Source organism: Adiantum capillus-veneris, chromosome 18 (assembly GCF_014529385.1).
Source record: "Adiantum capillus-veneris isolate H3 chromosome 18, ASM1452938v2, whole genome shotgun sequence".
NCBI classification, from domain to species: domain Eukaryota; kingdom Viridiplantae; phylum Streptophyta; class Polypodiopsida; order Polypodiales; family Pteridaceae; genus Adiantum; species Adiantum capillus-veneris.
Window position 1 is genome coordinate 55,484,747 of NC_140948.1, and position 71,401 is coordinate 55,556,147.

Consider the following 71,401-nt stretch of genomic DNA (forward strand, 5'->3'; position numbering starts at 1 on the left):
GCTCAATTATATATAGTATAAAAAACCCTCCTAAGATTCCAAAAGTCATGCTTATTGCATCAAGAAGCAAGAGAATATCTAGCTCTCTTCCCAAGCTGGTTAAGAAACCCAAGGGACTAAGGGAAGTCTATCTACTATGAATTTGAGGGATAGGAAAAGAAAATTTGTGTTTTTTTGTATTTATCCAAACTTTCACAAGAAGAAAGATTTCTCTCAAAACCAAGAAAAAGGAATTGGAAAAGAGCAAGGGGAAGGAAAAACTACACAGACTAAGTTTCTTACCAATTGAGAGTATTGGGGTTCTCTAAGAGAGAGAGAGAGAGAGAGAGAGAGAGAGAGAGAGAGAGAGAGAGAGAGAAGAAGAAGAAGAAGAAGAAGAAGAAGAAGAAGAAGAAGAAGAGATTCATTGTCATTGCCCCCGAACATTTTGTAGCAATAGAATCATTTGCATAAACCTTCACACCCCACCAATATAATAGTACTTTACGTGGCCCTTGGGTACTTATGTTGACAAGGACTCACAAGGATATTTGACCTAAAACTCGAACTCACTGGTGACTGCATGTGACAACTAGGGCAACAATTCCTCCTCTCTACGTCACACGAGCATACCTGTGGAGGGGATCAAGAGTTGGGAGCACAAGGGCATCCAATGCAGTTCTGTAAATTTGGGAGAGGTCTTTAAATTTGGATGCAAAAGTAAATTCAGTCGACACCTACCTTTTGATCCTTCATGACTTGATCCTTGGATATCACCCGTAGGAGCCCGATGCTCTAACCACTTCATTTGTGCAACTTGTGATCCCCTCCCACTATGTCCATGTCACTTAAAGAGAAGGGGAGCAATGGTGGCTACCAAAGGTTTGACTCTAGGTTTGAGAGTCATGTGTCCAAAGGATTCAAACTTTATACCAGAAATGCCTATCGACACACGAGGTGGCACCCATGGATTGACAAGCAAAAAGATCGCCCACCATTTACATCATAACGGGATTGACCCTTCGACTTTCCCTCTTCAAGACATCCAGCCCATCCATTTCCCCAATCACGACTTCATGAAACCTATGCGTCTACAGAAGGCTAAAGTTATTGCCACTGGTGCGGCGATTCTACGTCCATGATCTCATTAGTCTTCCAGATCCCCCTCCTAATAGTTGATCCCTTCACTTGTTGCTCGTGTCACGAACAGACAAGGATCAATGCACCTCATTGGCTAACTAGTGTGCCATGATTACTTCATAGGAATGGTTCAGTTCAATTCATAAACAATCGTGCACAAAGGATCCAATTTTGAATCGTTATTGAGTATGCTACATTGCAATGGAAGGATAGTAGTATACCTCAATTTTGCAATGCAGTTGATAGCGAGCACTTATATAGAGTATATCAAACATCCAAACCTCGCAAGATTTCAGAAATGGTGAGTTAATACATGCCGATAGTAATAAACATGTGCAAACATGGTTTTCAGAAGATCATGAAAAATGCATTACATACTCGCATGCTTGTGCCCCCAAAAAACAGAAAGAACCATTCAAAAGTATGGTGGGGAGGTGGCATTGTCCTCACCCAAATATTATAAACCACAGGGAACGTGCCCTTTCTTTATATGCTTGTGTTCTGCTCCATTGTTGAAGGGCATTTTTTATTCTGGCATTTTTAGTACATGAGAAGGAATCCATTACCTTGAACTTGTCAGCAGACTCAAGAGACAATATTACACGAAAGGGAAAGTTAGAATTGTAGTGCGCGTGTACGGAGTGTGCAAGAGAGGAAGAAGAAGGGGGAAGGGGATGATACACGGACAGTCTCTCTGTTTGGGTTAGTGGAGAAGAAAGAGAAGAGTCAACCCTCTCTCTTTTTCTCCCTATATTGATTAGGTGAAATCAAGTGTACAAGTGTGGTTTCCTGTTGAGATGTCGAGCTCTTCATCTTGAGCTGGAATCCACTACGGGTCTTGGCCGCTTACGACATTTACTCACTGACGCGTTAGGTGACCGACACGAAGGATCTTTGCCAGTGATTCTACAACTGGACTACACTTATAGTGCTAGCTTAGTACGCTTCTAGCGAGTTCACACTTAGTGACCGCATGTACATATGTGCTACTTTTCAGTTTTAGCACTTAGTCATTTTGTACTCTCTTTTCTGTGAGAAGAAGAAGAAGCTTTCCATCTCTATGTGCTTCGTGCTTATCTTGTGTAGCTCTCTTGCATCCTCTTTCTTTACATGGTATCAGAGCCTGGTGCAGGCAAGAGAGGTGAAGAGAGCAAGAGCATCACAATCCCTTCGTTTGCAATCCACGACCAGATGCCGAAGGCGCCCCATGCAGCGGGAAAATTTTTAGGGGTTTTTCGTACAAGTTTCTGAACAGGTCTCCACAGTGCAGTACACAGAGATTTACTATACAAGTACAGTGGTTGTATGTACGCTTAATTGTGGACACTCATTGAGTGTAGAAAGCGTTACAGGTACCACGATAGCAGGTTCAGCAGATTTGCAGGTTTTTGCAGATTGCAGCTATTTTGTCTTAGTGCTTCAAGATGTCAGACGGGTTCAGTCAGATTGTTACTGAGAAGCTTGAGAAAAATAACTACCCTGCATGGAAGTTCAGAATAACTAATTTCCTAAAAGGAAAAGGTTATTGGGACTATGTAGAAGGAGACAATGAAAAGGAACCAGAGATTCCCGAGGCAAATGCTACAGCAGAACAAAGGAAAGCTTTGAGGGACTGGCAACAAGGCCAGAGCAAAGTGATGTATTGGCTTTTTATGAGCATCACAGATGGCATGATGGGCTATCTACAGGATGCTGAAACCCCCGCCATTGCATGGAAAAACTTAGGCAGAGTGTTCGAGGTAAACACCAAGGCCAGGAAGCTTCAACTAAAGTCGGAGCTAAATTAGGTTAAGAGGAACAACCTCTCCATCAATGATTATTCTTTGAAGATCATGAGTATCATCGAGGCTCTTGGATCTATTAAAGTCTCAGTAGAAGACGATGACATTGTCCGTGCATGCTTGGATGGTCTAGGAGATGAGTATGTACATTTCAGGTCTTCCATGAATACAAGAGACGACATCCCCGTGTTCCAAGATTTGATTTCTATGCTTATTCTTGAGGAGAAGAACCTTGACACATCTTCTTCTCATGGCAGAAATAATTCTGAACAGGCCTTCTATTCTAACTCCAACAGAGGTAGAGGTAGAGGTCGTGGTCGAGGCCCAAGGGGTTGCAGGGGCCAATTTCAAGAAGGTCAATCAAATCAAAACAATACAGGTGGCAGGGGAAACCAGTCTCAAGGCAAGGGGAGTCAAAGAGGTCGTGGTGCAGGATCAAGCAGGCAGCAACATAGTGCAGATAGCAGAGAATTTTGGACTTGTGGTGAAAGAGGTCACATGTACGTGATTGTCCAAAGGGAAAAGCAAGTGCATCTACTAGCAGAGATGCAGATGACAACAAAAACGAGCGCATGTTTGTTATGCAGCATGTAATGAATACAATGACTGCAGAGAATTCCACCCAAAATAATGTTTGGTATGTGGATTTAGGTGCCTCTAATCACATGACATCTCATGGAGAGTGGTTTAGAGATATGCGCAAACCAGATGTGTCAGGCTATGTGCAGACAGGAGATGACACAGCTCACCCCATTGCTCATGTAGGGGACATACCTCTAAATACGAAGAGTGGGAAATCAAAGTACTTAGCAGATGTACTTCATGTCCCAAACATTACAAAGAATCTTGTTTCTGTTGGACAAATGGTTGAGCAGGGTTTGCAGGTTCGCTTCAATCCAAATGGCTGTCATGTAGAAGATTTCCAGAATGGCTGTAAGCTGATCACAGAGGGCAAATGTGTGGGCAGAATGTTTACGCTGAATGTAGACATGCCTAAGGTAAAAGCTGCATTATTTGCACAAGGCACAGGTGTTGTGGCTGATGTTGACATTTGGCACAAATGCATTGGCCATGTCAATGAGCAGAGATTGCGTAGCATGCCCAAATTCAAGGTCACTGGTATGCATAAAGTGTGTGCAGCATGCCAGTTTGGAAAACAGTCAAAGGGCTCATTTCCACATGAGCGCAATGTATGTAAAAAGCCACTTGAGGTGGTGCACATAGATGTTTGGGGTCCAACTGATACTGCAAGTATACATGGTTGCAGGTATTATGTCTCTTTCATTGATGACCATACAAGGAAAGTATGGGTCTACTTCATGCGTAACAAAAGTGAAGTGTTTGGTCACTTTCAAGACTTCAAAGTCATGATTGAGAAGGAGACAGATATGTAAATCAAGACATTGAAGTCAGATGGAGGGGGAGAGTACTTCTCCAATGATTTTTCAGATTTTCTGCGAATGCATGGTATACGCAGGTAGTTTACATGCAGATATACTCCACAGCAGAATGGGGTCGCAGAAAGGAAAAACAGGCACATTGCAGAGGTTGCACGTGCATTGATGAATGAGAAGAACATGCCTCATCATTTCTGGGTTGAAGCTGTAAATACAGTTGTGTACATTATGAACAGGACACCTACAGCTGCGGTGCATGATGTAACACCCGAGGAAAAGTTTACAGGTACAAAGCCTGATTTGGCACACTTGAAAGTGTTTGGCTGCATAGCTTACGTGCATGTACCAGATGAGTTGCGTAAGAAATTGGATCCTAAAGCAGAGAAATGTATTCTTGTGGGATATTCCCTTGAACAAAAGGGGTACAGGTGCTACAATCCTACTACACGAGAATTACGAGTGAGCAGAGATGTAGTCTTTGATGAGATGAGCAGTTGGTACAGTAATGCACATGGCACTATTGGGGCTGATGTAAAAGATGATGTGGTTGTACAAAATGTGAGGCCACAGTCACAGGTTTTGAGTGGACCACAAGAGTCGTCTTCTCGTGGCTCTGTTGAGAAGCCATGGAATGGTAGACTACGTACGCAGGTTACTCCACCAGTAGGTACAGGGAATGTATCACGAAAAGGAAAGGAAAAGGTTGATGAACCTCCCTTTATGGCTGATGCATCATCAGGGTTTTCACATGTAGACATGGATTCAGATGATTCTGAACAAAGTCTTGATGAGGAATTTGGAATTGCGGCTGTCAGGACACCTGGTGTAAGGAAAGTACAAGAAGATGCTAGAGGGCAAAGGAGTGACCCAAGACCGCGTAGATCTAACAGAGTCAGAGATCCAATTCAGAAATTGACTTATGATGGGTATCTAGCGCATCACCAAGCCTACATGGCTAAGGTGATACAGGATGTGGAGCCCACATGTTTTGAGGATGTAGTTGGAAATGTGCATTGGGATGATGCAATGAATGAAGAGATGGGTGCATTGGAAGCAAACGACACATGGGAGTTGGTGCCATTGCCAAGTGGCAAGAAAGCTATTGGCTATAAATGGGTGTATAAAACCAAGCATAAGGCTGATGGTAACATTGAGCGTCACAAGGCAAGGCTGGTCGCAAAGGGTTATGCACAGACGTATGGCATAGACTATGAGGAGACCTTTGCTCCAGTGGCAAAGATGACGACTGTGAGAGCTGTCATAGCACTGGATGCATCTAGAGGATGGATTATGCATCAAATGGATGTAAAGAATGCCTTCTTGAATGGTGAGTTGCAAGAGGAAGTGTATATGGATCAGCCACCTGGTTATGTCGATCCAGGTTACCTAGATTATGTATGCAGGCTTCTCAAAGCTTTGTATGGTTTGAAGCAGGGCTCTAGAGCATGGTATGATAGGATTGCCAAGTATGTTGTCAGTATTGGGTTTAGGAGAGCTCATGCTGATCATTCACTCTATGTACGTGAGAGTGATGTGGGGATTGTGGTCATTACCATATATGTAGATGACCTTATTATTGTGGGTGACAATGCTATGGAGATTGACCATGTGAAGGGTCTTCTCAAACAGGAGTTTGAAATGAAAGATTTGGGCGAGTTGCGCTACTTTCTTGGCATTGAGGTGATCAAGACTCTAGAGGGTGTATGGTTGTCACAAAGACAGTATGCTTTGGACATGTTGTCAAAGTATGGTATGGCTGATTGTAAGCCAATTTCTATTCCCTTGGATGTGAATGCAAAGCTGAGTGCAGAGAAGGGTGATGTTGTTGAGGATGTCAAGATGTACATGAAGATTGTGGGTAGTCTAATCTACTTGACTATCACGAGGCCAGACTTGAGCTACACAGTAGGCTTGGAGATTCAGTTCATGCAGCTTCCGAGGAAGCCACATTTGGATGGAGTACGACACACACTTTGGTATGTGTAAGGGACTCTTGACTACGCATTGTTCTATGCAGCAGATGTGCCATTAGCATTGTATGGGTATACAGATGCAGATTGGGCAGGTAGCATTGTTGATAGGAGATCTACGAGTGGCTTCATGTTCTCTTTTGTGAGTGCTGCTGTTACTTGGAGCAGCAAAAAGTAGCCTACGGTTGCTTTATCGAGCACAGAGGCCGAGTACAGAGGTGCAGTAGTTACGGCGTGCGAGGTAGCTTGGCTACACACATTACTTGAGGACTTGGGAGTGCAGGTGGACCAGTAGATTGTCATCCATTGTGACAACCTCAGCAGCATGCAGTTGGCTAGGAACCTAGTGTTCCATGCCAGGACCAAGCACATAGAGGTCCATTACCACTACGTTCAAGAGCGAGTGTTGGCGGGCGACATCGATTTGGTCTACGTCAGCACAGAGGAGCAGATAGCGGATATCTTTACCAAGGCCCTCGGAGCTAAGAAGCTTCGACGTTTCCGGACTATGCTAGGACTATGCGACATGCAGAGCTCGAGGGGGAGTGTTGAGATGTCGAGCTCTATATCTTGAGCTGGCATCCACTATGGGTCTTGGCCGCTTACGACATTTACTCACTGGCGCGTTAGGTGACCGACACGGAGGATCTCTGCCAGTGATTCTACAGCTGGACTACACTTATAGTGCCAGCCTAGTACGCTTCTAGCGAGTTCACACTTAGTGACCGCATGTACATATGTGCTACTTTTCAGTTTTAGCACTTAGTCATTTTGTACTCTCTTTTCTGTGAGAAGAAGAAGAAGCTTTCCATCTCTGTGTGCTTCGTGCTTGTCTTGTGTAGCTCTCTTGCATCCTCTTTCTTTACATTTCCCACGGCCACCTGGCCTACACCCAACAACCTCCCACTTGAAGGTCATGGTGGCCAATAGTGACGTCAGTATAGTTAGTCTATACAAAGTTGATGAAGCATCACCGAGGCTTCATCCTACACCCATAAGTTCTATACAATGTGTAAATCGCTCCGAGGCTAGGCTCTTTGTGAGAGCGTTTGTGGGGTTGTCGTCAGTGTGAACCTTGACAAGCTTGATGCGCTTGCCAGCCAATGCATCTCGTATGACATGGTATCTGATCTCTATGCGTTTTGACTTTGAGTGAAACACCGGATTCTTTGCCAAAGCAATGGCATTCTGACTACCACAATGCAGAACTGGAACCTTGTGAATGCCCAAATCTCCCACTAGACGAGCCAACCATATGGCTTCCTTGCTAGCATCAGATGCAGCAACATATTCTGCCTCAGTGGTAGATGAAGACGTGCAATCCTGGAGACACGATCTCCAAGAGATAGCTACTCCAGCAAACATGAACACATAGCCAGATGTGGATCTTCTACGATCCATGCAACCCGCATAATCCGCATCCGTGTAACCTACGATATATGCATCACTGTTTCCGAAGCGTAAACACTTGCTAGTTGTACCTTTCAAATATCTGAGGATTTTCTTCACTGCTTCCCAATGCTTCTTGCCAGGGTTTGCCATGTACCTACTAACCACTCCCACTGCATGTGCAATGTCTGGTCTTGTGGCTACTGTAGCGTACATCAAACTGCCAATTGCTGAAGAATATGGCACTTTCGCCATTTCCTCTTTCTCAGCCACTGTCTTGGGGGAATCTTCCTTGCTAAGTTTGGAGTATGCTTGCATTGGGGTACTCAATGACTTCCCCCCCTGCATACTAAAATGTTGCAATACTTTCTGGATGTACTTTTCTGAGATAATTCAAGGATTCCACATTGCTTGTCTCTCTTGATATGCATACCAAGAAAGTGATTGGCATCTCCAAATCCTTCATGGAAAACTGAGTGATTAGCATCTTTTTCAACTGATTGAGCTCATCAATTGATTTGCCTACGATAAGCATATCATCTACCTACAAGATCAAGATGATTACAGAACCATCGTTCAATCTTTTTGTGTATAATCAGTGATCCTCTTGACTTCTTATGTAACCCTGAGACTACATGAATTTGTCAAATTTTTTATACCATTGCCTTGAACCTTGCTTGAGGCCATAGAGTGCCTTTTTAAGTCTACAAAGCAATTCTGCCCTCGTTGGCTTTTGGGTTTCACATACGAAGCCCTCTGGTTGTTTCATGTAGAAATCTTCATCTAGATCCCCATGAAGAAATGTTGTGTTCACGTCCATTTGGACAAGTTCCATGTCCTGGATAGCAACCAAATCGAGCACAGTGCGAAGTGTAGTCATCTTGACTACTGGAGAGAAAATCTCATCGAAATCCACACCTTTTTACTGCTTGAAACCCTTGGCAACTAGACGAGCCTTGTATCTAGGCTCGGGATCTTCTGTTGTATACTTCTTCTTGTATACCCACTTGCAAGGTAAAGCATTTTTTCCTTTTGGTAATTCAACCAAATCCCATGTCTCATTAGCCACAATCGAATTGTGTTCTGATTGCATAGCCTGCTCCCACTTAGCGCTATCATCCATTTGTATAGCTTCTTTGTAGTAAGTTGGATCTCCACTGTCAGTGACCAAAATATGGTGTATACCCGCCTCAAACCGCTCGGGCGCACTTGATACTCTCTCAGAGCATCTCACTGCTTGACTGTTGGACTTTGCCCTCTTCGGAGCAATAGTAGTATTTGGCACTTGAGGAGTAGGTGCAACACTGCTGAACTGACTTGGTTCGGAGGCCACATCCTCAAAACGAACACGTCTGTACTCAACTTCTTTGATGGGCTTCTTGTGCATTTTTTATTCATTAAAAATCACATGTGAGCTACGAATGAATTTGTTTGATTCTGGGTGCCAGAGATGATATCCTATCTCTCCATTTGCACCATAGCCAATAAAAATGCATTTGTGTGACCTGGGATCTAACTTGCGACGATGTTCTTTTGGCACATGTGCATATGCCTCACATCCAAATACACGTAAATGATCATAGCTTGGCGTTTTGCCAGTCTATAATTCCTTTGGAATTTTAAAATTCAAAGGAGAACTAGGTGACATGTTGATGATGTGCACTGCTGTTAAAACAGCTTCCCCCCAAAACTCTGAAGTAAGCTTCGCCATAGACATCATAGAGACAACTCGCTCTTGAATTGTACGATTCATTCTTTCAGCTATCCCATTTTGTGCAGGTGTGTATGGAGCAGTAAACTGCCGCCGAATGCCTCTTCTATTGCAAAAATCCTTGAACTCTGTGGAGACACCATTGTCCGTGCGAAAAGCCTTGAGCTTTTTTCTTGATTGGTTCTCAACCATGGCAAGGAATTATTGGAACGTTGAAAAGACCTCTTCCTTACGCTTAAAGAGATACACCCACACTTTTCTGGTAGAATCATCTATGAACGTGAGAAAGTAGTTCGTCCCCCCTAGAGTTTTATGTGGCATTGGACCACACAAATCACTGTGCACCAAGTCTAGAGGTTCGCCTAGTTTCTTATTCAATGGTGAAGATGTCAACCCAGTTTGTTTTCTGTATAGAAAATGCTCACACAACGGAAAGTCTGTGTAATCTAACACAGGTAAGTGGCCAAAACGCTGAAGCGTTTTCATTCCCTTTTGGCTAATATGCCCTAGTCGGCTATGCCACAACTCAGTAGACGGTAGCTAGGCAACATAGAAGGAGTGTTCATTGACACTCGAAACAAACAAAGAGTACAGAGATCCATTTTTACTACCTTTCGTCATGATAAGGGTGTTCTTGCGGATCATCCAAGAACGATTACCAAAAACTGTAGTGTAGCCAAGATCATCCAATTGCCATATAGAAAGAAAGCTCTTTGTAAGCTTGGGCACATGTCTGGCATTCTGTAACACAAAAGTAGTGCCATTATGCATCTGAAGTTTCACATCACCAATGCCAATAATGTCAAGCTCATAAGAATCACCAAGCTTGACTATGCCATGCATGGATGCATAAGAGGAAAACCACTCTCTATGCGGTGTGACATGAAGACTTGCACCAGAATCAAGAATCCAATTCTGTGCATAACCCTCATCCTGTGCAACTAAAGCATCTGGAGTGAGATCTGAAGTGAAATGAGAACATATGAGGGATCTGTTGTCATCTCGGCATGAATCTCTGTGGGCATAATGATCATCATTGGAGGAGAAGCATCCTCTACTGCAGTGGTAGGTATGGGAGACTCAACCACATTGAGCTCCTCAATCTTTACCGTACTTTTTTCTTTACCAGAATTATCCTTTTGCATGCTTTTGTGATCTCTTAAGAAACTACGACAATCCTTTTTGTAATGACCCTTTTTGTGGCAATAGTAACACTCGACATTTCTGGCATTGCTGTCTCTACTTTGGTCCGTGTGTCTGCTAGGACTACGAGGATTTTTCTCTCTACTTTTGCTTCTATTTTTGTTCCTGTCACGACCTCTTGCTTTCGTTGAACTGCCAGCCATATATGCATCTCCATGACTAGCACCATCGAGAGATTTATGTCATATCTCTTCAGTGAGCAACGCATCTATGACAGAATTGAACTCTAACTTGCCATTTGGAGTTGAATTGCTAATGGCTGTGCAAAAGATATCCCATGAATTGGGTAGAGAGCATACCAAGAATATAGACTTGAGTTCGTCGTCAAACTCCTTAAAGCCCTGAGATGTCAGTTGATTGAACAAGGAGTTGAACTCATTTAAGTGACCAGAAACTGTGCTACCTTCTTTCATTTGAGCTTCATAAGCTTTTTCATGAGAAAAACTTTTTTGGATGCACTTTTGCTCTCCTATGCTAAACATAAGCTATCCCAAAGTTTCTTGGTTGTTGTCTTCCCTATGATAGTGAAGAACACTGACTCAGCTAGATGTAGACGTATCGTAGCCATGGCTTTTGCATCCAAAAGCTCCCACTAAGCTTGTGTATAGTCATCATCCTCTGCGCGCTCTTTCAACGGTTTTGAGAGGCTTTTGTTTATCAAAACAAATTTCATGCGCTCTTTCCACATGGTGAAGTTGCTGCCATCGAAATTTCGAATGAAATACTCTTCTTTTCTGAAGAAAAAGCCATCACTGACAAGAGGGTTTGAGAGATGCCAAACTATGGCGAGAAGGTGTAGAAATTTGGGCAGAGTCTCCTTGGTATCGGGAGTAAAATTTCAACCGAAATAGACTCAAAAGTGCCAACAATGAAAGTCACGAAATATTTCAACCGAAATAGACTCAAAAGTGCCAACAATGAAAGTCACGACTCAAAAGTGAAATGAGTCTATTTCAACCAAAATAGACTCAAAAGTGCCAACAATGAAAGTCACGACTCGTAGGAAGGAAATCCAGCAGAGTCTCCTTTATATGAGGAGTCAAAACTCAACTCAAAATATACATAAATGTGCCAACTGCACTAATTGAGAATCTACTGACCGCCAACTCGGCGTCAAAAGCATAGAAATCCGTCCAAATACATATCCTATGGCAAGGGTACCGTAAAGGGGAACTCTAGCTACCTGTATCACCGAAAGTTTCTCAACATTCAAGCACACCCCAGCTCAAAGAAAACCTCACGCTATCGACCCTCCAAAGGCTAATGCAGACACAAATGGACTAGCCACAGTTTCAGAAAGGGCTCTTTCGGTCCGAGTCTCAGAAACGGCCGGGAAAAACTGTCAAAATAGCCAAAGATGGCTCCACACGTAGTACAATGGGCAGTGTCCGCAACTCAACGTACATGAGTAAAACCGCGCTCAAATAGGTGCCAAGAACTGCTGCATGCAGTAAAAGAGATCCCTACGGGGATATCTGCTCTCAAAAGAGCTCAGTAGCACTAGGTGTGCTCACAACAAAATGCATCTGTCAACGCATTTGTCCGTAGAGAATCTGTTGTCGAAATGACTGCCAACTCGCTTGCGAAAGCGATGTGTCTGGTAACCTGGAGAATCTATGAGTGAATGTGCTGAAAAACCCCCTATAACCTGTAACCTACGTGTCGATGTCGCTATGTGCCGATTTTTGCCGCCGCGTAGAAATATGCTAGTCGAATAGCCGCCAAAGGTGTCATATCCGTAAACTATGTCATACAGTGCGATCAATACGCTCAGTGCCGATGCCGGGTGTCACTCCTCTATGATAGAGGTACCTCACCCGCGCATGTCTCAAGCACGGTCGTCGATCGCGGAAACGCGCTTGTCTGGGGAAACACTCGGTGTGTGGGTCGGATGTCAGAGATCCGTCGCAATGAGCAGTGTCGAGCCGGTGCGCATGAGCGGTGTCGATGTCGATGTTGCCTTCCACACCACCGGACGGAAGTGGCTAGCCGAGTAGCCGTAAGACGCCTATGCTCGAATCCGGTATCGAGCGGTCAATGCCGAGTCGGATCGGTATCGATCGTAGATCTCGCTCGATCTGTCAAGATCGCTGGACTCGGTGTGTGGACGTCGAAGTCGGGTGACGATGTCAAAGAAATCAATGTCGAAATCGGAGAATCGTTGATGTCGACGATGAGACTCTGGTCTCTTCTTTTCTCTCTCTCTCTCTCTCTCTCTCTCTCTCTCTCTCTCTTCTTTCTCAAGCTCTTTGGCAGCGAGGTTGTTGAGGTCTGTGTGGGAATGAGCCCTTGTACACAAGAGTTGTAAGGCTCATTTATTTGTTGCTGAGTGCCAGTGCGCGCTGCCAGAGGGGGGTATTCAACGCCAAGCACACAATGTGTGTGTGTGTGTGTGTACACACACAACATGCCGAAATTGTTGCCCTTCTCCCAACGCTCATGACCTCTAGATTTGATTCAGATCGACACTACCTGTATTGCACCCCCGATTGCTCGCCTTCTCCTGTTGCACGCCTGTAGAGAGTAAGCTCCTGGTCCTTTCGATTGCAGCGTTGCAGCTTTGCTTGCCCCCAATTTTCTACTGCTCGGCTTGCCTTCCAAGGCTTTGTTTCTCCTCTCGATTGCCTTCGACTGCAAGCTCTCAATTTCCAAGCTTCAAATAGCCTTTGGTCAAGCTCGCTACTGCCATGCTCGTTCTGCCCGAAAATGCCTCCTCTGTCTCAATCTCCTGCACATTGCCCGATTGTACAATTCTCCTTCTGTTGCCGACAGATCCAATTTGTTGAGTACAAGGGAATTGTACTTGCTCGATTGGATTCGATTCCAAGCTTTGTTTTGCTTGGCCTGCACTCGATTTTGCCTACTAATCCTGCTTCGAGTTCTTTTTGCAAAGCACCTTGATGCTCCAATTACGAGGCTTTCTCCTTTGTTTGTCCAACATGCTCACTATGCCAAGCTATGAGGCCCAATTCTATCTCACAGTGCTCTCGACTTCTTGCACAGCCTGCCAAGCTCCCCCAGCCTAGGGTCGGTGCACACACGATTAGGAAGGCGGGAGATGTCGGGGCTCGGGGTCGGATGCCCTGAGCTCTGATACCAATTGTAGTGCGCGTGTACGGAGTGTGCAAGAGAGGAAGAAGAAGGGGGAAGGGGATGATACACAGACAGTCTCTCTGTTTGCGTTAGTGGAGAAGAAAGAGAAGAGTCAACCCTCTCTCTTTTTCTCCCTATATTGATTATGTGAAATCAAGTGGACAAGGGTGGTTTCCCACGGCCACCTGACCTACACCCCAACAAGAATCTTATCACATATTTTCTTTCCTTTGTCAATGGTTCCAATTGCAGCTTCGCTCATTGTTGCTACAACTTTGCTACCATCATGTCGACCATCGAGTTCACTCAAGCAAACAATCTTTCCCACCTATGCGCAATGTCCTAGCTTTTGATCATGGATCCCGAGAGCTACATAAAGTAAGCCATGATCCATGACACGCATTTGAAACCCTACCTTGGTAAACATTGACCATTTAAAGTCCTTGTTGTTAATGCCCTTATCTAAAGAGCTAGAATTTCTATCATCTCAATCCCTGGTCCTGCTCTGGTCTATGCATTTATCATCATCATCGTGCTCTTTGTGATTCCTTCAATCACCATCCCTTTGGCTATGATCTCTTACTATATTCATTCTCTCTAACATCGTCTCTTCGTCTTTGATACCTTCTCTCATGCTAGCCGGGGTTTCTATCATTATGTCAATCATGTCTACTGTGATTTCCATCACCATCTCTTTAGTGACTTCTACAATCGTGTCGATTGTTGTGGTAAACAAAGATGCTCTTTGTGAGTCCTTCAATCACCACCTTCTTTCTGGCTACCATCTCCTCTATATTCATCCTCTCTGTCAACGGCTCTTCTTCTTTCATACCTCTCCCATGGTGGCCATGATCTCCATCACCTTGTCGATCATGTCTTCTACAATCTTCATCATCATCTCTTCTCAACTTACACCATCATGTTGGTTGTCACGTTTAACAGTGATGCTCTTACATGGCGACCGCGATAAACTTCATCATGTCGATCATGTCTACTAAGATCTCCATTATCATTGCTTTTGTGACTTCTGCCATCGTGCTGACTAACGGGTTCACTTCGATTATCAAGTCGACCATTCCCACTCTACTCTCTACTCCGATCTCCATCATCTTGTCATGGTCTCTTCGTCTTTCATACCTTCTCTCATGTCTATAGTGATCTCCATCGTTGTGTCGATCACGACTACCATTCCCACTACTTCTCTGTTGTTCCTCTCTACTCCAATCTCCATCATCTTGTCATGATCTCTTCGTCTTTCATACCTTCTCTCATGTCAATCATGTCTATAGTGATCTCCATCATTGTGTCGATCAAGTCTATTGTGATCTCCATCATCGTTACTTATGCAACTTCTGCCATCATGCCGGTTGTCGCGTTCACTTTGTCCACCTTCACCACTGTTTCTGTGTTGTTGTTCTTCTTTCAACTTAGCCTCACGATCAAGCTTCTTTTTTAGACCTTTACCTTGTTGCTCTATGATCCTCTTCCCTTCCCCCATTCACTTCGCTTAGTTCACTACCGTCCGATACTTTCTCTCATGTCTACCGCAATCTCCATCATTGTGTCATGGTCTCTTCGTCTTTCATAGCTTCTCTCATGTTGATCATGTCTACCGCAATTCATGGCCTTTTTGCTGCCGATTTACATCAGAACTATTAAGAACAAAAACGATATTGAAAATCATTTTCGCTTTTTCGACTGATGATATGCATTTCAACCCCACATCGCTGACTCCCTCATTGGAATGTATGCCCAGCTGGGCAGCGCCCAAAAAGCCAGATCAATTTTTGACAAAAACCCTAACCCTACATTCTACTCTTGGAATCTGCTCATCAAAGCTTATGGTCTGCATGATGATGCCTACCATTTCGCATGTAGAAGGCTTCCATCCGAGCAAAATTACATTCATCGGTGCACAGGCATACATTGCCTTCCTCATGAACAAGCAATTTATGTTTCAACTATGGAGTTTGTTTTTGACAGGGATGGCATGCTCGGGATGCACTTACCAAAATGTTGGGGAGATGTGGGAAGTCGTATTTTAGCACGGATTGTGTTTGGGAACGTGATATATTAGAACCTCTTGTGTCCAAGATCTTTGGGTTCAAACCCTCATGATAGCAAATGTAACATGGTGAATTGTAATTTCAAGTTGTAGATCTCTCTCTATATTTGAAGGGAAAATTACCAAAATACCCCTCTGATTTGTGAAAATTCCCAAAATACCCCTGGTCAAGAGATTAAATTTCTCCAAAGATAACTTTTTTTATAGCTTTTCATAAGAAGACTAATTGTCTATCAATACAAAATGCTCAAGCTAGAATTTGAGTTGGTTATGTAGGCTTTGGAGATGAATCGCTTCATTATTTTTAGACATAATCGACTATTTTTGCAACGTAATTTGTCACATTACATGCTAAGCACTCAAAAACAGATCTAAATTGTCAAAAAGGAATAAAGATCATAAAATCTTGAACAATTCGACCAAAGTAGATACAAGGGTATTTTGGGAATTTCCAGAAATTAAAGGGGTATTTTGTTAATTTTCCCATATTAGAAAAAAGAGTCCTGTGTGTAAATTGTAATTTCAAGTTGTAGGCCTCTCTATTTAAAAAAAACAGAGAGATGGCACTTGATACATTTCATAGAATGGTGCAAGTGGGTTAGAGCTATCCCCCTACTCCCCTTAAAGGGTGAAGGAGAAGGGCAGCACAACAGGATCTTGAGGGCCCTTCGAAAATGCCATTAGATGGCCTATGGGGGAGCCCTCTTATATGTGCACTTGCAATCTCTTGAAAAAGGGGAATTCATACATATTCTTTTAGACAAACTTGGCCTCAGAAATGTAGAGAGCTAAAGGTTGCTTCGATTATTATCAAGGCTCGCCAAAAATATTTTTCCTAACCGAAGAAAAATAAGGGCACACTTAAAATTTTTCCGGTTCTAAGGTCAAAATTGGAAGCATTTGCCAATAGTTACGCTAAAACTTGGTAAATTTAGCCAATTTTCTTCAAGACAAGCTCATAATCTAGCAAGGATTTTGCAATTTTAGTTGGCTAAAAGTACACTAAACCCCGGGTTTGGCGAACATTGATTAGCATGTACAAAAAATATAAGAGTACTAGGGATATGACGACAGGATGCGAAAGGCAAATGTTATTTCACGGATTGCTATTATTGTAGTATGCATAAAAAACAAACGCGAGGAGGCACTCGGTTTAATGAAGAGCAAAGGAATCCAAGCAAATGAGGTTGTGCTTTTCTTTTGTTTAGATGTGGACCCATGTTGAGAATGCTTGTAGAAGGAGAGTGGCCTAGAGGAACATGAGATGGTGAGAACATTCCTTATTGATATGTATGGAAAATGTGGAAGTTTAGATGAGGCACGGCACATATTTTATCAGTCTCCCAATGCCAATATCACAATGTGGAATGCTTTGATGACGGCTTTCTCACATATAAGGGATTATGTAGAAGAGGTCTTTGATCTCTTTTATGGAATGTGGCAAAAGAGTAGTAAGCCAAAACTCAAGAACTTGCAATTGTGTTCTCACCGCATGTAGTCATGAGAGCTGGGTCGATAGAATAAATCAAGTTTGTCTATTGATCTATTTCGAAGATGTAGTATATACTAATGATCATCTTTTATGCATGGTGGGCCTCTTGGCACCTGCAAGACAGCATACCAACCACCCCAAACTGTCGAGCGCATGTCACACATGTTCCACCCTCCGAACACAAATATACTTGTCTATGCATGTACTTGCCGCATGGAGAGTCGCCATGGCAACATTTATCATCAAAGTTGAGAAAATTCCCTCCTCCATGGTTAAGCTAGAATCCACAATGCCTGTTCAACATGCTGCTTAGCCCTATTTTTTTCTGGATTGGGCCTTTACTCACGCTCTGAAATTAAAGGGTATATTTAATTATGCTGCAAACAGAAATCAAACTCCTATGCATACATCTCCAATGTGTGAAATGTTCTAAATGTGGTGCTGATTTTCCCGAAGATGTTCCTGACATCTCTCCAAACTGCAAACATCTCTCTCTCTCTCTCTCTCTCTCTCTCTCTCTCCATGCTTCACCCAAGTGTGGTAGATTGGTTATGCCATTTCCCTCTTGAATAACAGGTCTGGAGTTCAACTCTCCTCGTCGGCTAGATCCTTAAGGTCTCTTGGGATAGTTTCCTACGACGTTAAAACTTTCTTCTCTCTCTCTCCCCCTCCATGCTTCACACAAACAAGGTACAATCTCGCCTACAAATAAAGAAGCAAGCAAAATGCTTTTTTTCTTCCCCTTTTTATCCCCCCTAAGGATTTTATTATACGTCCCGTAACCAAAGAGTCAAAGTGAATTTCAGTGAAAGGGCAACCTCTTTTGAGACTTTTACCCTTCCACCTGCTGTTCACCCTTGGAATATTGGCCGCCTCTCAGATCCATGACTACCAAAAAGAGCACTAATCTTTATAGTAAGTGACTATCTCCACATTAAATTGTTATCCGTATAAAACTTTTCAAAAGATACAGTGTCACCTTCACTTGAAATTTTCTATATGGTTACTCCATAGCTGTACTTCTATCGTTACAACTCCATTTCCATAAGAAATTTTTACATTGTTTTTGTTCCTTCAAGTTTTTCGATTTCCGTCATCAAAGCATAGAGAATATCACTATTAGTTAGAAACTAGTCACAAAATGGAGGGACGTAGTTACACCTAGACTTAATGCTTCTCTTGATCTGCCTTTTTCGATGGTTTCTTCACGATAACCACAGGGCATTTCACACGGTGAGCACAATAGTCACTCACACTTCCAAGCAACACCCTGCAATCAGTAAATCAAGTAAATAAGTTGATACGTATTGAAGCAATACATTAAGATACAAATCTCTACACACAGATTGCGCGCATTTGCGAGAACACTTCTTATGAGGCCTACATTTGAAATTATGATCTCAAAATCCAAGTCAAGGGGGTTACCTCTTTACTGCTCCATATCCATGGCTCCCAACCACAAGAACGTTTGCATGTAATTTCTCTACTACCTCGCAAATAACATCCCTTGCATCCCCAGGTACAACATACTTCTCCGAATTAACCTGGTCGGTAGAAAAGGAAAGCTCTCTCTCTCTCTCTCTCTCTCTCTCTCTCTCTCTCTCTCTCTCTCTCTCTCTCTCTCTCTCTCTACACACGCACACCCGCACAGGCATGCATGCACACACTACCTATCTATCTCATACCTGCTTCTCTTTGCAGAGCTCCATGGCTTTACTCATGAACGCATTTATTTCTCTCTCTTGGGCCCTCTCCATGCTTATGATCATCTCACTACTCAGTACATAACCTACAACAAACAAAACAGAAAACATTAAGCTGGCAAAAATTTTCTTACATACCTTCCCAAGGAAAGAAACGTCATTTTATTGACACAGAAACCTCCATCTTCAACTACAACTTCCTTGCTCCTGTCGCAAAGGTCTGCCATCTATATAGTCAGACTGAAAACTACTTTTGCCCGCTTTTCGTTCCCTTTGTGCCGCTTCTTCACAAATTTCTAAGGTTACACACAAAATATACTAAGAAGCCGATTCCAGTCCGTTCCATTGCGGTGAGGCGGATACAATGTTCAATGGTTAGGTAAAGGCCATGTACTTATACACATAAGCATCCCTCAAGACAATTATGATGTATCAGACAGGTGGCGATGGGAGGTTTTGCTTCCGACAATGCATCATGGTCCCTACGGACCATCCGACAAGAGCCACACGAGGCATCTCTTATTAATGGCAACCCTCATGACCATCAACATATCAAGAGAGTTGTCTCACTACGATACGCATCCCCCGGTAAGGGTTGCGTACAGATGGACAAAAGGCACAGATCATAGCATCCCTCATGACCATCACAATGTCGAGTGTAGGAACACTGGGCCTGTCCACGATTTGTCGAGAAGAGTGCATGCATGGGCTAGACGAGTTCATCTCGCTGTGTGTCTAAAGAAATAGTTGGAAAGATGAAGAAGGAATACAGACCTGGGCCAGCAAGGGCTGCACTGCTTATGGGCGACGATTTGGCATGCAGGAGAAGAAGCTTGTCGGACTCCCGGAAGTTGATGGTTTGCAGAGCCCAGCTTAGGGCGTACAAGCTCTGCTCGCTTTCATCGAGGGCTACCACCGTTGTCTTGCCCTCCTGCTCATGGCGATCCTCAGTGGCTGCAGCTTCCATGGTGTCCTCCCTTGCTTTCTCCTTCACTGACTCGCGACAACGATCATAGACGTATACGAAAATTCCAGAAGTTTGAAAACAACGGGCGCCGATGGTAAATACACAGCAGAGCTCCAAAAATACTTTTTTCCCAAAACCTTGGAAAACTAAATTGACTGTATTGAAGGTTTTTACACTGAATTTCTCTAAGTTTTGTAGGTTTTCTCAGCTTCAAATTTAAAATTTAGAGGTAAATCTCCAAATTTGTAGGTGAGATTACACTAAACCTAGGTTTTTTTGAGCACCACGAGTCGGAGTCAGATATGTCTAAAGTTCTCCCTACTACCTTTCTCTAGACATGAGAGAATTCCTAGAATAGAAAAGAACGAAGAAGGGATGGGTGAGGAGGTTGGTACACAGGGTCGAGGAGATGGGCGTAGAGGAGGTGGATGGGGAGGGTGGGAGGAGAAAGGGTGAGGGTGACCATGGGTCTGAGAGGAAGATTTTGTGGAATCTTCTAAAAAATGAAATTCTTTTAGGACGAGCCAGTATGTCCTTACGATTTCAGATAAGAGTGGGAGACTATTTACCTTTGAGTATGGCATATCCGTTGAACTTAATTCAAATAAGAAGAGGAATAAATAGGAGATGCTTTTTCTCTCTATCTTGCTGCCTACCTCTCCTTTCGATTTGTGAAGGTCCAGATGTCGCGCATGAGAAGGCACCTCCCTCTCTCTCTCTCTCTCTCTCTCTCCCTTTGCACCTCGTCGGATAGATCTTTAATGTCTCTTGGGATAGTTTCTTACGACGTTAAAATTCTCTTCTTCTTCTTCTGATTCTTTGTCCCTCATTATGAAGGTCTGCATAGAGCAGGAAGCCAACATCTGTAGTTCTCAACTGTTAGCAGAGTTCATCACGTCAAAAGGACAACATCGATACTTGTCCCTCGATCTGAAGGTTTGCACAAAGCCACTCTCACTCGTTTCTACTATCTGCCTCTCACCAACCTCAATGTTGATGGCCCTGTACTCCCGATCCCTCTCACCTCATTCGATCCCCATTCGATCTAACCCCCGACAGTAAGGGCGGCACCATCCTCGACGCGGAGCACCCGTTTCCATGTTCAAGGCCAGCATCTTCTCCGCTATGAACCACACCCTCAACGCCATCCTTGCCAAAAATCGCAAACTTGTACCCCACACCAACATGACCCCCGACTACCACACTTGCCACCATGTGCCCTTTGACCGCGACTATCGGCTCATTCCCACCGTGGAACCCCATTTCAAAACCAGTCGTCCGCTTGTGCTCTCTGATGGCAATACACTCGTGAACATTGGTGGGAACACCACTTGCATCGCCTTGGCCCTTCAAGCAGGGCACCTACTATCATCGGTGCCGACCTGTAAGTAGTGGGGTTGTGGCAGTGGAGCTATAACGGTGGCTCCATGGTAAGGACAACTAGAGGGCTCCGAAGAGCTTCTCCCCCAATACATCATTGACCCATGTTCAAGCCGTCATCATGTAACATTTAATGGTCTAGTAACTTTGTGTAAATAACTGATACATATTGTTCATTAAGGTTAGTTTCCTAATGAGCATAGCAAGAGTGCTTGGATGGAGAGAGCAATAAAAACATAACACCTGGTTAGATAGGCATGAACAATACTTCAAAAAGAGAGAGAAATCAAGCTATTGACAACACTTGAGGACCGGATTTACATGGAGCCAGTCCCCCCTCCAAAAGATTTGTATTATAGGTTTCCCCCATCAAGGAAGACATTTTATAATACAATACTTTGTGTTCCTTCAATAACTTGTTGGTGCAATGAAGATCAAAGCTTCAAGCACCAAGCTTACACTTGAAAACACAACATCAATTCCCTCACTGTCTCACACCCAAGACCTCACACACCTTCGAAGATGGTGAGAGCTAGCAGGGTATGAGAGTAGATCGAGAGGAAGAAGGAGTATTCTTACGAGAAAGAAGTATGTCTCTTCACATAATCACTCTTAATAGCTTAGCATAACTTAGTAATTAGCATGGTAGAGGAGATGAGAATACATTGGAGCTTGGCTCTTGGTTGGATTTGCATCACAAAGCCAAGAGTTGTTGGTGTAGGCCTCCCTTCTCACAAGCTTGGAGTAGATGATGAGCTTTTCATTAAAGCTTGAGAAGGAGATAGTCTTCTTTACTTCACACATGAGCTTGTGTAAGTGTGTGTGTGTTAATGCCTTGCAAAAATCAGCCCCCTCTCTCTCTTGGTCGACCCCTCTTGCTAATTCCTCTTGTTGACTCCTCATTGGCTCATGCCAAGCTTAGCCAATAGGAAATTAGAAGCATAATTGCTACCCTTGTGACATGTGTCCCCCTTTCCCCTTTTGTGAGAGCTTTAGGTATTTAAATAATTCAATTAAACTCTCATTGGACCTCTTAGTCTTCTGGCCAATAGGAATCAGGCAAGCCATTGGGCTGATGAATGCTCATTGGACCCCTTGGTAGACTGTCCAATAGTCTTCTAGAGAGCTTAATTTCTATTGGTTATTTTATCAAGTGTTTTTAAATGAATTAAACTAAACTTACTCTAGCCTAATTCTCATTGATCCACCTCTATGGCCATCCCATAGGATTTGAATGCACCTTGGGGACAACTGAGCTAGGAACTTGACATGTGGCCACTATGCCTTTTGTGTAAAAGGAGCTTGGAAGAGTGTGTGTGTGTCTCTCTCTCTCTCATCCCCTACAAAAAATAGCTCGCCCCCTCCTATCTAGGGATATGTGAAGACTTTATGGTCTTCACATAAGCATCCAATTTTGTTAAGCTTGACCATTTGGACTTTACCTTTGAATTTTGGAACCTTAGCATTTTGGAAGTCTTAATGGACTAAACCCTAAGGTCTTTGAAGCACATTGATGCACATTGCTCTTTGGATCCCTACTGAGACCGGTCTGCTAGCCTTACCAATATTCTAGCTTTTTCTCCCCTGGTACTTTCCCATATTAAATGATCAGTTTAACATGAGAAAATCATTTAGGAGAATTAGATATTAGTTATTATGACATTACCTCTCTCTTGAAATCATAGGCGTCCTCGACTATGAGGTAGAGACGATAAAGCCTAGTCATTAGTCCATTTGCTAGTGGGTAGAGGACCCCTATTTTACCCTACGACATCGTCCTAAAATGGATGACTAGTCCATTTGGTGCTTGAGAGCATTAGCTGCCGCAAGCATGTCTGCACATTAGTCCGTATCAATCTTCTATAGTAGAGTGACAAGCTCTACTTGGTGTTCGGGAGACGTCGTCTCCGCAAATATGATCCTAAGCATGCATACCTCTTCACATTTGTGCACAATAAATAAAAAAAGAGAGTCTTATAAGACAAAAACTTTGTTCATTTAAACATTTGTACATTTTCTTACTCTAGGGAAGCATTGTAAGCATTGACAAGGTTTAGGTTATCCTTTAATTGTATGCCTTGCATCCATCTAACATCTCCAAAAGGAGAGTTCTTAGATTTAATAAGATACCGTCGGATAATCTTACCACCTCTCAATTCCTTGTCTTCATGTCGGAGAATCGACTCGGGCTGCAACACCTCTTCTTGGTCCTCAATCTCATTAGGAAAAATATGAACCCTCTAGGGGCCCTTTGGGATTAAGGTTAATTAGAGGCCAGCCAATGAGAAGAGGGTGGTGGACACACTCTATGCCCTCAAAAATGTAGGGGGACAAAGTAGTCTTACACTTCTTAAATGGACTCTTACCTAGTGAGAAGGTGGTGTGTGGGGGGGGGGGGGGGGGGGGGGTGGGCGGGCCATATGGAACCTCCAACTTCCCTCCTTTTTGATCCGCTTATGAAAAAATCCCAAAAATTTGAAAATTTTCAAAATTTTCAAAACTCAAATTTCATCTTCTGAAAACCCCCCTAAAACTATTTTATGGTCAAAAAAGAATTTTTTGATCTCAAAAAGTCAAAACGTGCACCCAAAACCCTTAAAATTCAAAATTTTTAAAAAACTTTTGAAAAATCTTTTTTTGCTATCCAGAGCTCCCCCAAAAGTAGTTATTAGGCAAAAAGTGATTTTCTCTCTCTAGAACCCCTTTTCCAACCCCTCCTTGGTTGCAACCATCACACTCATCCTCTACTCCAACACTCTCTCTCTCTACACCATCTCCATTGCTGCAGCAAGGAAGCTCCTCTCTCCTCCCCTACCACCTTCCATTGCCACACCAAGCAAGGGTTATCCACCTTCTCCTCCCATTGCCACACCAAGCAAGGGTTATCCACCTTCTCCTTCCATTGCCACAAGGGTTAACCACCTTCTCATCACTTTATCCCACCTACATTGTAGCAACAAGCAAGGTCCTTCTCCTCCTCCTACTTTTCTTTGCTCAACCATGGCCAACTCTACTTCGCAAAGGCGGCCAAAGGATGAGGTCACAGCAGTTGCATGCCACAACACTAGAGGTGTAGATGATGAGTGGGTGCCACAAGAGTTCACCAAAGGTGCTTGGGTATACATGCAACCATCTGCTATTGGCCCTCATCGTGTGCGGAATCGTGCAAGCTTGGATCTTCATTGGAAAGGAAAGCTCCTTGGCTTCAAGAACCGCAAAGACAAGGGGACCGTAGCAATTGTGCAACATGTTTTCTCAATGTAAACCATGCACTTGCAACAACCACCTCGATTTCCAACACATTGTAAGTACATGTTTTGAGAATACAAAGCTAGGTGTGAAATCACAGTGTAATGTTATTATGGATTCATACTTAACATTTGTCATGCATTTATAGTCATATTTCCATCCACGTTGGTGGAGGAGTAGCCACTACATAGTCTCTCCGGCACATTCAATGCTATACATGCGGATATTGGAGCAATAATGTTCCCAAATCTTTGCCCAACCAAACTGGTTCAAAGAAGGATTTTCTTCTATTCTCACTCCTGTATTGTCCCTACTTCTACACAAGCGTTTGGAACGCTTGAACCCATCAAAGTAACTTCATTATTAAGTATGGAGTGGCCGGTCCCAGATTTGTGGTCGGTAGCATCTTTCAAGCAAAAGATGATAATGGATGTCCAAAACTCTTTGAAATACTCTAAAGCTACTAGGTCTGTGGGCTTAAGTTGGTGTTTGCCTATTCATTGTTTTGTGCACATTTTTAAAGAGTTTGGATTTGTGGAGACTACCACAATGCTTGTATGTAAAGATGCGCATTACGAGGAATTAGGAAGGCTTTTAGAAGAGGACCAGGGTTTTGTGGAGGGCATGCACAACGGGGACCGGTACCGTTGTAAGGTTGGAGCTTCAGGTATTGGAATGCGCTATTTGAAATCCTGCACCTCCTTGTACATACGATTTCACTATGATCGTTGGATGTGCAAGCTTGGAGTGTGGACTCCCTTACAGAGTGTAGACGACGCTATTGCAAGCTTTGACATTGTAGTGAAGATGCCCAACGATGCTTTGGAGGCAGTCCAAGTGAACAAGCATTGGACTCTCAGTAATGTTCGAGAACATTTGGTTATTATGGGTTTTGAGGCCCTTCAACAAGCACAGTTTCGTTTACAAGGTCACAAGGTGAGAATCCTTCCACCACATTTTCAATACATCATGGTTTGTCGATCATTGGATGCTTATTGTAATGAATGTCCGCAGATTGGGAAGAGAATGGAAGACAAATTGAAGGTCGAGGAAGACTGGGGGATAGATGGAACTATGCTATCGATCTTATAACTTTGTAACTCTTGCAATTTTCATATTGATCCCCGTTGTAATCAACATGATTTGCTTCGGCAAATCATGCCTTTGAATATAATTTTTGCATTGGGATGAGAAATCATTTTTTGGTGAAAGTGCCTTTTTTTTAATGTCTTAAAAAAGGGTCCATTATAAAAGGGGGGCCACCTAACTCATTCACTATTTTCACTTTTGCAACTCTTGAGCTCCTCCGCTCTCTATCTTCACCCCAGGCTAGACATGGATGCTGCCACAGCCTCTGCATCTGCACCCACATCCACCCCTTTGTCACGCTTCATCCTCTTCCTCGAGGACACCAAATACAAAGGGAAGTTGGACCTCCACACCTTTTTTACTCGTCTCCCTGACCTTGACGCCACAGTTGCCCTTCACATGGATGCATTTGAGGAGATTTTTGCGTTCATGGAGGAGCACATCAAAAAATATTCTGTATCTATCCCCCCACATGCAGGGATCTGGGTGCCTTGCGATCTTTTGCGCTATATACACAAAGGTGATCGCCCATTCTCCAAGCGGTTGCAACGATTCCAAGAAATTGCAACCGATGCAGGCCATTACTTGGACGAGCAAGCCCCTGGGGTGTCAGCGCTCAAGAAGCGTAAGTTGGGGGTGGAGTACCCTTCTCGGCTCGCAACATTTATCTTCTTGGTGAGCGAGGAACCTGATCTGGAGGAGCTCCGCTTACCACACCTTCAAGTTGGGTCCTTTATCAAGGACACCAAGGAGCAGCAGGTTATACCCATGAACCCTGCAGCGGAAGGAAAAGCACACCGGCTCGAGTACCCTAGGGGTCTTGAGGAAGTGGTTGAGAAATCCATAGTTGCAACTGGCCCTAGTGACACTCCAGTGCCACTACCACTGACGGATGTGGCTATCCCAGAGGTAGAAATAAGCCGCTTCTCCTCAGTGTTAGTGGATGGGGAGGAGTATGTGTTCCTGCATGATTTGGAGAAAGCATTTGGCCTGCGCATGGATGAATGCTTGAGCGTGCTATGCAACAACAGCAAATGTCCCTTAGACAATACGCCAAATGCCCTAGAAAGCAAGCTCTTGCCAGATGGGGACTCTGTTGCTGACACAGTTGTATGTGCGGAGGTCCTGGCAGCAGAGAAGTTGCACGTGGCCGACGAAGATTTCCAAGCCACGCAAGCCAAGGTTTAGGCTGCTAGGATGCCTATGCCATTATGCAACCTCCCATCTGATGATCCAAAGCTCGTATCTGTGGTGCATGGGAGCATTGACTTGGATGCAAAGGGCAACAGGGAGGAGGACGACAAGGAGCAGGAGGTAAACTGTATCCTAATTTTCATGTTACTATTTTATCCTTCATTGTCTTTTTTCTCAACCTTCATCGGTTTATGACAGGATGTTGTGGAGGTTGATGATTTTGCTGCAAGGACGGGTGGCAAGTGGACGGGCTTTGGACCTCAAGCTTCCCTTGCGCATTACCTAGGACAACTCCCCCCTGGTGATGTGGCCATTATCCATAATGAATTTACTCCCCAAGCCCATTTTATGACTTGGTCGTTAAAAGCTTTGAGCAAGTTTTTGTGTTTGAGCACCATTGCTCAAACTGCGCATCAAGTGTTCCTAGTGCGTAGATCCCTTGTATGCACAGCGTTTGGCACTGGCTTTCGTGGTAAAGTGCTTGCCCAGATAGGGATACATGCTTCCATTGGCTCAACTGACCCAAAGGCCATAGTGCAGTCCCTCTTGACTGGGGAGTTGCCTTACGCGCAAAATAGGCGCCAGGAAATGGTCAAAAAAATTATGAACTCCTCAGATACATGATGTAAAATCACCGTTTTGGAAGGAATAAAAAATATTTGAAATTGTCTCTCTATATTGCAAATTCTTTTGAATGTGATTTGTCAATCTTCAAAATTGTTTCAATTGGTGATATGAATTTTTTTTTGATTGGTGACTTTGTAATTTCAAGTTCTGTATGTAATTGCAGTCAATTTCAGTAAATTTGTGCTTTTTAAGTACCCTTGGGGGTAGATAAGCCTATAAGGGGCAAAAAAAAGCATGGCCACAAGGGCGCGCAAATGGCCCATCCATTAGTTTTGGATGGGCCATTTGCGCGCCCTTGTGGCCAGGCTTTTTTTTGCCCCTATTAGGCTAATCTACCCCCTAGGATACCTACAAAGCACAAATTGATTGCAATGGATTGGTTTTGCATCACTCATTTAGATGCACCCTTTTTATGGCAATTCCAGCATATGTTCACACTCAAGGACATTAGAAAAGGTGAAATCAATTATGGGATGAAGTTTCCAGCACACTATCACCTGCTTCAGCTATACCTAGTACACCCCTGCACCAAAAAGTCCAATTACATTGGACATTTGAAAAATCCAAATTACTGTTGCATAGACACTTGGTTTCACAATATGTTATTTATTTTTATATCCTATAGGGAATTCAAAGCTTGAAATGGCCAAAAAAGGGTGTCCACAAGGATCCATGTAAAATAATGATGCAAAACCAATAGGTTTTAGTAAATTTGTGCTTTGTAGGTATCCTAGGGGGTAGATAAGCCTACAAGGGGCAAAAAAAATCCTGGCCACAAGGGCGCACAAATGGCCCATCCATCAATTTTGGATGGGCCATTTGCGCGCCCTTGTGGCCAGGTGTTTTTTTGCCCCTAGTAGGCTAATCTACCCCCTAGGATACCTACAAAGCACAAATTTATTGCAATGGATTGGTTTTGTATCATTCATTTAGATGCACCCTTTTTATGGTAATTCCAGCATATGTTCACACTCAAGGACACTAGAAAAGGTGAAATCAATTATGAAATGAAGTTTCCAACACACTATCACCTGCTTTAGCTTTACCTAGTACACCCCTGCACCAAAAAGTCCAATTACATTGGACATTTGAAAAATCCAAATTAATGTTGCATAGACTCTTGAAATGGCCAAAAAAGGGTGTCCAAAAGGATCCATGTAAAATAATGATGCAAAACCAATAGGTTTTAGTAAATTTGTGCTTTTTAAGTACCTTGGGGGTAGATAAGCCTACAAGGGGCAAAAAAAAGCCTGGCCACAAGGGTGCGCAAATGGCCCATGTAGGTCTTTCAATCACAATATTTGTTGGAGTTGTGGTGTGTTCAATATTATCTCCACAAAACCACACAAGTTTTTTCTTCTCAACTTTTGATGTTATTTGTACCACCCCTTGAAAGCATGGAGCAGGTACACCCACTAATCCTGATTTTCCCTTTTGGTCAATTAGCTTATTACATTTTTTTTCTCTTATCATGGAGGTAGCCTTGACATCTTACTTCACTTCGAGGATTGGTCCTACATATTGCCCACCTACTAGGATGAATGTTAGTTTCAACTATTTCATGAACCTGTTTATGCTCTTCTTGTTTTTGCCTAGTTTGTCACACGTGTTGTGTGACATACTCATATTGTGGACAGTGGGAGTCACCTTTCTTAATAGGTGTTTCAAGTGTGCCTCAATGTTTTTTTCTTATTGTCCGCGCATCATCATAAATAAATACTCTCCTCTGGAGTATATTCAGCTCCACTGTAGCCTCATTGGTTAGAGTAATAACATTGCTCACTGCTAATGGCACTGAAGACATTGAAGCTCTCCTATTTATCATTATTTGTAGTCATGGACCACACCCTTTGTGTCCACCTTTCAGAAATGAGTCATAGCTTGATTGTTGCAAGAGAATAGTGGTCAAATCTCCTTGACAAGCAGTATACAAGGTTAAAAATTTAATGCCATCATTTGAAGCTAACCAACTACCATGGACCGACTCTGCCAAGTTTTTCCTTGGAACCATATGCCTATCATCACTCTCCATGGCCTTTTGCACACAATGTAATTAATTAGTGAAAGAACTTATACAACACACAAGACAAAATATAAAAAATGTACCTGCATCATGTATTCTCCCCAATGGGCCACTCTTGCATGCCACCACACCAACCATGTTTGAAGCATAGAGATCTCTGTCTTGCCTGCATGCCTATTTCTTAGCCATGATTGTAGTTTTTCAAGCTCTATCTTAGCTACTTCTTCAGATGGAGCTTCCCTCCATTGTCTACACCTATGCTTAAACTCCTATTGGCTATGATGGGGTATACAATTTTTTGCATGTTGCTACAAACACTACTCCCAATGAAACAAACAAGACCTTTCTTGGGCCTGCCATAACTTTGTCCGGGCCTCCGTTGTATACAGTCCTTATTGCACACCAATTTTCTTGAGCTTCATCATCCATGAACCCTTTGAATTCAGGTTTGTTGTATCCTTCCTTTTTTATCACTTTATTTAGAAGGCTCCAAAATAATGTTTGTGCTTGTGTATCCTCTACTTTGAAATCCCCAATTGTGATAATTTGCATTTCTTGGATATAAGGATTGTAAACATGACAAGCCATTGTTGTCCAATCACGCATTCTTTTCACAAAATCAAATCATAACCATGAATTTCCAAGTTCACCTCCTGGTCTCATTTTGTTAACAAGTTCTACACCATTTCCAGGCCCCTATGTGAACATTTTAAATATATGACATCTATCAAATCCTGAGAGTTCCAGCGTTCCAGGAAAGGCCATGCTCTAAAAGAAGTCAAACAACAATCCTCTTTTTTACTTGAAAATTCCATCATAATCTCCCACTGGTTGACCTATCTCTACCTGAGCCTCCTTTGTCCATCATGATAATCTTATCTTGTCAAGAAAAGGTGCCAACTTTGCTAACAAATCACTCATATCTTTATTTGAAAGGCTCTTTCCTTTTGAATGGTCTCCAATGAGCACTAATTGCATCACAATCTCCTTCGCTATTTTTTGTTGGATTGACCTTGGTCTCCCAATAGAGTCTTTAGCAATTAGCTCCCTGACCCTTGTCTGGACCTCAACCATTGCTTGTTTTGTAACACCCTCTGCCACAGGGTGCATGTGATATCCAAGATGTATAACTCCTCTACTTATTTGTATATTTTCAGAAATAGAGGGAAAACAATAAATAAGCTTGCACAAGCACTAAGAAATGCACATGGGTGACATAGAGCAAAAGAAACATTTTAAACTACCAAACCCATTTGTACTGCTGCCAGCAGGGAAAAATTTAGCTAGTCGCCCAACCCAATGCTTCTCATTTAATTCTTGTGATCGCAAAAATTCTTAGCATATGTGATTGATGCATTGTAGGTGGCCACACCACACTTTCTATTTCTTACAGTCCCTTGAAACCCAGAAACATTGCTTGTAATCCCATCTGTCCAAACATGTCCATCAAGCTTATTCTCTCCTCCACCAGTTCTGGAACCTGTTACGTTGAAAGGAAACTCAGATAATATGTTTCCATCATATCTTTTTGGGAGTTCTGTACCCTGCTGTATCTCTGCCACCAATGAGAAGCTTACTTTAAGGGAGTTTTGTTCAGGAAGGTTTCTGAGCATGTTTATCACACTAAAACTTGAAGTCTGACTACTTAATGCACCTGTCTGCACAAATGACTCTTCTTTTAAGGTGATTGTGCTTGTCAGGCTACCATGCACCACAAAAGTTCTTCCAAATTTGCTATCAAGTTGAAACATGTTGACGTCTCCTCGTCTAGTCGTTGGCATTTCAAACGACAAGCCATCTGTTTCAACTCCAAAGATCTGGTGAAGCCAAATACTATCTTCTCTGAACCCCAATACTAATCAAAACTCTTGCTTAGAGACCTCAAGTTTCAACGACCCCATTTTGTGTAGTAAACTCTACTTGTTTTGTATTCCTTTCATTTCTAATCACAACACTATTCATTTTTTGCAGGAAACTCCCACTCTACTCAACTGTGCTCAACAGGTTATCGCTCAACTCTGCTCAATAGAGTTTTGCATGAAACTCACACTCTACTAAATTGGAATCAAATGATAAACATATCAATTCATCATTTAAGAGTTGGACTTTATATGAGTTGGGCTTTAAATGACTTGATTCTCTCCTTCAACTCATGACACACATTATAGTATTATTTCATGTCATTAGGGATTGTTTCAATGAAATTAACTATCTCTTAAGACTGTTCTCTCTCTCTCTCTCTCTCTCTCTCTCTCTCTCTCTCTCTCTCTCTCTCTCTCTCTCTCTCTCTCTCTCTCTCTCTCTCTCTCTCTCTCTCTCTCTCTCTCTCAATGTCCCATTCCACGCTTGAGAATACGCTTCAAGTTCAAATCCCATTCCTCTCTTGAAGGAGTGCGTTTCAAGTTCCAAGCTTATAGGCACAAAGTCCCAATTCCTCTCTTGAAGGAGCTCGTTTCAAGTTCCAGGCTTATATACACAAAATCTTCATTGTACAGACAAGGTCGGCAAGCACAAGACGAAAGCAAAGAAGAAACTATTTTGAACATGACACAAGGCAGAAGCAAGGTACTCTCTCTCTCTCTCTCTCTCTCTCTCTCTCTCTCTCTCTCTCTCTCAAACAAACAAACACACACACACAAGCACTGCTTTGCCTTGCTCAATGGGTTTCGTTGGCGAAACCCTTTTGAGGGCTTTGCAAAAGAGGAGCATAAGCTACAATGGGAGGTCTTCAAATGGGTTTCATTGGCAAAACCCTTCAGAAGGCCAATAAATGTTTATCTCCAGTTCGGAGTGAAACCCTATTGAGGGCTCTCAAAATACGTGCAGATTGTAGAAATGCGCAGAATGGCTGAATGTGCTGGGTGCAGATTGTCCTGAATGGATGAATGTGCAGAATGGTTGAATGTGCAAAACGGTTGTAGGGTGCTTTGATTTACCAGTTGGGGAGAGGCTCCTTGGGGAATATACCACTTTTGAAGTTCAAACCAGGACATAGACCAACTCGTCTTGAGTCAGCAATAAAAAGATGTGTTTGGGTGGAACGCTCTTATTGGTTGAAACTTGAGGGAATCAGCTCTGTGATATGGTTGTGTTTAGGCTTTTTTAGGTTGTGATGACTGGAGGGATGAATTGGTCCACAGGAGCTCATGTTTGATGTGGGGATTGTGGGACATCTTCCAGAATTGGTCCACAGGAGCTCATGTTTGATGTGGGAATTGTGGGACATCTTATGTGGGGATTGTGGGACATCTTCTATTTTGGAAGCCTTATCAACTTTGTGTAGGATCAGTTCTGATCCAATCCTTTTAAGGGACTTTGTGACCGCCATATTGAAGTTGTGTGTGAGATGGGGGAGCAAAGATTTGGTCTCCTGAGTGGCAAGCACTCGATCATCATCATAGCCGTCCCCTGCTATGGAGCTGTAGCCTGGGAGTGTAGACAATACAATATGGTGACATTGTATCATGAAGCTAGATAGGTCAACAAAAGAAGAGACAATGTGGGCCAAGAAAGGAGACAGTGTTGGCAAGAGATTCAGTAAAGAGTCTTCAGATATTTCTACATTATCGCTGTCTGATATGCTGATTCAGTAAAAAGTCTTTAGATATTTCCTTCACAACTTCCCTGATAAGACGTGCATTAGGGATCGACTATTGCTGGCAAGAGCTTAGGAAATCCCGACTGAGAGAGAGTTCAAGTGCAAATGCGTCATAATAAACTTGCACCATCACTTGTAGAAGCACCACGTTGAGTGTACTGACTGCGTTGTTGAATGACTGACACGGTGACTCCGCTCCCAGACAATTGACTCCGGCTCTAACAACCCAATTTAGATGCCCTGCCTAGTGGGTTTCGCCAACGAAACCCATAATTCAACACCAATTTTTCTCCATGGCACTTTTTTGGAAGACACTTTTGCTCAAGTTTTTGATGACTTTTAATGTTTTAAGTTGTGGTAATGGTAGTGCTTTGGCAAAAAAAGATCATTTCCTTGAGCGTTTTGTTGGTAAAATTCTCTTGAAAATTGGGGTCATCATAAAATGCATTTCAAAGAACATGTAGAACTATTAATATTTTCTTTTATTTTTTTCTTGTTTGCAATCAAGTCCATTAGGAAAAAGAAAGAGCTCAAGTAGAACCTCAAACAAAAGAGTTGCAAAAAAGAAAAACAAAGATGTTGATGTCGACATTGAGCAGGAAGTGGAGATCATAGAGCCCGATAGTAAAGTCAAAGATGGTGAAAATGAAGATTCTATAGTGACAAAGGATGCGGTTTCTGAAAGCAATGAGAAAGAAGAAGATTCAGAGGATGTTATTCCCATGTGCTTAAATAAACCACAAGGTTCAAAGTTTTTAGAGAGTATAACAATGAATCATGTCATGATGTTACTTGTTCCTTTGTGTCGTTGTATCGTCAATGAGGGGGTGAGGGAGTTGAGACAAGACCTCTCTTTGCCTAAACGAGTTCTTGAAGATCACGGGTACTTTGTTATGAAGGATAGTTTCATTTTATCTGTTAATATGCCCAATGGAACAATGAAAGATGTGGATGATAATATTGTTGAAACATGGGAAAAAGAATTGGAGCTTGGTTAACAAAGAGCTTGAAGAGTAGCTCAAGAAGGATGAAAAGTGGTCACGTCTCAGCAACAAAATGCTCTTTGTTTGGGAAGGCAACCACAGAACGACGGCTTGGATGCAATGTATAAATGAGATATATCAAAACAACAAAAGAATGCATATACGACTTCAAGCTCAATTCATAGTACCTTCTCCGAATGATGAACTCAAGTTAGTGGCTACTCTACAAAGATTGAACATGTGAGTTATCCTTCTCTTTCCCTTCTTGGTTTTCAAATTGATTGCTATGAGTATGATGTTGTATTTTATTTTCAGAATGAATGAAGAAGCCATAGTAAAGACCAATTTGAAAGATTATTTATTCCATACCAGTACACTATGTGCTTGTGATGAAAAGCAATTTTCACAAGATTTTGATGAAGCTGAGAAAAGGTCTATTGTAAGGACAAGAGCACAAGAGGCTAGTAGTGGAAAGAGAACTTGGTATCCTCTTACTCAACCAATTCTCGATCGTTTGGTTTATGGGGTAAAAATTAATGTGCTTTATTGGTTTTGCATTGAATTATTGTCCTTTATAGTGGTTAAATTTAATGCCTTGTTTTTAATTGTAGGGAAAGTGGAAAAAAGATTATGAGTTGGTTTGTAACAAGATACCTCCAAATTTACCGAAGGATGAGCATTTGAGGGCAACTATTGCAACATGAAAAAGTGTGATAAAGACTTACAATTAAAAAAAATGACACATGTGAGTTTTGAACTTGACAAGAATGTGTTTCTCACTTTATTAGAATATTAATTTGTTTTTATTGTAGAATCTCTCAGTGGTTACTAATGTAAAAGAATAGTTTGAAATATCGTGGAAGCTTCCTTTTGAAGATGAGAGATTCAAAATTTCTATTGAAAAGTTGTCCCAATTGAGCTAAAATTGAGGATGCGAAAAATGTTGGGCCAAGATGAAAATTTTCATCAAAGCTATGGTATGCCACTTGGAGACCATCAATACATTTCTTGGTTGGCCAAAGAGGTATGGATGGATCAACTTTTAGAAGATGCCACTAGACTTTTGCAACAAGTCTTGGATTCTACTACAGACACTAATAAAGTAGAGCTTCCCATGGGTGTGAGCTTGCAAGCATATTTTAGTGACATTGTGAGTAGGTAACGAGGTGTGCTATTTTATGACTTCCGAATGTAGGAACCGCCCCAAGTAAGCATGTGGATTTGAAGAACTCTTCACATCGATTGCTCTATAGGTATGTTTTACTTGTCTATGCTTTATATCAAAGCTTCTTTAAGTGATGCTTGTTGAGATCTTGATTGTTGGTAGGTGTCACTTGTAGGTTTTTGATGCATCTTTTGGTTACAAAAAAGATACATGCTTGCCAGACATTTGCAAAGCTTGGACAATCATCTCTCTACCCACGTATTGTATGTTTACATCGACCATATTTAGAGAGAATTGCTCACTTGATGGAGCTATCTTGGTGGATGCTTGGGAGCGTAAGGGCTGTCCTTGGTGGCTTGACAGGAAAAAAGGAGAGTATTGGAAGAGGAGAAAGAGGCATATCTTAAACATATGAAAGGGGAATGCAAATCAGATTCCGAGTTTATGGAAGAAATGACTCTTGATCAAAGGGACAAGGTAGATGAGGAATTAAAAGCACTCAAGGAAAAAGATGATCAAGATGCTCAAACTATTGGAAAGAAGGATGGCCGTCCACCATCCACAAACAAAGTAGTAAGTTCTTTGAATGGTGAATTCGTGTTTTGTGATTTTTAGTTATTTACAATCTATGTTAAAATGTGGATTTTTTTTTTTTGTAGAGACATGAAATCTTTGGTTGGTGGAAGCATTTCCACAAAGAAGTCTAACAAGGGCTCTCCAATCTACATCCCACTTGCTAATTTTCATTCATTTGATAAGCGAACTTTGTTGAAAGAAGTAAAAGTATGGAACTACAATTTTATTGTGCTAGGAAAAGAGTTCATTGAAGGGAACTTCAAGGAGGGTTTTGCAGTGATGCATGAGTATTATATGAGCTTGGGAAGGGATGGAAAAATACGAAATTCTAAACCATGTGCTTGGAGTGAAGATTTAAGTGTGATAGATCTTCCTACAAGTTTCTTTCAAACCTCCACTCAATGTTATTGTTTCTTCTTTTTTTGCATGCCTATAAAAATTAAGATAACTTATATGTGACATCATTATTGGATCTGATGGCTTACCTACTTGGAATGCATTGTCTGAGGATCATGTCAAGTGTTCTATTTTGGCGGCAAGCACAGTGATGGATGACATGGGGTGGATATTATTGCCCACTTTTATCCATTGCTTTGGTGGAGCGTATGAGTTCACGTGCAGGCTTAGTGGTGGGATTGAGATGGATCTTAGATTGCTCGGAGACATACATGACATCTACAAAGTATACTCATCCATTCAAGGTATACTATTTGCTACTTTTATTATACTCAAAAGCATTACATATGTAAGGTAGGTCTTAAGAATTTCAAGATGATTGTCATTGTCTTGTTTAGGTGATCACATTTCTTGTATTGGCATTACATAAAATTGGAATGCAACCCTCTTTCAATATGGAAAGAGGAAATAAGGTGAATTGACATCTACAATTTCTTATTTATGCACTCTTTGAAGCAATAAATTGCATTAGACTTATTTGGAGTGTTACCATGCACCGAGCAATTTTTTTCGAGCAAGGACAAACCCGAGCAAGTGTTTGGACACGATATAGTAAATTTTATCGTCAATAGATTATTTATCATTTGTTATATATTCATGCACCACAACAAAAAGGGTTATCGATGAATAGACTACCTCCTAAATTCCAAAACATCAAAGTTTACTTTTAAGAAAATAAACACAATATTTGAAAATATTATCTTCTCTCTTAGGCTCGCTTGGGCTTCACATGTTTGAGCATAAAGTAAGATTGATAGAATAATAAGAGCTCTAGCTCTGTACTTAATGTTCAAGTCATCGTAAGTTTCTTTTTGTAAGGTCATTTGTAGTGCTCCTATGTCTAGTACTTTGGTTCTTGATTGTCATTTTTTATACTTGAGAGCATGTGCATCCTTCCTCATCTTAGACGCATCAATTTGATAGCAATTTATTGCACCTCATTAGTTCATTTATACACCAATCATCTTTTCCATGTCATCTTGTCCTATCTATACTCTACAAGGCTGTGATCTTCATACAAAGACACCCTTCTTACACAACACATCACGGACAAACACCATAACTAATTATGAAAGGCTTCTTTTGTTACAATAAAATCATGTTTTTCCTCAATTGACCAATATAGGAAATTTTTAATCAATTTACAAAAACAACAACAAAAATTTATAGAGTTATATGCCTAGAATTTTCTAAAAAGGCATCGTCGTAGGTGTTTGGGAAAAATGTGTCTCAGCTTAATATCATGTCCTTTTCGATTTCAAAAATGCCCGTTGACTCTCCCTCTCCCTCTTATTTTTAGAAAATGCCAGGCACCCCACATGGTGCATGAAATAACTCTCTCTCTCTCTCTCTCTCTCTCTCTCTCTCTCTCTCTCTCTCTCTCTCGATAAAGAAAAAACTAATCCGTTACTCTAATTCAAGACAAACGTCACAAAATAAGACATCTCATGTCTTGCTGGGTATTCAGTATTAACAAACCGGATACCAATCTTTGCTTACACATAAGGCAAAAAGTAGTTCAACCTTGATAAAAGGTGGTCCTCCAAACAAGAAATTACCCATAGCATACACACACGCTATGTTACAGCTTCCTTTTGAATCACCGACCATGGTCAATGTTGAGGCGGCTTTCATAGAATCATGAGACATGATGATTACATGCATTACTTATTTGTCAAACCTTTTTTTTTTTTGCCAGCAGTCACTTTAGAAGTCAGCAACAGCTTGTGAATTCCAAAGGGCCACATACTGAAACCTCACCATCAATCCTTTGCTCGCACAAAGACACCTCACACAGTACCCGATCAACACAATTATGATGAGGGCTAGCATACCTCACAAATATCGGATCAACGCAATTATGACAAGGGCTAGTATCACAATCAGAAGAACCATGAAGATGAGGGACATCACTGAACACCCACTGCTTGTCTTCTTCCCCAGTACGCCTATCATCCTCTGCATAGCGTTCAGTTGTGTATTTGTTCTGTCTGTGTCATCATCTAAATTATCCAAAAGCTTTGTGTGCAAATCCAACGTTTCATTTATAGCCAAGGCAATGTTTTTTTGTGCTTGTCACTGTCTCTTCATGATTCAAAAGGTCATCATCTTGCTCCCGCATGATCTGTCAGACTGTCATTGAAGCCGAGCAATTCCATAGTTATCTAAGCCTATTGTTCTATTGTTCTCTTTAGGTTCCCCTGTCCCATCCTGACCCAATAGATTAATCATGTTAGAAGCTTGGGAGGAATTTAGGCTGTTTGACATCTGATTCATCCTAGAATGAAGACTCAGAAATCTGTCTTGTTGTTTGCTTAAGTCCTTTTCATTCAAAGATTTGGTGAGGGAAGGATTGCTCAAGAGGGACTGAAGGCTGTCAAGGTGGGTACCAAGCATGGTGATATTCCGTCTGCAATCAAGACACAACAAGCAATCATATACGATCAGAGTGCCATTGAGCACATGGAAAACTTTAAGGGATCCATTAGTAAGTGAGGCAATTTTGGATTCACAGACAACCACAACACAAAGTTTCAAAAGAGCAAACATGCAATGTCACTAAGAGATGACTGAGTGAGCATAGGAGGTCAAAGAGAGAGCAATGTATTACTAGCTTGTGGCAAAAACGAGGCGGGAATTGTTAGCAGCACGGGACCCACTGCCAACGAGGGCTACGGAGTTGCGCTCTGCAATGCAAGCTGCTATATCCTCTGCAAGCCATACTGCATCTTCAAACTCTTGGATCCATGAATCATTCTGTGCCATCATATATGACCCTACAATGACTTGCAAAGGAAGAGCGGTCCCAAGTTCATGCGGGAACGAAGGGCGGGGGGCACCTTCAAAACGCGTTCACAGTCCCTCACATCACGCCAATGTCAAGCAGAAAAAACAATATGCGCTCTCTCTCTCTCTCTCTCTCTCTCTCTCTCTCTCTCTCTCTCTCTCTCTCTCTCTCTCTCTCTCTCTCTCTCTCTCTCTCTCTCTCTCTCTCCTTCCTCTGCAGCCTGCCACCTCTAGCAGCCTCCTTCAGGCGTCCCTTTTCACCTTTCCATGCGAGGCTCGGCTCTCTCAGTTCTGCAGACCCGCCCCGTCTAGGCAACCTCTGTAGGCAGCCCCTTCTAAGCCAACTCTGGCTCCGCGACTCGTTCCTGCTCAGGATAATTAAACAAAGAGAGAGAGAGAGAGAGAGAGAGAGAGAGAGAGAGAGAGAGAGAGAGAGAGAGAGAGAGAGAGAGAGAGAGAGAGAGAGAGAGAGAGAGAGAGAGAGAGAGAGAGAGAGAGAGAGAGAGAGAGTTTTACAGCAGAGAGGGTCGGAGAGAATATGGAGGTTTGGTCTCTCAGTTTAAAAAAAGAAACTCTCTGAAAGAGAGCGCGCCAGCACGTGCTCTTTCTGAGAGTTTTTTTTTTAAAACTGAGAGAGAGAGAGAGAGAGAGAGAGAGAGAGAGAGAGAGAGAGAGAGAGAGAGAGAGAGAGAGAGAGAGAGAGAGAGTCATTGTGCTTGTGGGCGCCCAACAGAATAAAGAGCAGTAGTTGAAATTTATCACTGCTGCAAGCTTGTGGCTATGGCGTTCGCGGTGTGCTCCTCTACCAGTCTTATAGCTATGGAAACATCCATCATGAGCAGGAGCTCCTTTGTGTTTGGATGGGCATTGTGTGCTGCACCCGTAGAAGCTACATTTGTTCCATCAAAGAGGGCCCTCACTGTTTCGACGGCGAAAACCGACAGGCCTTGCGGTTTCCTGGCAGCATTCCTTCGGAATGGCTTGATGGAAGCCCACGTGGGGACTTTGGATTTGACCCCCTTGGTCTTGGATCCGAGCCTGAGCTTCTCAAGTGGTTTGTGTAATCAGAGATAGTGGACTGTAGGTGGGCTCACAAGAAGTTTTAGACAAATTCTCACAAGAAGTTTTAGAAAAATTCTCACAATAATTCCCACATTGTGAATTACCTCAACATCATGAGTTTCTGTGAGAGAGACACCACATACCTAGCTAGGTACGATTGGGGGCAGGGGACCGCCGGCCCGATGGGGGGGCCGCCGGTCCGCTGCCCCCAATCATACCTAGCTAGGTATGTGGTGCCTCTCCAGCAGAAGCTCATGATGTTATGCATGGTATGAAAAACACTGAAAAAAGACTCCGTTTTCCTACATGAGAATATTTCTAAATCTTCTTGTGGCTATGTTGGGTGCTGCTGAAATATTCATTCCAAAGCAAGAATTTTGAACACCCCATCCTGGTACTTAGCTGGAAAGGCCGAGTATTTCACAGTTATGACTATCCTGTTCGTAGTGGAGCTTATATTCTTAGGCTGAGCTAAGGGCCGAAGATGGGCAAACATCATTACTCCAGGATCAGTGAATACTGACCCCATCTTCACCAATAACAAGCTAATAGGGAGAGATGTTGGATATCCCGATGGCTTCTGGTTCGACCCTCTCGGCTGGGGCTCTGGTTCTCTTGAGAAGATCAAGAAGCTTAGGACTAAGGAGATAAAGAATGACATACTCGCTATGTTGGCCGTTATGGGTGATTGGTTCCAAGCAATCTACACGGGCATTAGCCCCATTGACAACCTTACCGCCCATCTTTCCGACCCTGGTCACAACATTGTTTTCTCGGCTTTCTTGACAAAGTGAGCAATGATCGTTGTACCTCCATCACTTGGAGCAGATATTGACACTCACTTCCTTTGTATGCCAATTGAGAAGTTCGTAAAAACCTTTTATTTGGTTGGAAGGTTTTGTCGTGTAAGTTGTGCCTGCTACTACTGTTTTGTCAATTTACTTGTATCATGTTTCATTGCATTACCTTGAGGATATGAGTCAGTTTTGATTACAAAACATGCCTGTTCTGGTTGTTATTTACATCAAAAGTTTTCCACTGTTCTCTGACCAAATGCCTCTCATTCGATCCCTTCATCTCTCCCAGTTAATAAAGATAATGAAGTCTGGCTTGAATGCGAGAGAGAGAGAGAGAGAGAGAGAGAGAGAGAGAGAGAGAGAGAGAGAGAGAGAGAGAGAGAGAGAGAGAGAGAGAGAGAGAGAGAGAGAGAGAGAGAGAGAGAGAGAGAGAGAGAGAGAGAGAGATCCACGACAAAGAGGAAGCAAGCAATCCAGGAGAGGGGCTCACGTTGCAGTATCAATTGTTTCTCTCTCTCTCTCTCTCTCTCTCTCTCTCTCTCTCACACACACACACACACACACACACACACACACACACACACACACACACACACACACACACACACACCCGTTTGATTCCTTTTCTCCCTCTCTACTACCATTTATGGACGACAATGTGGCCACAAGATTGTTCTTATGTTTGACGATAGCATCTATTCACTTTCTATCTCTTTTGTGATACAACATTATGAAATAACTAATGCATTCAATTTGCATCCATTAACTCTAATGGGAGAGCAGGTGAAGATAAAGGCTACTGAACTTGCTAGTGGTGAACAAATCCTCCTTTTCAATCATGGCCAATGTCAATTCTAGAAGGTTCGCATTGCTATTGAAAGCACACAAGGCAGTGGAATGAAGGACACACTAGTAATAGTCCGATGGTCCCTCCAGAGTAGTTGGTATACTACATGCAATGCCTTCACAACGTACACATGGCACTCAAGAAAGCAAAGGATATCATTCAAGTTCAAGAGCTACCTACACATTATGATGGACATGTGGCATTTGAGTTACCATATTTTGATCTTTTTGTGCACGAACTTATGACAATTGCAACATGTGAATTTACCATGGAGAATAAGTTTGCACAAATAGAGTTTTGGAATGTGCTCAGCAAGATGGTACAAAAGCAAGATATGACTGTGTATCAATGTGTGTGTGAACACATTAAGGAAGAGTATGGCTCTTTTGTTTGAGACTATTTTAATGTTTGTGAACACATTAAAGGAAGAGTATGGCTCTTTTGTTTGACACTATTTGAGATGCAACATGGTTACTTTGCTACACTATACTCAATAGAGTAACTATTGAGATCTTGATCTAATCTTTTTCATTGCTTATGCTCGCTCAGTTTCTTGTCCGCTTGGAAATACTCGCTTGAGAATTGGGATTCCTCACTTATTTGATGTTCTATCCATGTGGACTTTTTTATCAACATGAATGTTTTTGGATATTGTAATTAATGTTTTAGTATGACATTGTATTAACGTTATCACCTATGTTTGAAGTGGATTGCACAATAAAATGAGATTTCTTTTGGTTTGACATTATGGGTGCACTCTTGGGTCTTTAATGTCTCTTTTGTTGCTTCATCATTATGCTTAAACTCAATGTGTGTGTGTGTGTGTGTGTGTGGATTATGATTTTGCTAGTTTTTTGAATTTGATGTGGATGCACCTTTTAGATGTTATCTTAATATATTTCTCTACGAAATACTCTTAGAAAAGAAATTTGTTTCTCTCTCTTTTCCCATTCTGTGCTCGTATTGCTCGTACATTTTCACTCGCCGGAATCACACATTCGAGAAAGAGGACTACAAGGTGATTTTGAGGAGTTTTGGCAACCTAACCCTTGAAAGCTCAGAACAAAGAATCCTCTCTATGGAATGGATCCTCTTGCAAAACTTGAACAAGTCTACAAAGAAGAAGAGCAAGAGAGACAAAAAAAAAAAAAAAGTGGGTACCTCTAAAAAACAAAAAACAGAGCCAGTTGATCTACCCTCTTCTCCCATCATTGTAGATGCACCTCTCCACAATAAACTAAAGCGAGAAAGTATGGTGAAACCCAGCAAGAGGAAAAGATAGAAAAACCAATGTCCATAGAGCCCAACACTACTAGAGCCACCCAAAAAGAAGACAAGATAGAGATGGAAACAAATAAAGAGCGACCTGAAGACCGACAAGAGTCTACATAACAAGTGGAGTTTCAAGAGGGACTCAAAGAGTCAACCCCAAAAGACACAACCCCAGTTGAGATAGAGGAAGAGACAGCACAACAGATTACACTACAAGAAGTTCACCAGAAAGAAGCTAGTACTTTGCAACCTACCAGCATGCAAGAAATAGAAGAATATGTGTAGTTTGTACACTACATAGTAGAAAAGATGAAGATTGCAATCTATGCTAAGAAAGAAAAGGTCAAACAAGTTGAGGCCGCAAATGTACATCTGACTGCCCAAATTGATGCGGTCAATGCATTTATAGAAGAGTACAAGAAATCTTAGGTGGAGATTGCTAGTTTAAAGGAAGTTAGCACTCATCACTTGTCCAAACTACAAAACACGACCACCTTTGTGGAGTAGTTGACAACAACTAGTGAAGGACACAAAAAGAAGCTACAAAAGGTCAGTGCTGCTTTACTAGACACTAAATCTCATGCTCAATGGCTATACACTCAGCTAGAGGTAGAAAATCTCCAAGCAGCATAAGTTGAAGCTAGATTGAAAGATCAAAATGAGTTGCTTGAGGTCTAATCTGGCATATCAAGCAATGCAAAAAAGGAATAAGGACTTAGAGATAGAGCTTAAACTTGAGAAGATGTAAAGAAGGGAGCTCTCACTCTCCTTCATGACCAAAGAAGAAGTATATCAAAAGCAGGTAGCTGATTTGCAAGCAGCCCTAGCAGCAGCTCAGGAATAATTGAAGTGCAAGCAGAAAGTAATACAAGAAGACCTACCCGAATTAGTGCCACTAGAGATTGAGGCACTCAAACTTCTATAGTCTGAAGAAGACACAGATCCCATTGTCATGCCACCAGAGTCCTTAGCAATAGAGCTTGAAGCAAAACAAGGACTTATAGATAGCTTCACAATTGAAGCTGAGAAAGCTCTCAAGGTGAATATAGAGGCTAAGATGGAAGATATCTAGAAAGAATCCATGGTTTGGGAGCAATGGATTCTACATTCCTCTAATGTTGTCAACTTATCTCCAAAAAATCGTAGAAACCTAGTACTAGCAATCTCTACCTTATTCCTTGGTGAAGTATGAAATCCTCAAGGCAAAAGAACGACTAATGAAAGATCGAGTTGTGGACATTGTAGATTCAACAACCGGCTTGGAGAAAATATTGGTTGAAGAGACATCCAAGATACCTGATCCTCTACACTCAAGCTTCACCAAAATTTGGAAAGGATCCACCTTTCTGTCCAATGCCTAAAGTATGCAATGGGGGCAACCATCAACTCATTCTCAAGAAACATCCAACATGGCTGAACTACCCTAGACTAAGTCTATCAAAGGGCAAGGCAATGGAGGATTACATGCTCAAGACATTACCGAAGGCTATATAGATCTTCAAGCAGATTCCAAATCTTGCATGCATTATGTTCATTAAGATAGCCAACATGCTTGTCACTTGCATCCAAACCTTCCACTAGGAAAAGCAAATAGATGCCACATGGATGGCATTTGTCATAAAATATAATATCTAACTAACCCAAATGATTTTCTCATATTAAACTGATCATTTAAACTTAGTCTAGGGTAGTTCATCCAACATGGTTGAACTACCCCAGACTAAGTCCATCAAAGGGCAGGGCAATGGAGGATTACATGCTCAAGACATTACTGAAGGCTATAGATATCTTCAAGTAGATTCCAAATCTTGCATGCATTATGTTCACTAAGATAGACAAGATGCTTGTCACTCTCATCCAAACCTTCCATAGGCAAAGCAGATAAATGCCCCATGGATGGAATTTGTCATAAAATCTAATATCTAACTAACCCAAATTATTTTCTCATATTAAAGTGATAATTTAATGTGGGAGAATAAACAGGAACAAGAGTTAGAATATAGACATGTTCTTATGGATCTATCTCAGCACGAGACCAAAGTCAATGGGTCCAAATGAGAGATAGTCCGTCAAAGAGCAATGCTAGCTAATGGAGCTTGAAAGACCTTATGGTTAGCTACATGAAAGACCTCCAAAGGTTAGTGTTAAAAGTCCTTTGACATAGGAACTTAGGCAAGCTAGGGTTGAGCTTGAGGTGGGAGCCCGACCCAAGCTTGAGGTACTTGTCGTGCTTTCTGATTGAGGTGCTTTTCGTTCTTGCTGACTAAGGTGCTTGAGGTGCTTGTTGCGTTTGCTGACTAAGGTGCTTGAGGTGCTTGTCATGTTTTATGACTAAGGTGCTTGAGGGGCTTCATGACTAAGGTGTTGAAGGGGGTAAGGTGTTCCAAAGTCAACATGATCCCTACAAGAAGGGGGGCGAGCCCTAAAGCTAGGTGCATGAGAGAGAACACACACACACTCACTCAAGGCAAGCCCAAGACCTAACAAGCAAACAAGGACACATGTCAAGCACCTACACATGCTGCCCTCATGTAGTGCCTAAAGTCTATTGGTTGACCTCTAAAGGGGTCCACTGAGAATTTAGTTTATTTAATTAATTGTTTAAGAATTATTCAAGCCCTCTCTCTCAAAAAGGGTAAGAAGAACACTTGTCCTAATTCTACCCTTGTTGCTTGAAATGCAAAAAGCATGTGATTGGCTAGGCTCGAGGAGGTCCAATCACTTTCAGGCTTGACCTAGAAGAGGGTGTCCACCCAAGCAAGAAGGGGGTGTGCTTGACCATATACCCTCTCTCATTCACACATTATTCAAGCCCTCTCTCTCAAAAAGGGTAAGAAGAACACTTGTCCTAATTCTACCCTTGTTGCTTGAAATGCAAAAAGCATGTGATTGGCCAGGCTCGAGGAGGTCCAATCACTTTCAGGCTTGACCTAGAAGAGGGTGTCCACCCAAGCAAGAAGGGGGTGTGCTTGACCATATACCCTCTCTCCACACATTATTCAAGCCCTCTCTCTCAAAAAGGGTAAGAAGAACACTTGTCCTAATTCTACCCTTGTTGCTTGAAATGCAAAAAGCATGTGATTGGCCAGGCTCGAGGAGGTCCAATCACTTTCAGGATTGACCTAGAAGAGGGTGTCCACCCAAGCAAGAAGGGGGTGTGCTTGAACATATACCCTCTCTCATTCACACACACACACACACACACTCTCATTCTCATAGTTTGTTGTGAAAGAACACCATCTCCTTCTCCAAGCTGGAGAAGTTGAGAGCCTACACCAGCAACTCTTGGCTATGGAATGCAAATCCAACCAAGAGCCATGCTTCAATGCTATGCTAGACATCTTCTTCATCTCCATTACTATGCTACTATGCTATGCTAAGCTCTATGAGTAATGGTATGAGAGGACACTACTTCTTTCTTGTAAGATACTTCTTCCTCTTCCCTACCCTCATTCCCTACTAGCTCTCTCCACCTTCAAAGGTGTTTGAGGTCTTGGGACTGAGGCGAGGGACAAGTTAATGCTTTCATTAGATTAAGTTACGAGCATAATTGTGGTGCATGAAGCTCTCTATCTTCATTGCACCATCAAGGTCTCAAGGAGCACAAAGCTTGTATTTTACCAAGTCTCTCTTTATGGGAGAAGCTATAATAAAAAAGCCTTTTGGAGGGGGGAACGGCTCCACATAAATCCGGCCCTCAACTGCTGTCAAGTTCTCTAATTCTCTCTCTTGCAAAGTATTATTCATTCCAAGTTAATTAATGGTTATGTTGCTACCTCTAATCAAGTTCTCCCTCTATTTTCTCAATGTATTCTCATAAAAATGCTCACTACAGTTCTCTAAATTCCACTATTTTCAATGTTTGTAGTCCATTTCTGTTACATTCGTATCAGAGCCAAGTTTCTCTTTTCTTGCTTAAGAAGAGAGGTCCTTAAGTTGTTCATACAATGTTGGACCTGTATATTGCAAGAGGGTAAGTGGGATAGGGATCTATTATCGTAGTTGAAAAGGACTTAGTTTGAGGTACACCATTGCCCAGGAACTATAGACTTAATAATGGAGTCTCTCGGGGCTTGCCTTTGGCTTAACCATTATTGATCTACTAGCAAACTCAATAGGAACCATAATCAATCGGGCAATGTTAGACCCTCTCCATTACTCTTTGCAATCAACAGTCTCTAAACCATGGGTGTGGTTGCTTGAGAGCTAATTTTCAAAGGTAAACAAGAGTAGCAACTAAGGTTTTTGAGCGTACCAAAGCACAAAGTAGCATATACATAAGTTTAATAGAGTAGAATGAATATTGACGACTTTGATTTTGCACATGAAGGTGCTACTGACGATGCCCCAATGTTTGTGAATTATCTTGTTGCTAGGTTGCAACAACAAGCTATGGGCAACCCTCCTTGCAAGCTGAAGTTACCCAACAACTTTGTGCTTATGGGATTTTCCTACCTCTTCAAGAAGAGAGAGAGCTTAGGAAGCCTCTTGTTGAGACTTCCAAAAGAAAAGTCTCTCTGATAAGAGAAGAGGAGGAATCCAATGAACAAGAAAGAAGTGAATCTCCAAATTTCTTTGAAGATGTGGTCTCAACGATCCCCAACTCCCCTCAAGAGGAAAAGATCATACTATAGTCCTTCTCCTCGTCATTTTGAAAGGGAAGAGAGGAAACAAAGGAAGAAAACGGAAAGAAAAAGATCACCCTCTTCTCCTTCTTCTTCACTTTCCTCCTCTTCCGACAAAAGCAGGGGTTATTCTACTAGAGAATACAAGAGGAGAGGACATCGCAAATCCTACCCTACTTGGAGAAGGTCCCACAAACTTAAGAAGTTCAAAGAGGGAGGAAAGAGTATCTCCTTTCTCACCTATGATGGCACCTTTGGTGCTACTCACAAAGTATTGGCATTCATTCAGCAATTTGATGCGGCCTTTGGAGACGAGGGCTTCACTGAATCCTCCAAGAAACATCATGTAGCTATGCGCTGTCAAAAATCTTCTCGTCAATGGTGGGCTAGCCTTCGTGGCAACAGTGAAGCTCCAAAGACATGGAAAATTCTACGAGTTTCCATCATGAAGCAATTTCTTTCAAGCAAAACTAAAGATACAGTGCTCACCAAATGGCCAAGTTTGAAGTTACTTTCCAATGAATCTATCCAAAATATGTAGACAAGTTTTGGGATTTACATCTCAAAGCTACATTCTTTCAGAAGATAGACTTTGCTGAGCAAAAGCAACAAATTTTTGCGGGATTACTCGAGGAAATGGCCGAGTATGTCAACTCCCAACGGCCTAGTTCTATCACCGAAGCTATCCACCACACTATGGTTGCGTCTTGTGTCAACTTACAACAAGGGGCTGAAAGAAATGCCAAGCCCATGGAAAACAAAGATCAAAATGATGCAAAGGGGAAGAACAATGCTCAAAGTTCTTCCCAAGGCAATTTCAACAACAACAAGACCAAGGAGAAAGGAGTTTACAAAGGTAAAAACAAACTCTCTCTTGAAGAGTTAGAGGCTTTTCGTAAAGAACACAAATGCTTTAAGTGTGGGGAGAAAGGACATGGTTATCGTTCTTGCCCCAAAAGAAATGCCCGCAATGAGACTCCAAGAGCTTCCACGGTCGAATCTCCAAAAGAAGATGCTCATTGCAAAGGATCATCCCTCTCATGTGCGTGGGGAAATGTGAGGGAACATGATGCCTTCATCCTATTTGATCCTCGCTCTACTCACAACTTCATATCAGTGGAGTTGGACACAAATCTGGGCATACAAGCTTTCAAGATGGGAGATATTGTAACTACCGATGGGAATTTCAAGGGATAGCAAGCTCCCTTGATTTGGAAGTTGAGGCTTCATGTTCAAATCTACATTGACAAAGAAGACTTTTTCATCTCTCCTCTCCAACATGAGGATGTTATTCTAGGGGCACCATGGTTCAACCGCATGGCTGCCAATATGAAGTACCCTGAAAGGAGAATCTACTTCACCTACATAGAAAAGAGCATCTATATAGATAGTAATGAGTTCGATTGTACTATACCACTTGTAAATACACTTGCTTTTGATAATTCAATGAAAAGCTCAGTTTCCTCGTACATGATTTTTGTCAAAGAGTCTCTAAATGATGCTAATGTTTTAATAAAACAAAGTGGTAGGATTCAAGAAGAATTAGACTTGTCTAATTTCTTTAATATATTCCAAGATGTATTTATTGATGACATCCCTATGAAGTTCAATGTGTCGAGGGCATGTAGGATAGCTAGTAGCTCCCTCTCATAGATGCCCAATACTCGCTCGTCGAAATTGAGTCTTTGACTCTCATATGCTATGGCATGCCCTTCTTGAAGCAAAATTGCTCTAATGCAATCTCCACAAGCATCACATTGGACCTCAAATGGTTTTGAGAGATCCGATAGTGTAAGCACGGGTTGAGAAGTAAGCTTTTCTTAATCTTTTCATACTTTGCTCTTTAGCAGTCCAAATGTACTTAATATTTTTCTTGGTCAAGTCATATAGTGGCCCTGCTATTTGGAAGAATTTAGCTATGAAGCATCTATAGTATACACACATACCAATAAATCTTTGTAGCTCATGTAGAATCCTTGGGTTAGGCCATTCTTTTATTACCTCAAGCTTGGTTGGATCCATACGGATACCATCTTGAGAGATAATATGACCTAAGTATTGAATCTCTTGGAGGAAAAATTCACTCTTCTTTTGGTTAATGAAAAGTTTATTCTCCCTCATAGCTTGAAAAACTACCTGGAGGTGTTGCTTATGCTCCTCCAAAGATTTGGAGTAGATGATAATGTCATCAAATGAACTTGCAATAGGGTCTAAAGATTTTCTCCATTAGGCAGTTGAATATGGCTGGAGAATTTGTCAAACCAAAAGGCATGACAAGATATTCATAAAGGCCAAACGTTGTACGGAATGCGGTCTTTACAATATCTTCATTCACTATCCTTATTTGATGATAGCCACTTTTAAGGTCAATCCTACTGAAGTAAGTCGCACCTTGTAGCTTATCAAGCAAATCTTCTACCCACGGTATGGGAAATCTGTTTTTGATAGTGATATGGTTTAGTGCTCGATAGTCCACACACATGCGGTATGTGCCATCTTTCTTTTTCACTAAAAGGACTGGAAAAGAAAAGGGAGAGGATCTAGGCCTCACCATCCCCTTGTCTACCAGCTCATGCACTTGCCTCATAATCTCCTCTTGTTGAGCTTGAGAAACTCTATAAGGAGGTTTATTTGGCGGTGAGCTCCCGGGTAGAAGCTCTATCTTATGGTCATCGTCCCCTCATTTTGGAGGTAACTTCATAGGGATGTCATCGATAAATACATCTTGGAGTCTATTTAGGAAATTAGACAAGTCTATATCTTCTTGATTCCTACCACTTTGTTTTGTTAAAACATTAGCATAATTTAGAGACTCTTTGACAAAAATCATATACGAGGAAACTGATCTTTTCATTGACTAATCAAAAGCAGGTGAATTTACAAGTGGTATAGTATGATTGGACTCATTAGCATCTATATACATGCTCTTTTCCCTATAGGTGAAGTAGATTCTCCTTTCAGGGAACTTCATGCTGGCAGCCATGCGGTTGAACCATGGTGCCCCTTGGATAACATTCTCATGTTGGAGAGGAGAGATGAAAAAGTCTTCTTTGTTGATGTAGCTTTGGACATGAAGCCTCAACTTCCCAATCAAGGGAGTAACGGAGGCTTGTTGTCCCTTGAAAGTCCCATCGGCAGTTACAATATCTCTCATCTTGAAAGCTTGTATGCCCAACTTTGTGGCCAACTCCTGAAGTTGTAGTAGAGCCAAGATCAAATAGGATGAAGGCATCATGTTCCCTCACCTTCCCCCAAGCATATGAGAGTGATGATCCTCTGCAATGAGCATCCTCTTTTGGATCTTCAATCGTGGAAGCTCTAGGAGTCTCATTGTGGGCACTATCTTTTGGGTACCCCATTCATCCTATGTACGGATCATCAAAGTCTTAAGTACTTCATGACACAAACCAAGCTCTCTGACAAACAAATGAGGTGGGAAAATTTTCTTTCACAATTCAATTTTAATATTGCTCACATTGCTGGCAAGCACAATCAAGTAGCTGATGCACTATCATGATGGCCAAGAGCCAATGCAATGTCCATAGCAACTCACAATGATCTATCTTCTATGATAGATGAGTATGCTATTGACCCCAATTTTAAAAATGTAATTTCAGCCCTTGCCTTAGGGAAGAAAGAAGAGCCATTCACCTTGCAGGATGGTTATCTTCTCTATGGAAATAGGCTATGGGTTACTCACTCTCTTTGTGACAAAGTGATGTATGAATCCCATGCTCCTCCCTATGAAAGACATCGAGGGATTCAACCTACCCTTGACGGAGTAGAGATGTATTTCTATTGGCCTACCATGAAGACGGACATACAAAACTATGTGTCAAAATGTATGATATGCCAAAAGACAAATTATGATAGGCGGAAGAAACCTGGATTGCTCCAACCTTTGCCAATTCCTAATTCACCATGGGAGAGCATATCCATGGATTTTATCTTTGGATTGCCCAAGTCTATCCATGGGAATACAGGAATATGGACAATAGTAGTAGTAGACAGGTTTAGCAAACAAGCACATTTTATACCTATCAAAAATACTATTAAGGCACACCAAATGGCAACCCTCTTCATATCCCAAATTTTTAAACACCATGGCTTTCCAACATCAATAGTGTCGGATAGAGATCCTCGAATGACCAGCAACTTTTGGAAGGGTCTCTTTGAGAATCTAGGTACTAGGCTTAATTTCTCTTCGTTTATCACCCACAAACGGATGGACAAAGTGAAATAGCCAACCTTACGATACTAGATCTACTTAAGATCTATGTTACCAAAGTAGATCAATGTTCCCAATGGGAAAAGTACCTACCTCTTGTAAAGTATGCATACAATAACATTGTCCATACTACTACGGGGAAGGCACCTTTCAAAATCATTGAAAGAAGACCTAAAAGTCCCTTGCTACTTAAGGTACGTGGAAAGATCTTCATTGCCGATGAGTATAGTCGAGACCTACAAGAATCTTTCCAAAAGATTAAGGAGGCTATATCCATCTCACAACAACAAAGGCAAAAGGCTGCTGCTAACAAGCACAGAAGGGCCTTAGCTTTCAAGGAAAATGATTGGGTCTGACTCAAATTTCCCAAGGCTCGATTGAGGCAAACTACGGGCAAAAATCCTACGGGCCACCAAAGGTATTATGCTAAACTAGAAAAAAGATACTGTGGTCCTTTTCAAATCCTAAAGCCAATCAATGAGATGGCCTATCAACTCAAGTTGCCCAACCATTGGCTCATTCACAATGATTTTCATGTGAGCCTACTTAAGCCTTACAAAGGAGAGCCACCTCAATAACTAATCATTGAGGACCTGCCCGAGATCGAAGATCAAGAAGAGGTGCTTCAGCCCAAATGGATTCTTTGACATGAAGACAAGGTACTAAGACATGGTAATATTATCCGACGATATCTTATTAAATTCAAAAATTATCCTTTTGAAGATGCTAGATGGATGCAAGGAACACAGCTTAAGGATAGTATGAACCTCGTCAATGCTTACAATGATACAATAGAGTAAGCAAATGTAGATACTTTTTTAAATGAAAAATATTTTTGTCTTATAAGACTAGTTCTTTTTTTTATCGTGCCAAATTTAAGTAGTTGCATGCTTAAAATCATGTTTGCGATGATGACATCTCTCAAACACCAAGTAGAAATTGTCACTCTACTTTGGAAGAATGAAATGGACTCAAGAGTAGACATGCTTGCGGCAGCTAAGTCTCCCAAGCACTAAATGGACTAGTCATCCATTCTAGAATGATGTTGTAGGGTAAAAAGGGATCCTCTACCCGCTAAGAAACATAGAGTAATGACTAAGGCTTTATCTCCTCTACCACATAGTGGAAGACGACTATGATTCCAAGAGAGAGAGAAAATGTCATAAAATCTAATATCTAACTAACCCAAATGATTATCTTATATTAAACGGATCATTTGATGTGGGAGAATAAATGAGAACAAGAGTTAGAATATAGACATGTGCTTATGGATCTATCTCAACACGAGACCGAAGTGAATGGGTCCAAATGAGAGATGGTCTGTCAAAGAGTAATGCTAGCTAATGGAGCTTGAAAGACCTTAGGGTTAGCTTCATTAAAGACATCCAAAGCTTAGTGTTGAAGTTCCTCAGACCTACGACCTTAGGCAAGCTAGGGCTGAGCTTGAGGTGGGAACCTGGCCCAAGCTTGAGGTGCGTATCGTGCTTGCTGACTAAGGTGCTTGAGGTGCTTGTCATGCTTTGATTATTAAGGTGCTTGAGGTGCTTGTCATGTTTTATGACTAAGGTGCTTGAGGGGCTTCATGACTAAGGTGCTCAAGGGGGTAAGGTGTTTCAAAGTCAACATGAATCCGAAGGGGGGTGAGCCCTAAAGTTAGGGGCATGAGAGAGAACACACACTCACTCACTCAAGGCAAGCCCAAGACCTAAGCGGCAATAAGGACACATGTCAAGCACCTACACATGCTGCCCTCATGTAGTGCCTAAAGTCTATTGGTTGACCTCTAAAGTGGTCCAATAAGAATTTAGTTTATATAATTGATTGTTTAAGCATTATTCAAGTCCTCTCTCTCAAAGGGGTAGAAGGACACTTGTCCTAATGCTACCCTTGTTGCTTGAAATGCAAAAAGCATGTGATTGGCTAGGCTCGAGGAGGTCCAATCACTTTCAGGCTTGACCTAGAAGAGGGGGTCGACCCAAGCAAGAAGGGGGTGTGCTTGACCATATACCCTCTCTCATTCACACACACACACACACACACACACACACACACACACACACACACACACACACACACACACACACACACACACACACACTCATTCTCATAGTGTGTTGTGCAAGAACACCATCTCCTTCTCCAAGCTGGAGAAGTTGAGAGCCTACACCAACAACTCTTGGCTATGGAATGCAAATCCAACCAAGAGCCATGCTTCAATGCTATGCTAGCCATCTTCTTCATCTCCATTCTATGCTACTATGCTATGCTAAGCTCTATGAGTAATGGTACGAGAGGACACTACTTCTTTCTCGTAAGATACTTCTTCTTCCTCTTCCCAACCCTCATTCCCTGCTAGCTCTCTCCACCTTTGAAGGTGTTTGAGGTCTTGGGATTGAGGCCAGGGACAAGTTAATGCTTTCATTAGATTAAGTTATGGGCATAATTGTGGTGCATGAATCTCTCTATCTTCATTGCACCATCAAGGTCTCAAGGAGCACAAAGCTTGTATTGTACCAAGTCTCTCCTTATGAAGCTATAATACAAAAGCCTTTTGGAGGGGGGACCGGCTCCACATAAATCTGGTCCTCAACTGTTGTCAAGTTCTCTAATTCTCTCTCTTGCAAAGTATTTTTCATGCCAAGTTAATTAAGTGTAATGGTTATGTTGCTACCTCTAATCAAGTTCTCCCTTTTTTTTCTAAAAGTATTCTCATAAAAATGCTCACTACAGTTCTCTAAATTCCGCTATTCTCAATGTTCATAGTCCATTTCCATTACAGCGTTTTTAGAGGGCAACCAAGGGCTTTGCTATGATTTGTCAAATGAACCGCCCAATGAAGTGTATGGCATTTGTGCCAGGGTGGGTGTTGTTCTTTTCATCTTACTACATGCAAACCTTTAAAGAAGCATTCTACATGGGGTTCTTCACTTTCAGATCCATAATATTTGGCCCTGTGGTAGAAAATCTTCATACCAGAGTTGTTGAATACACCACAATGGAGCTCAACACTCCAATTGATTTAGAGTTCTTGGCCAAAGTGGATAAGAATATTTGAATAAAGTACTATGATCTTCTAGAAGCCTTGAAGAAGCAATAAAAATCTCAAAAATCAGATCATTATCTGATACCTGAAGGTGTGTCACAAACGACCCAGTCTAGGAGGGGAGGACATGTTAGCACACTACTAGCATCGGAGCCCATATATGCAATCGATGATGTAAAATCTCTTTTTTTTATCAATTTCATTTTTAGCCTAAAAGCCCGTGTAACTAATTGATTCTCGGATTTAATTTATAAAAGAATTCGTGATTATGAGACAGATAAAATGGGGCTAAATTCTTCCAGATTGTATTCGCAAGTTCTTAGGCTATGAGCGAGCTTGAAGATTTCTTATTTTTGAACCCAAAACCTTTGGCTAAGGTATAGAAGCCAACTTTTGTAAAAACATAAGGAGTTATTTTTGGATAATAAGAGTTACGATGGTTCTACAGAGCACTGTGTACTCTCCTTCTTCTTTCTCAAGCTCATAAATCCCTCGTGAAGTATCTGCTTGAAGTGACGTATGCTTCATCGTGCTCATATGTGAAATCTCTTTGTGACATTGTGTTTCTCTTGCAGTAAAATTGTGTTTTTGTTGTAATTAACCTTCTCCTTGATCTGCTCATAACTTAGGATTTACATAACATAACTACATTATATGCATTGGAGGGGTGTTGGAGCATCAATGCTAAGCTCTAGGGTGCATTTGAGGTTGAAAATGGTTAGGTCAAATCTTCCCTATAGATAATAAGCACGTTTTTGGCAAGTGGTCAAAAGGGGGATTTAAGAGCATGGGCATGGGCATGTGTCTTTAGATTGCCTACCCATCTTATACGTTTTGTCTTGTTTGGACTTTTTTTGCTTGGTGAATTGATGAGATTTGCTCGTAGTGTCGTGGTTGGCAATTGGTACCTGACATGCACTTGAGATTAGCTTTGAGTAGATAGGGATTGAGTGTGTGTTTTGAGAGACCAACAACCTCTCGTAGCCTCCATGCACTAGTCGATTTGACTCCGCCCCACGGTATGACATTTATGTTTATGGTTCTCACTATCACTACAATAAGGTAGCAAGGCTTGGCATTTGGGGAGCCCCACAATAAGTCCTCTAGATTTTGTTGCATGTAATTTACCTTCATTCAACTATGATAGCCAGTTGTTCAAGATAAATCTATGATTATAGGAGGCATTAGCCGCTACACCAAAGGCAAGAAGAAAAGAAGGCACTCGGCATTGCGGACCACTTATTGCAGTTTGAGAAGCCGACAGGGGTGTCTCTATTTCGTGTTTTGGTTTTGCAATTTTTTCTACAACATGGTTCGTAGGAAAAGTTTTCCAGAGGTTCCTCCGATCAAGAAAAATATGTATGGTCAAGGACAACAATAAAGAGGTCCATACCTTGCAAGTTTTTTTCTGCTTTTCAATATGTTGTACAATTTGACAAGGTCGATTATTTGTGAATGCTCAACAAGGTCAAGTTTTTTTGGCTATGACACTTGTAAATTGGCAAGAGTATATGTTAGCAAGATGACCACTCCAACTCCATGAGTACTTATGTGTAGCAAGGCTTCAATTTCGGCATCTGGCATTGCGGTTTCCAAAGTTTCTAGCCAAGGACTTACCATTTTATTTTTCTGCTTTGTATGCATGGCGTACCAGTACGGTGGAATCAATTCCACCTCATCATTGTTTACGCTTCCGCTACAATACCAGCTACTTTGTCAAGGACACAACAAGCTACTGATTGCTTGCAATGATTTAATCTAACGACTTTCTTTCCAAGGTGAATCGTCGGAAGTAAGTCAATCTGATACAATCACGATCACTGCCAAGGGTAAGTGGGTCAAGTTGTGACTTATGTTTTTTGTTGCATCTGTATGAGAGAGCGTGGTACAAGCACACTGTTCTATGCTTATATGATAAGCTACGACACAAACATTGTTTGCACAAAATCATACGTAGGGGGCATACACCACAGTAGAATAAAGGATTTTCCTTAGCCCAGTATTCTCTCTCTCTCTCTCTCTCTCTCTCTCTCTCTCTCTCTCTCTCTCTCTCTTTCCTAATTCTTTGCAAGGATAGTGAAATTCGGCATGATTTTACTAAAATCTTTCTATGACGATATGGTAAAAGAAAGGAGCCATCTATTTTTGAAAGGCTATGAGTCATCTATTTTGGAATGGCTAAGAGCCATTTGTTTGTAATCCATCAGTGATTCCTATCAAGATCGAACAGTTCTATCCAGTTGAGTACCATCCATCCTAATGGAAAAACAAGAGTCTTGCCATTAATGATCTTTTTTTGGTGTTACTTTAGCACTACATACTTTTAGTGTGATGATCACGTTGAATTTTTTAAACTCTTAAACTCGTACAGGCTTATCATCACTGCCAAGGTGTATAGATGATGCGCACATTTCAGATAGCACAGCTGTCCATAAAAAACCCAAGATTATGGATTTTCAAGTCCACCAAAGATCTAGTTGTGAATATGATTCCAACTTCAATGGATCTTCTGTTTTGTCTACAACACTGCGAGTGTCTATACGAGTACATTTTTGGGGTAAGACACAACTCGCGATTACTAAATCACTTACTAAGTGTTGATGGTCAATTCTTGGAATGCTCACACTAGCACTTTCAAGGAAAGAAATCCATAAGCTACCAAGGGATAGTGGACAAGTTCAACTTACAAAGTTGACTTCACTCACTGTTAGACATAGTCGACTATGTTGGTCACCGTTGGTTGCTAGGTTGAGCAGTTTCCATACAGAGTGTAACCAAGGGGTTTGACATTCCTGATTTTAACGAAGGGGTTTGTATTGCAAGGGAAACACCCAAGGTTACCACTACAACGTTGTTTGATTTTCATTAATCTTTTGATAATTGTTTCTAGGCCTTTGCAGGTGGGAGATGTGGTCATCTGTAATTGACCACGGGTAAGTGAACATTACGTTCAACCTCCAGGTACGCACTTGTTGATTTGATTTTATTCCAGTTTTGTATATGTTTGGCTTGAATTCTCTAAGTAGGATGTGTCAGCTTGAATGCTTTCATACATTTTTCTCTTTAGAGATATGACAAGGTCATGTAGGAGAAAAGTATTTTGGATCGTACTGTCCGAAATACATTTCTGCATTATGCAGTTATGGACCTACATGTATGGTTTACTTTGGCACATGTTGTCACATGGGATACAACATGGTCTAGGAAATCAAGGAGTTCAGTTTAGCCAGTGTGGAGTAAGGATAACGAGGGTCCCTCTCACTCTTGTCACAGAGTTTTTGCATTTACCTCCACACATAATTACACCTCATACTTGAAGGATGTTCTTCTTATGGACATCCTTATATGAGACATATTCCACATGTGGAGAATATGAGTCTCTGGGACTGACGTTGGCGCTCGCTATTTCAATTCTGTGTCACGACAAAGTCCTTACGTGCTGGTCAAATCTGTTTTATAGACCATTTTGAGCATGTAGTATCAGGAAAAATTTCAGTGGCCACAAATTATCGGATACTTAGAAGGACTAGTTAAGGTTACAACTGCTGCTAAACAACATTAACAGATGGTTGTTTATCCATATAGCAAGGCTATGTGGTGTTAATGAAAATGTTTCATGGTTTATACCTAGAAGTGAGTTATATTTCACATTCTATTATGGTTCAAATGTTTTAGCAAGGCTTGCAAATAATTGCCATCGAAAGTATTTAGTTTCTTTTTATAACTATTTACACTTCTCTTTCATGTGTGCTATGAGCATCGTATTCGCCATAAGTATTGGCAAGTATGATCATGGATATGCATGTTTGGATCTGGTTTTGCTAAATGCATGTACACTAGGTGTGTTATGGCCACTAGTGTTTAGCAAAAGCTGATTTGGAGCAACATGCACATTCATGACATAGATCTAACAATCACCAATAGAGGTCATGGCTCGGTTTGGATGCTTGTGAATCTTTCAAGTGAACCAAGACGGTTATTTATAACATCGTTAATTTCTCAACCATTTTCTAAGGCATCATGATCCCTATTTACCAATCATTTTGGAAGACTATCTGTAAAGGGTGGGAAAATACACCTCCATATTGTCATTTATCCAAAGGGGATAGACAGATTACAAGTGTAATGTTGTGCTAAAGGATATGCGAAGCGCGTACGTTAACACCAAGTAATCCAATTCGAAAGTATGTATCGCTCTAGTTAGAGATTGCTTATCATAAGGTAAAGCATGTTTGCGACTAGGTTTAGTCTCTTCATGTGTAATTCAAGTTCTCAACCTTGAATACTAGTTATGGTGGGGTTGTATTCTGATGAAAATTCATAACAAGTCAAGGATTTATACTTTGTTGATGAGTTACACCAGCCAGGTACTTTCATTGAAAGTGAAAAGAGGTACCCTTTTGGACACAGCTTGGTCGTGATAACTCGTTTAACATACTCAAATGAGTTCTAAATGGAGTCTACACGCTATGTTGGATGTGAGTGGGTTACACAAGATGGTTGCAAAGGGACAACAATGTGGAAAATCAAGATGTTATTCTTGATTTCATTGAACCTCCTACTAAACCGTGTTTTGATCAAACGAACGGCTTGATCCCTGACGGATGCCACTGTGGAAAACATCGGTGTTCTTATGAAGATACAACCACTTTTGTTATCGAAGACAAAAATGCTTCTCCAAGGGGTTAGTAATGTCATGCCAAGGGCAACCTTGGGGATTCATAGACTGGGCCAAGGACCAATTGCTATATGGGCAGGAAATCCTACGAGGCCAAGGGCCTATAAATAGGAAGGTAGGGAGGAGGATTCAGCTAGGCAATTCCCTTGGGCATTTCAATAAGCGTTAAATTGATGCAACCAAGAGTAAATCAGAGATGCATCCATGTTACCATCATATTTACTGAAACTCAATTTTTCAGGAGGGTGAATTGTTGGAGTCATTATCTTTGTCTGGTCTACATGATGACTCGTTGGCCTCCTTGGTTGGATCACTCTTCAGGAACAATCTTGCCGGCGTTGACCTCTCAGTGCCTTAGGATCTAGCCCATTGCTGCCTTCTTTTCTTCAATCACTGCTATGCATTGAGCTTCACTTTCCCTCTCTAGAGTCATGTGTTCCCTTTCAACTATACTGCACTTTGAGCCTCCTTTTTTGGTCTATCAACTTTGGCCCACTGAGCCTCTTGTTGTAGCCTCATCTCCATCATGGACTTTACCAAAGCCTCCATAGAATTTGGTGCCCCGTTCACCCTCCTTTTCTCGTTCATCAACTTCGGCCCGCTGAGCCTCTTATTGTAGCCTCATCTCCATCATGGACTTTACCAAAGCCTCCATAGAATTTGGTGCAATCAATGGCGTAGATGGAGACACAAGAGAATCTAGAATCGGTCCTCTTGGTGTTGGGACTTCTCCTCCAATTCCACTCTCATCACCTTCACACAAAGTATCCATTCCACTTTGGGTGATGACCATGGATACAAGGGATTCTTGGTACTTGGGGTTCTTGGTACTGCTTGCAATCTGCATTTAAAAAGGCTTTTATCATACCCAAGCTCAACTCCTACCTACGGGTGTACCCCTTGGCCACCTTGCACTCACACCAAGGTTGCTTTTTCCCGCCTCACGTTGATTGGCTTGCCACACTTTGCAATGTCCGCTCTCAATGAGTGGAAAAGAGGAATCAAGGGAGGCTAAACAAGCCCTTCTTTTCTAAGTTACTTGCCACTCATCAAAAACATAGATTAGAGGGATCGACATGCCCAAGTGTTCTTGGATTACGTGCAATCTCAAACAAGCAAAAAAAATTATATAGTTCTTGTATGGCTTAGTCCAATGAAGACAGAAGCACGCCCAATTCACAATGGGCTAAAAGTGGGAGTGGCTAATAAGCCAAAGGCAAGCACACAAAACTTCTTTGATAAAAGAAAGTGTGAGAGGTTCTTGAGGTTCTTCGCTTGAGTGATATAGCAAACACTACCAAAGAGCTCCAATACCAATGTAATGTGCAACGAAAGTAATTTTTATGGTGATGACTTAGGATGAGTGCATAGTGCTTCATGAGAGAGTTGTGCAATAGAATATAGAGAGAAGAGAGGATGATACTATGAGTCAAGGTGGTAAAATATGTAAGGTACGGTTCGGTTCCAATTTGTAAGGTACGTACCTTCTATTGATAAAATTTTAAGGTGCGTAACAATATGTATCCCTTTTTCTTTAAACAAATTATACAAAATTTCTACATTTTCACAGACATATTGGTCATGTTGCTCCACAAACAACCATTCCTAAACCTTAATATCCAGAAGTTAGCACTACAATCATGACAACAAGACTTGGCAAAATATCAAGAGCTGGACTTTAAGTAACATAACACTCATATTCTAATTTTTTGAAGTCTAAAAACATATAATGCCATATAAATAAATCCATGGCAGATGCCATACGTGATACAAAATAAAATGAAATCAAAATCACTCCATAGTCCAGTGCAGTCTACCAAAAGAAGACGATCGCTGATGAGGCTACTGAAAATGGCACAGTAATACAAAAGAGTCAAGTCTAAAAAATCTGAAGTCAGATCTCATCATTGAAAGAAGATGAAGAGTGATCTGAGGACGGTATGTCCCCAGCTACTAGGACATCCCCAGCAACTAGGACATTGACCTCATCATCATAGTCGGGCACTACCACTAATGGACCTTGCTTATATGCAAAGTCTGCATCACCCACACCCAAGTCAACTCTCTGTGAACTCAGTGTGTGAATGAGATGAACAATCTCATTCGCACACCTCTGGCCAGTGCGAACAGGGAGCTTTCCCTTAAGAATGCTCTCTCATCGTGTAGTACTCTCTGGATCCACAGCTGCAAGACCAAGGACAATGCTATGAGCTCGTGCCCGGGATGGTGACCCATCGATCCACACTCTCAAGCTCTTTGTGCAATAGATGAAGGATGTCATCTCGTTCACAACAAAGTTGCGCATCTACCTCCTCCGTGCTCGGATCATCCACCATCTTCAGCTTTATGGGATCTACTTGTTCATCCAATACAATGCCATATTAGACTCATAAGTATTCACAAGACTCGAGACACAAAAACTACAATGCATTGATTACCTGCTTCGGGGTCCCCAAACCGTGGAAGCTACATACGAGCCTCATGTTGGCACGACAGTAGACTAGCTTCTTTAACAGAGAAGTGCTCAATCTGTTGTGGATCTTTGTGTAGCAATCCTGCAAGCCAAGTGGCAACATTAGCATACAATGGTCGACAGTTGTGACTTGATAGATCATAGTCCAAACATAACAAGTTTGAAAGCGAGTCTAACCTGAGAGAGGATATAAAGAGCGAGGCAACATAGCTTTGGAAGACCTATCCTTCCATGAACCTGCCACCATGTCAAAGGAAGCTTGCCAAGATTGTTCATGTAGCTCACAAGCATGGAATCAATGATGAGCTGCTCATCCTGCGAGAACATTTGGTTGATGAAGTGAGTCTGGAAGGTGGACAAGGTGGTATTATGAAACAAGCTAGGCTTCTTGTAGAGAGGGTGAAGCAATGCAACCATCCCATTCACGACTCATGAATGCCCATCTACTCTCTACAATAGCCAAAATCTAAGAACGCCCTCAAAGGAGACGGGAACATTAGAAAGACAAGAGCTTGCAAAAGCTAACATTAAAAAGGCAAAGGATTTGCAAGTAGACAAGACCTTACCGCTCGAGTGTCAGCATGCTGCAAGAAGAGGTGTGGTTGATCATCTTCATGAATAGATGAAAAACTAGACCCAATGTTGAGCCCTTCATGTCACTAACCCACAAGAGAACGCAAACCAGTGGAAAAGCCACTATGAGGCATTGTACCTCCTGCCAGAAAGTTTTATTTGGTACGCTTGTTTTGAGACTGGTGTAGCAGCCTCCACTTCGGATCCACAATGGTCTACAACAATGCATCTGTCACCTTGGAGAGTCTCTGAAGCGCTAAGTACATGTAAGCAAACATAGTCTTGGAGGGTCTAATCATGTCCAATTAGAATGGCTCCTAAATATGGACAAAAGCCGATGCTTATTGCAAAAGAAGGTAGTGATCTTTGTAGCATTAGAGACAATAGGCTACCCGTGCAATTGCATGTACCATTCTCTTCCACTGGTCAGTCCGTAACACATTGAAGATGTTGCACTCTATTAAAGTGCGAGCAATATCCATCTCCTAAATCCGTTGCGGCTCTTTCACCCACGACCGCACATTCACAACAGACGGCAAGGTGGTTTGCAGAGTACGTGAGAGAGTCTCCTCCTCAACCTCATCATCATCAAGACATGCCCTCTTTCTACCACTTGCAGGCTGGGGGCTGATGCTTCTCCTATTCCTGTTTCAGTTAACGTATCCACAAAAGCATCATGCAATGCATCGTGTACACTTTGCGATCTTGTCCACATTTGTAGAACCCATTTCTGGCAATAAGCTTGTCCCTCAATTTTTGTGGCACTTTATCGCAAGGTCCAGAATGATACCTGTCAAATGCTTAACCACACGAGTCACAGTACTTGTATGACAATCCCCACAAAATTAACATGTCCACATCCATGTTCCTGAGCCTGCTTGCCCTAGTGTTTTGACCACCTGGAGAACATTAGTATAAAGTGCCCATTACAGGTTGGTCTTGCACGACACGTTGAGGCCTATACAACACGAGAGAGTTTTTAATTTCACGCATCAACTCGCCAAAAAATGCACGAGAACTTGCAAGAGAGAAGATCCGGCGCCAAGTATGGCCTCTGATAAGCCTCTGCAAAACAGAGATCTCTCTATTTTTCTCTGGTTCTCTATAAAAACTTTAAGAGCCTCACAAAACGCCTGGCACCTCTAAAGTATCCTCGCTATGCAATTTTGACCACGTGCGCACGACAAAAGGCCCCAAATTTTTAACGAAAAAAAAAATCGTACAATACCTTCCCATACGTATGGATCCGTATTGTACGGATGTACCGTACCATACCATATTGCACCATACGTACGGATGCAACCTTGCTAGTATGAGTGAAGGTTCTATGAATGAAGAGAGAGAGAGAGAAGACTTAACACCAGATGGGGTCCCAAACCCCCTCCAAGGGCCCCCCTCTATCGCTAGAGAGGTATTTGCTTTAGATTGCACAAATGCTGATACAATGGTCCTAGATGGTCATATGCTAATGAGATCTTGTGGTAGGTGCTTGGATCTATGATGCTAAGGGCTGAAAATGCAAAACGCTAGTGGAACTAACTTGGATATAGGCTTGTGACAAGGCTATGGGCTGATCTGCAATAGCCGATGACGAGGACGGGCTGAAAATGGAAAACGCTGAAGTGCTTGGCTGGATCTGCAACATTATGGCGAGGTTAGGTGCTAACGCTAGGCTAATCTGGTATTGCGGGCTGAATCTGGTATTGTAGGCTAATGCTGGGCAAAACGCTAGAAATGTTGGAGGTGATGGTGGAAAACGCCAAGGATGCTGCTGGAATGGAAAACGCTAGCCCATGGTGCTGTTGTCCAAAGGTATACTGACTGACTTGATCCAAAGGGTGACCCCTAGGGTCACTTATATAGGTAAACAAAGTAGGGTCTAGCAAAGCTTCTGAAAACCCCGTGACTTGACTAAATGCTGCTAGATTGTCACTCGATAATAAGTTAAAACCTATTATAAGAGGTGCTTCCTATGCAGATAAATACCTAGGCTTAGGCAACTGTGCACGTGAAACGGCATCAACAGCTCGCTTGCTAGCCACCATGTCTTTGCCAGCATCGGGGTGAGCTTTATCTTGTGCACTCTCACGTTGATCAAAACTGTAATCGTCTGTCTGCATTATACTCCGAACTCTGAGGGCTATCACTAACTCCACTAGGAGGGTAATCTGGATCCTCATCGTCTGCACTGCCCTGGTTATCACCTTTTGCCTGTGAAGCACATGGAGGCTCCTTACTATTACTACCATCCTTGTCCGCACCATTATCCCCCTGGTCATCATCACCATTTTCCCCGTCCTCGTCTTCTTTCCCACCTCCTTCTGCATCATGCTTACTATCACTACCACCCTTATCTGTATCATTATCTGCCTGGTCATCACTGTTGTCCCTGTTGTCGTCTTCTTTTCTTCTGCTGCATTCTTAAATTTATCAATACCCATTTGTGAAGCTAACAAATAGTTAAGTCCAGTTTTGCAACAACCAGATATAAGCATTGCAATTCTCAGTCTGACATCCCCCAAAAGAAAAAACAAAAAAACACAAAATAAAGCAACAGATTAAACTAGGTCTCTCACTTGACACTTTCAGATTCCAAAAACATTAGTCAAACAATTCCCCATGAAACATGATGAGTGTTGGGCTGCTCGCATATTAAAACCTTTTTACAGCATAAACTTTGAGAGGTGTAATAAACTGCTAAAAAGCAGAAACAATGTCCCTAGCACAATATATACATGCATCAAAAGAAAGCTGAATCCACTGTTCAAAGACCCTTCCCACAAAGAACGACAAATAAAATGACACTTGAAAATTAGATGCCCTAGTGGCGCAAACGAGTGTGAGGAGAACTTAGTACAGTTTGATTACAACTGAAAAGGCAAAGGATATGATCTCATGTTAAAAAACATCTGCAATCATATCCCAACCTGTTATGCAAGCACAAGACAAGCTCCGCTTTGAGATGTCGTCAGGAATAAATCAACAGACCAATCCTCTTTACAAAAATCACATGTATTCCCTTGGTAGTTCCTGGTTACAAACAATTTGCTCCGGCAGAGAAGGTATCTGCTGCTTCAAGCATTAGCTTTAACCCATTCGCTTCAATGCATCACCAGCTCCTTGAAAGAAACACCATGAAAGAATGAAATCAAAGATAAAGATCCAAACCAGCGAGATGACTACTGCTGAAGTAGTTGATTCACCGACGCCTTTCGCACCTCCCAAAGTCGTAACACCCCACGCGCAACTTACAACAGATATTATGGCACCAAACACTGTAGACTTGATCATGGTACTTATAAAGTCCCACGGCTGCAACGCCTTTTTCGCCGAATCTAGAATAATATTTGCACTCACATTGTAGACAGAGTCTGCTAAGAGAACACTTGCCGCCATTCCCACTGTAAAACTGATGAGTGTCAAGATGGGGAGAGCTACACTACACGCAATTACACGTGGTGTGACAAGGTAATCGACAGGGTCCGTGCGCAGTACTCGAAGAGTATCCGTTTGCTCGGAAACCTGCATAGTACCAAGCTCTGCTGCAAAGGCAGAACCAACGCGCCCAGCTACAATGATGGCTGTGACAACAGGTGAAAGCTCTCGCGAAAGTGCAAGAGAAAGCACACCTCCCACTGCTCTTGTTAGCCCAAGACGCGCAAATTCTCTCACAAACTGAATGGTGAAAGCCATGCCTACAAATGAACCTGTAAGCAGGCATACTCCAAGTGAGCGTGGCCCAACAGATTCCAATTGCTGCAAAGTGTTGCGCAAATGAACTCGTCCCTGCAAGATGCGCAGTATGACTTGGCCTGCGATGATCAATGTGGCTAAAGCCCTCCAAAGGTATCGAGGAGGCGTCCAGCTTCCAAACAAAGACCTTGCAAGAGCCATAGTTTCTTCTTCATCAGCAAAGATCACGTTGGGCTTTGGGTTAGGGTTGGAATTGATGCTGAGAGATGGATTCCCATCCGCTGCTACTCCACCTTCATCTACAATGTGGGCTTTGAGCAAAAATCTGCTTGTCTGCAGTTGGCGATGGCGGCAAATCCATCTCTGTGAAAACATGGAAGCCCTTGCGCCAGTTCTGACATTGGATCTGAAACCCGTCCGGGTAAGCAGACAACAAGCTATGGTATCATGAGAGACAGGCGTACCTGCTGTTCTGCTTGCTGCGAGATCCACCATCACTTCACCCTGCTTTCCTTCAGGTTTTCATTGCTCGCTCTGCTAACTACACAATCCACTTTCTCATTTTTCACCCAAACAAATGCCACGTGGCTGTCTTTTTGGGGGGGGGGGGGGGGGGGGCATCTCCTCTCTGTTGTTGGTCCGGGGGGGGGCGGGGAGAGAGAGAGAGAGTAATCATTGAGTGAGAGTGACGAGCAAAATCCTTGCCGGCTACCCATCCATGCTCCTCTATTTGTTAGAAAGATAAGCCCAATGTGTCTCTAACCTTGCTTAAATCACTCTATGGTCATAGCATAAGAGCCCTAAGGAAAGTCTATGAGGTAAATACTTTATTTGAACCAAGCTATAAGGTTCAAAAGTGGCCTAAAAGGTCATCAACATGGCCACAATCATTGTTGTTGGGGGTTTGGGGGTGGGGGGAGGGGGGACGGCCTACTCACGAGGTATTTTACCCTTACATCATTGCTTATGTCATCTAAAGGCTCTCGTTATTCAGTTCTAGTAATTAAACTTTCTCTTTATATTATATATTGCATTTAGTGTCTCGCTTTTCCTCTCTCTTAATCTCCGTGATTAATGTTACTAATCATGAATGGTAGCTTAGTGAAGCACGTTAGTATACTTGCAATGCCCACCTGCCAGTTTTGCCCCCACAATGTATATGTTGCACAGTTTGTAAGGCCTCCATATGAAGAGAAATCAATAGTGCACATATATTTGGTGGATTTCAGCTTGCATGTTGATGAGGTCTTTATTTGTGATCGCCGATGGTAAAGAGAAAATACAGGGCCCACCTTTAGGAAGATTCGTCGGAATACCTTGGTCGGATGGCGGTAAAACCGGCTAGCCGGTGGTCAGTAAGTCAATGGCCAATGGGGGTCGAGTTCTACTTCGACTTGGTTCCACAAGGACAACCACACATGGATGCATGGCCGAGTTCTACTTGGACTTGGCTACACAAGGGCAACTACACATGGGCGAATAGAGGCTCCCTTACATCTATATAAGGAGGCCTTCTCTATGAACTATTGTAAACACACATACACATCCTTACTAAGGATAGCCAGCCCCTTGTATTCCTATTTGCTCTAATTGTCTAAATCGCATCTAAGATCTACCTTGAGAGCGCATAGGTGGATGATGCCATCAATTTGTAAAAGTGTGATAATCTAGATTTTGGATTTGCCACTAATTAACTTTGCATCGTATCTCTCTCAACTCTCCTTTCTACAAGATCCTATTGTATTTCTCATTTCTTACATGGTATCAAAGCATTAGGTGCTCGTAGCTAAGAAAGTACGAGAAGTACTTGTATTACCGTGCAAAATGTAATGGAAATGGCCTATGAACTTTGAAAGTAGCGGAATTAGGAAATTAGATAAAGCACTTTTGTAAGATTACTTTGTCAGCATAGAGGGTGAACTTAATTGATGGTAGCAACATAAACATGGTACTTAGTTAACTTGGCATGAATAATACTTTTGCAAGAGAGAGAGTTTAGAGACATGACAACAGTTGAGGACCAGATTTATGCGGAGCCGGTACCTCCTCCAATAGGTATTTGTATTATAGTTTCTCCCATCAAGAGAGACTTGGTATAATACAATCTTTGTGTTCCTTGTGACCTAGGTGATGCAATGAATATGGAAAGCTTCATGCATCACGAGCATAACATAAACCTTGTAGAAAGCATTAACTATCCCAAGCCTCAGTCCCAAGGCCTCAAACACCTTCGAAGGTGGAGAGAGTTAGTAGGGAATGAGGATAGGGAAGAGGAAGAAGAAACATTTCATAGGAGAAAGAAATAGTTCCTCACTTATCATCACTCTTCTTGCTAGCATACATAATAGCATAGTAATGAAGATGGAGAAGATGGCGAGCTTAAGCATTGAACCATGGCTCTTGGTTGGATTTGCATTTCATAGCCAAGAGTGTTGGTGTAGGCTCTCACTTCTCAACAAGCTTGGAGAAGGAGGTGGAGTTACTCTACTTTCACCAAGTGAGATGTCTGAAAAATGAGTGTGTGAGAGAGTGTATAGCCCCAAGCACACCCCCTTGCTTGCTTTGGTCGACCCCTCCTTTTTGCTCAAGCTTGAAGCTCATTGGACCTCTTTAAGCCTAGCCAATCACATGGGCACAATGCATTTCAAGCAACATGGGTAGCATTTGTTGAGATGTCGAGTTCTACACCTTGAGCTGGCATCCACTACGGGTCTTGGCCGCTTACGGCATTTACTCACTGGCGCGTTAGGTGACCGACACGGAGGATCTCTGCCAGTGATTCTACAGCTGGACTACACTTATAATGCCAGCCTAGTACGCTTCTAGCGAGTTCACACTTAGTGACCGCATGTACATATGTGCTACTTTTCAGCTTTAGCACTTAGTCATTTTGTACTCTCTTTTCTGTGAAGAAGAAGAAGAAGCTTTCCATCTCTGTGTGCTTTGTGCTTGTCTTGTGTAGCTCTCTTGCATCCTCATTCTTTACATGGTATCAGAGCCTGGTGCAGGCAAGAGAGCAAGAGCATCACAATCCCTTCGTTCGCAATCCACGACCAGATGCCGAAGGCGCCTCGCGCAGCGAAAAACATTTTAGGGGTTTTTCGCACAAGTTTCTGAACAGGTCTCCAAAGTGCAGTATACAGATATTTACTGTACAAGTACAGTGGTTGTATGTACGCTTGATTGTGGACACTCGTTGAGTGTAGAAAGCGGTACAGGAACCACGATAGCAGGTTCAACAGATTTGCAGGTTTTTACAGATTGCAGCTATTTTGTCTTAGTGCTTCAAGATGTCTGACGGTTTCAGTCAGATTGTTACTGAGAAGCTTGAGAAAAATAACTACCCTGCATGGAAGTTCAGAATAACAAATTTCCTAAAAGGAAAAGGTTATTGGGACTACGTAGAAGGAGACAATGAAAAGGAACCAGAGATTCCCGAGGCAAATGCTACAGCAGAACAAAGGAAAGCTTTGAGGGACTGGCAACAAGGCCAGAGCAAAGTGATGTATTGGCTTTCTATGAGCATCACAGATGGCATGATGGGCTATCTACAGGATGCTGAAACCCCCGCCATTGCATGGAAAAACTTAGGCAGAGTGTTCGAGGTGAACACCAAGGCCAGGAAGCTTCAACTAAAGTCGGAGCTAAATCAGGTTAAGAGGAACAACCTCTCCATCAATGATTATGCTTTGAAGATCAAGAGTATCATTGCGGCTCTTGGATCTATTAAAGTCTCAGTGGAAGATGATGACATTGTCCGTGCATGCTTGGATGGTCTAGGAGATGAGTATGTACATTTTAGGTCTTCCATGAATACAAGAGACGACATCCCCGTGTTCCAAGATTTGATTTCTATGCTTATTCTTGAGGAGAAGAACCTTGACACATCTTCTTCTCATGGTAGAAATAATTCTGAACAGGCCTTCTATTCTAACTCCAACAGAGGTAGACGTAGAGGTCGTGGTCGAGGCCCAAGGGGTTGCAGGGGCCAATTTCTGGAAGGTCAATCAAATCAAAACAATACAGGTGGCAGGGGAAACCAGTCTCAAGGAAGGGGGAGTCAAAGAGGTCATGGTGCAGGATCAAGCAGGCAGCAACATACTCCAGATAGTAGAGAATGTTGGACTTGTGGTGAAAGAGGTCACATGTCACGTGACTGTCCAAAGGGAAAAGCAAGTAGAAAGAGAGAACAGGGCAACTATGCATCTACTAGCAGAGATGCAGATGACAGCAAAAACGAGCGCATGTTTGTTATGCAACATGTAATGAATACAATGACTGCAGATAATTCCACCCAAGATGATGTTTGGTATGTGGATTCAGGTGCCTCTAATCACATGACGTCTCGTGGAGAGTGGTTTAGAGATATGCGCAAACCAGATGTGTCAGGCTATGTGCAGACAGGAGATGACACAGCTCACCCCATTGCTCATGTAGGGGACATACCTCTAAATACGAAGAGTGGGAAATCAAAGTACTTAGCAGATGTACTTCATGTCCCAAACATTACAAAGAATCTTGTTTCTGTTGGACAAATGGTTGAGCAGGGTTTGCAGGTTCGCTTCAATCCAAATGGCTGTTATGTAGAAGATTTCCAGAATGGCTGTAAGCTGATCACAGAGGGCAAATGTGTGGGCAGAATGTTTACACTGAATGTAGACATGCCTGAGGTAAAAGCTGCATTATTTGCACAGGGCACAGGTGTTGTGGCTGATGTTGACATTTGGCACAAACGCATTGGCCATGTCAATGAGCAGAGATTGCGCAGCATGCAATCAAAACAGATTGTAAAAGGTTTGCCCAAATTCAAGGTGGATGGTATGCATAAAGTGTGTGCAGCATGCCAGTTTGGAAAACAGTCAAAGGGCTCATTTCCACATGAGCGCAATGTATGTAAAAAGCCACTTGAGGTGGTGCACACAGATGTTTGGGGTCCAACCGATACTGCAAGTATACATGGTTGCAGGTATTATGTCTCTTTCATTGATGACCATACAAGGAAAGTATGGGTCTACTTCATGCGTAACAAAAGTGAAGTGTTTGGTCACTTTCAAGACTTCAAAGTCATGATTGAGAAGGAGACAGATATGCAA

The 71,401-nt window shown here is 42.1% G+C and overlaps 5 protein-coding genes and 2 pseudogenes across 5 annotated transcripts; 4 read left to right on the forward strand and 3 right to left on the reverse strand.

Annotated features, from left to right (window-relative positions):
* The first annotated feature begins 15,626 nt into the window (after positions 1-15,626).
* On the forward strand, positions 15,627-17,616 carry LOC147435694 (pentatricopeptide repeat-containing protein At3g16610-like; annotated as a pseudogene).
* A 572-nt stretch (positions 17,617-18,188) lies between these two features.
* Positions 18,189-19,968, reverse strand: LOC147435695 (universal stress protein PHOS32-like). Its single transcript, XM_086488015.1, has 4 exons — positions 19,698-19,968; positions 18,906-19,009; positions 18,646-18,764; positions 18,189-18,490 (listed from the first exon to the last, which is right to left on the reverse strand). Exons 1-4 carry the CDS (start codon positions 19,888-19,890, stop codon positions 18,388-18,390), a joined length of 519 nt encoding a protein of 172 aa, XP_086344141.1. The 5' UTR covers positions 19,891-19,968; the 3' UTR covers positions 18,189-18,387.
* Positions 19,969-33,492: 13,524 nt separating this feature from the next.
* Positions 33,493-34,486, forward strand: LOC147435696 (uncharacterized). Its single transcript, XM_086488016.1, has 3 exons — positions 33,493-33,510; positions 33,554-34,273; positions 34,349-34,486. Exons 1-2 carry the CDS (start codon positions 33,493-33,495, stop codon positions 34,046-34,048), a joined length of 513 nt encoding a protein of 170 aa, XP_086344142.1. The 3' UTR covers positions 34,049-34,273; positions 34,349-34,486.
* A 472-nt stretch (positions 34,487-34,958) lies between these two features.
* Positions 34,959-36,652, forward strand: LOC147435697 (uncharacterized). Its single transcript, XM_086487765.1, has 7 exons — positions 34,959-35,151; positions 35,229-35,286; positions 35,374-35,461; positions 35,562-35,797; positions 35,858-36,153; positions 36,396-36,475; positions 36,569-36,652. The coding sequence occupies exons 1-7, from the start codon at positions 34,965-34,967 to the stop codon at positions 36,650-36,652; spliced, it is 1,029 nt and encodes a 342-aa protein (XP_086343891.1). The 5' UTR covers positions 34,959-34,964.
* A 3,145-nt stretch (positions 36,653-39,797) lies between these two features.
* LOC147435698 (photosystem I chlorophyll a/b-binding protein 2, chloroplastic-like) lies at positions 39,798-40,873 on the forward strand (annotated as a pseudogene).
* A 20,389-nt stretch (positions 40,874-61,262) lies between these two features.
* On the reverse strand, positions 61,263-65,260 carry LOC147435699 (uncharacterized). The gene is made up of 6 exons (XM_086488685.1): positions 64,602-65,260; positions 63,172-63,260; positions 62,609-62,691; positions 62,220-62,357; positions 62,008-62,124; positions 61,263-61,922 (listed from the first exon to the last, which is right to left on the reverse strand). The coding sequence occupies exons 1-6, from the start codon at positions 65,108-65,110 to the stop codon at positions 61,914-61,916; spliced, it is 945 nt and encodes a 314-aa protein (XP_086344811.1). The 5' UTR covers positions 65,111-65,260; the 3' UTR covers positions 61,263-61,913.
* Positions 65,261-65,440: 180 nt separating this feature from the next.
* Positions 65,441-66,878, reverse strand: ABCI14 (trigalactosyldiacylglycerol 1). Its single transcript, XM_086488684.1, has one exon. The coding sequence runs from the start codon at positions 66,801-66,803 to the stop codon at positions 65,703-65,705; it is 1,101 nt and encodes a 366-aa protein (XP_086344810.1). The 5' UTR covers positions 66,804-66,878; the 3' UTR covers positions 65,441-65,702.
* Between the last annotated feature and the right edge of the window lie 4,523 nt (positions 66,879-71,401).

Excerpts from the sequence above, each read along its gene's own strand:
- LOC147435695 (XM_086488015.1), bottom strand. The coding sequence starts at position 19,890 with ATGGAAGCTGCAGCCACTGAGGATCGCCATGAGCAGGAGGGCAAGACA. Across the intron at positions 18,765-18,905 it reads AGCTCTGCAAAGAGAAGCAG|GTTAATTCGGAGAAGTATGT; the intron begins GTATGAGATAGA and ends TCTACCGACCAG. Across the intron at positions 18,491-18,645 it reads GGATATGGAGCAGTAAAGAG|GGTGTTGCTTGGAAGTGTGA; the intron begins GTAACCCCCTTG and ends TACTGATTGCAG.
- LOC147435697 (XM_086487765.1), top strand. The coding sequence starts at position 34,965 with ATGCGAAAAATGTTGGGCCAAGATGAAAATTTTCATCAAAGCTATGGT. Across the intron at positions 35,287-35,373 it reads TCACATCGATTGCTCTATAG|GTTTTTGATGCATCTTTTGG; the intron begins GTATGTTTTACT and ends TGTCACTTGTAG. Across the intron at positions 35,462-35,561 it reads CATCTCTCTACCCACGTATT|GAAAAAAGGAGAGTATTGGA; the intron begins GTATGTTTACAT and ends GTGGCTTGACAG.
- LOC147435699 (XM_086488685.1), bottom strand. The coding sequence starts at position 65,110 with ATGCTTATATCTGGTTGTTGCAAAACTGGACTTAACTATTTGTTAGCT. Across the intron at positions 62,692-63,171 it reads TGAGGAGGAGACTCTCTCAC|GGCTCAACATTGGGTCTAGT; the intron begins GTACTCTGCAAA and ends AGTGACATGAAG. Across the intron at positions 62,358-62,608 it reads AGCATGCTGACACTCGAGCG|GATGAGCAGCTCATCATTGA; the intron begins GTAAGGTCTTGT and ends ATGTTCTCGCAG.
- ABCI14 (XM_086488684.1), bottom strand. The coding sequence starts at position 66,803 with ATGGTGGATCTCGCAGCAAGCAGAACAGCAGGTACGCCTGTCTCTCAT.